The 72,089-nt window shown below is 34.2% G+C and overlaps 3 protein-coding genes across 5 annotated transcripts; 2 read left to right on the forward strand and 1 right to left on the reverse strand.

The window, feature by feature from the left end:
- Positions 1-4,085: 4,085 nt before the first annotated feature.
- LOC132562705 (serine/threonine-protein kinase fray2-like) lies at positions 4,086-13,153 on the forward strand. The gene is made up of 2 exons (XM_060227464.1): positions 4,086-4,140; positions 12,018-13,153. The coding sequence occupies exons 1-2, from the start codon at positions 4,086-4,088 to the stop codon at positions 13,151-13,153; spliced, it is 1,191 nt and encodes a 396-aa protein (XP_060083447.1).
- A 9,175-nt stretch (positions 13,154-22,328) lies between these two features.
- Positions 22,329-59,377, forward strand: LOC132562706 (GATA zinc finger domain-containing protein 14-like). The gene is made up of 5 exons (XM_060227465.1): positions 22,329-23,734; positions 51,480-51,725; positions 52,022-52,165; positions 52,624-52,686; positions 56,042-59,377. The coding sequence occupies exons 1-5, from the start codon at positions 22,329-22,331 to the stop codon at positions 56,082-56,084; spliced, it is 1,902 nt and encodes a 633-aa protein (XP_060083448.1). The 3' UTR covers positions 56,085-59,377.
- A 3,033-nt stretch (positions 59,378-62,410) lies between these two features.
- Positions 62,411-71,812, reverse strand: LOC132562685 (serine/arginine-rich splicing factor 3-like). 3 transcript variants are annotated; one of them, XR_009554772.1, is made up of 6 exons: positions 71,772-71,804; positions 70,173-70,395; positions 69,653-69,814; positions 67,554-68,189; positions 66,284-66,343; positions 64,319-64,348 (listed from the first exon to the last, which is right to left on the reverse strand). XR_009554772.1 is itself a non-coding variant. In XM_060227440.1 (5 exons), exons 2-5 carry the CDS (start codon positions 70,382-70,384, stop codon positions 64,324-64,326), a joined length of 459 nt encoding a protein of 152 aa, XP_060083423.1. In that variant the 5' UTR covers positions 70,385-70,395; positions 71,758-71,812; the 3' UTR covers positions 62,411-64,323. The 3 variants fall into 3 exon arrangements, 1 of the variants encoding a protein (XP_060083423.1); XM_060227440.1 differs by lacking the exon at positions 67,554-68,189 and having other exon boundaries at positions 62,411-64,348; positions 71,758-71,812; XR_009554773.1 differs by lacking the exon at positions 64,319-64,348 and having other exon boundaries at positions 67,795-68,189; positions 71,758-71,812.
- Positions 71,813-72,089: the final 277 nt, after the last annotated feature.

Below are 72,089 nucleotides of genomic sequence, written 5' to 3' on the forward strand. Positions count from 1 at the left end.
ACGAATACAAGAACATCTCACCATTAAATTAGAATGGACCATATGTTGATTATACATGCTCTCATTTTAACCGGTAATAATGCATCGTAGCCATCACTGATCACTGAAGTTGAAGAAAAAACAGAAAGCAAAAACAAGTCGTGGAATGCGCGCCAAGAGAAAACAATTTTAGATATCTACGGTGAAGAAAAAAATAGTTGCTTATATTTGATATCTAAAATCATTGTAACAATTTCATCCACTGATATTACCAGCGCTGTTATATAATAAATATGGATGTTAAGATATACCTATAAAATATGTTTACATCTAAAGACAATACCTAATCAAGGAAGCAAATGGGTTACAATAGGTGATGAAACAACACGTGTCATGTGACAAGTCCAGTGAAGAACTATTCCAGAAATGTATTCAATGAAAGGATAGAGCTATTATAATTTTAACATGAACTTTTATGACATAATGTAAATTTCAACAATATTTTTTTATCGTATTTTCCAATTTTATTGATCTTTGGTAGGTAGAAATTTGGTATTATTATGGATGCTATGGCGCTGTTCGATAGTGTAGTAATGTTAAGTGACATATTCGGGTGATTTCACTTGTCATGTTCATTATAATTATCCATAGTGAGTAAAACAGCAAAATGTACCCAGAAATCTGGATTGATTAAAAGGTCATGGTTCACGACATGGTAGTTGTGATAATTATATACATTTTCATCTTCCAATTTTATGGCACATGGTTATCTAGGTAAGCTCAGAGACGGTAAGATGAGTTTCAGGAGAAATATTTTTAAAAAATCACTGGAATGAATTTAGATACATACTGTTACTTGATTTACGTCAATAACAGAAAATATAAAGTTAATGGAAACTAGATATTCTCTTTTTATCAATATATGGCCATTGGTTTATATAAATTTTCACAGCAGATATAAACTTATCTTAAGCTAAGATCCTAATTGTCTGAAAGATAAACAATATCGCTCTGAGAATCTATATATCCACAAACATCTCTTTACTGGAAATAAATATTTATCATTGAAGGTTTTGTCGCTCCACTGACGTTAAAATTAATGTATCCCCTATAAAAATATATATTATAGTTGATAACTGGTAGCAACAGGTAATAAACAAATACCGCGATGCTTAAGTAATAGACACGCATAGCTCAAACCAGGAAGTTGATGAGATGATGTAAGTTAAGCTTAGAGATTGTACAAAAGACACACAAGTAAATAGCACCTTTTAATACAAATACAAGTTAGATACAGAAGTGCCAAACAATGACGTAAACTGATTCACAAGCTGATACGTCCTTTCTTTGTTGAAGTCAAGGAAGAAAAATCCAAAGTGACGAAAGAAAAGTAAAAATCAAGATGGGGAGGTGCTCCAGAAACAAGACAGATAACATAAGCCTCTCTTGGAAATTTGATATCTATATATTCCTATGTGATCTTAACAAAAAAAGTCTCAATTCTTCATTGTCCTTGTGTAGTCAAGTTGGTGGTAGAATGTTCTGACAAAGGTAACTTGGTACATCAAATTGGTTTAGATAAAACATCACCGTAACGCACCAAAAACCGAAACCTGTACTCATCACGCACGTAAATATTGTCATAGCTGTAAGTTAACTTAAGATAATTCAACGCCTTTGTTGTGGGATGAAGATTGCATGAAATTGGAATCCTGACCAAGGGTGGTGATTAGTATAAGTTTGCAGTTCGTTTCGCAATCGTTGAAAATTGATCAGGTTTTATATTATTGTATAACAACAAACTTTCAAGGTTAAAGTAAACACGCCGCAGCCTATTTGATTGTACTTTAATTAAACGGAATTTTCACACTGACTTGTAATTTCCTCCTTATGGGTTCGCCAAAGCAAGTTGGGTTATTATAGGTACCAGCAACGATAAGTATCCCAACCTGAGTAGATAACACACTGGTATCTACCACATCAGCTACTGCCCTTACACAGGCTAAACCTTGGTCAAATTTGTCAGAGGTACCTTATAGTATAGCATATAAGCTCTACAACATCCACAACACGTCTGGTTCAGTATTACGTAATATTTTCCACGATGGTTTTAGAAACCACCTACATACTTATCAAGTATCCACCTCAGGGTAAACCTTGCACACACCTGCTTTGTTAAAGCAGTAAGAACTACAAGGGACCGCCACACTTAAGAGGTATGTCCTTGACACATATTGCGTAATATTACACTTAATATTCTGTATAAATTTATTCTAATTCAAATAATAATCTTTTTTTTACCTCCATCCTATGGGATTCACGAGGCAAGTGTGATTCTCAGTTTACTATCAAAACAGATTATAATGTGTGTTTACCAGACTCTTTTGGTAAAACACAATCCTATAAATTTCGAAATTCGTAAAGGTATACCTACTCCACACCACAAGCCCATCCCCAGAATTCATTAACAACGAATCCGGACGCCTAATGGAATTCGAAAATGGTAGGTGTCCATCATTTAGTACCACTCGTTCCTTCATGTTCCACCCCATGCACGTCCTCAAATATCACATTTTCTCTATATTTATGAAAAAAGTAAAAAAAAACCAAACAAACATGGGCCAGAACAGAATTCAGTAAAACAAATAAGAATAAAAAAAAACCCGCAATAACACGGGTACTTTCTAGTGGCGCCAATTTGTCACAAGTCTGTAGAAAATGATATGGTGGAAAATATTACCATGTCTTATGATGTCCTGGAATCACTTTTTTATAGCTTTATTTTGTTGGTGATTTTTTGTTTCTTTATTTAGGATATTACGTCCTTATAATAGGTAAACCTAAGAGCTAGATTCCGAGAGGCGACTTAGGACAACACCATCAACAACAAAATATTGTTGAACGTATGAGAGATAAAGTACCTCGATTTGGCGAAAGTGCAACACTGAGTTCGAAAAAATTCCAAAAACTAGAACCAGGAAGAGAAAATAGTTTCTTGACATTAGAGAAATGTGGATAATGTTTACAGTCATACACCGAATAGCAGTTCCTTCCAGTTCATTCACGAGTAGTATGTGTGTGTATCACTCGGATTGTCAGTCGTTAGACATTAGAATTGATCACGGTAAAAGCTACATCATCATCAACCTTATTTAACTTTTGTATTCCAGAACAAAGATTTCGAAAATGTTTTAAACACCTCTGCATGAAAAGCGAAGATAGCTCGCGTACGTCTACTCACCTTTTTTATTTCTTGTCTGTATATCAGAATTCATACAACATGAAACTTTTATGTCCATTTTATTTATTTGATAAAAGGGAGAGACGCCTTCTCACATTTATGTGTGGCATACCTATAGTAAAACTGTTTGTACAAGTAAACAACACACCTTCAGCACTCGCAAGATTTAAAAAGGTTCACAGATCTTTGCCATTGCGATCTGACACTGAACAGTCGTCGGCAGTGAGGAATTCGTTAGTGAAATGTACCTATTAATGTTTTTATAAATACGCATCCGTTTCGTTTTTCGTTATATAAGCATATCTTGCATATCTTGGTCGTTCATGTTGAAGTTGACAGATATACTTGTAACGTTCTCGTTTCTCCATCAAATGTATTTTATGTCGTTGAGTCATTTCGGTACGTAACGAGATTATTACAAATGTCATCAGGTATTTATTGATAAGAAACAATTGTATGTCATATAAACATTAAATTAACGAAACACTCATTTAACCTTAAATCTGAATACGTTGTAAGTACGTAACACTACCGCTGACTAGACTGAATGTGATGTATAATCATTCATAATCGTTAATGAACGCGATGTCAATCAGATGTAAATTTCATAGCAAAAAACAAACTAATACCTTATATTAAGGCGTCTCTACCGCTTTAACTATAATTATGCATAATTTGTCTTGATCAGTTTTCATTTCATGAATAATCACAATGTATACGATTAAACCATCTTTAAAGGAAAGATGGCCTGCCTATATAAGGATAGTTATTTTCTATCCGGCCTAGTAAACGCCGTACGACGTCGGTGTTTTCGGCGTTATTTCCAGTGAGAACAAAATTGTAAGGAGTACCGCTGTCTTTCGACATGGCCTTTCAAACGCATTGTAGTGTATTGTTATTGGTCTTTATGGCAATTACAGGTAAGTTTCTTTATAAAAAGATGCTACCTACATTTGAAAGAAAGAAAATGGAAATAGGACAGTTCAAGGAGATTTACAACGCTTCAATTAATATAAAAGTTTGAATGTTTTTAATATACTTTCTTAAATGTCATTGTCATGGGTGGAATGAGTGAATGGGAAACTGTTAATATTTAAAAGAACTTTTGCTTATAAAAATGTCCGTTAAATGCATGGAATGCATAACTATTGTGTTGTTCAATTTAGGAAACAGGAACTCTTTCTCACGTTACATTTGAGAGATGTGAAGAACATTAATTCATAGTTTATATAATAAAACACCAGGGTCTCTGACTTTTGAAATTATATGTGTAAAGGGATACAATTTATTCTGTTCAATGAAGTTTATTTTTTTACCAAAATCAAAACCTTTTGAACAACATTTTATGTTCGGTAACACATTTTAATTTTTCTTATAAAACTAACCCGGTTTTGAAAATCGGCCTCACTGATAGCTAGTAATTGCTATTTTCTTGTTAATTTAACAAATTACATCATTTTTAGTTGCTTTTCATCTGTTGTTACATTAGCAATAAACACACATTAAAATTGACATGGTTCTTGATGTAGAATGAAGTAGTGTAACCTGTATGGCGTGTCGGAACAGATACCAGCAAACCGGTTTGTTAAAAATACCCGTCGTTAAATACTGAAAAGTTCATGATATCGTATACAGGTCCTACAGGTACTCTTACTTACTGTGATGTCGTCTTTTTTGTTTAAATATATTTATAATACATAAATTAGATCGAACATTGTTCTTGTGATATTTTGAAAAATATTTGATGTTGTGTGAAATATCGTTTAATATAGTCAACTTACAATAGATCTTATGATTATCTTGATTTTTAATCTTTTTATTATCATTTTTAATGTTTGTGTATTAAATAACGTGGCACATTTGAACAGCTGGCATCCATATCAAACATTGAAATTTACCTTTTCTATCACACACAACACAAGTATTATTTATGTGAGGAAAATGAACTCTTTTTTCATCAACTCGAACCATTCTTTTCAGGTAATAAGTGTGTGGTTGACGTTTAAAACTCTTTTTTCGTGGAGATTTTTATTCCTTTATATTTACTTTGTTCATTGCTCCAGGATGCCGCTTATTAGCACAGATCATGTTATTTATTGATCTGTAACATATGTGGGTTTTATTATGCGACTCTTCAAAATTTAATACCATCATTAGGTAATATAATTATAATAAAGCTCATTGATTGTTCGCCATGGCTTGCAGGCTTAAGATGAAATGTTATAGACAATCGATATGAGACGCGTTTATAAAGTATATCCGTTGTTCCTCTTTCCACTACGACTGAGACTGAGTATTCAGTTTAACAGAATACATCCCAAACAACTTCATATTTGTAAAAATGCCAGTCATTTTGAAGTCCAATATTTTTTACTCGTTATTAATGGAATGATAGTTTAATAGAATATACTAATTGTACAAGTACTTCATTCTGATATACTGCAAACTATTTTTCTTTCGTCACTTTGAATAATCTGCTCCCTGCATCCATCACGGTTTTATTAATGAACAAACAGGCGCAAGGTTCTGTAAAAAGAGTATGTGGTTCTATTGCTTTAAATAAAAGAAAGAAAAATGTTGCTATATTTAGATATTGTTATCAGACATCGCGGGTTATCCATCATTCAGTCAAACAATTTCTGTTCTCTTTAAAAAAAATTCGCGAAATCATAAAAAAAAGTAAAAGTAAATCTCTTCTATTAAGATGGCATCGTGGAAGATCTTAATTCCTGGTCGGAAACATATTTATTGAAGTCAGTATCTAGACGTCCCATCAAATTGTAGCCATATCAATGTGTAGACCCTGTGTCTTTTTACAGATGATATATTTCTTGTTTTCAATGAGAACGTCAACAGTTTGTTGACATGTAACACAATTCAGTTGCATTTGATACACTTGATTGGAACTGACGGTCTACGTTTGACCAGACTTTTAACCAATCCGTGAAAGATGAACCCAGACAGCCCGTGAACAAACCAATATTATTTAGTGCATGATCAAATGTTGTTATTTACAGTCAAACCATTTTCCTGAAATGAGTAGTTAAGTTTCATGGCTAGTATGTAGTACATGTTGTACATGTTTCCTTCAAAATAGAAAAATATTTATCATTTATCACTAAAAATACTGACCTATTTAATGGTAATATTCTGTCATGTCATCAAAATACTGTTATCAAAATTGCAATTCAATGTTAAAACCATTCTTAACAGAGTAACCATAGGAACAAAGATTGATTTTCATGACTACCTCTGAAAATTTAATAATACAAAGTGCAAAACAAAGGAAGAAGTTTCTGTATGATCATCATCCGAATATATTTATTTACAATGATGTGACATTCTCCAAGTTAGAATATTATAAATTAGAGTGCAAATAAATACCTTTAAGAGTATCGGATTTCAGAAAATATGATTAAGTATTGGTAAATATGTGAGCAGATGAGTCTAATCGTATGTCAGTTCATCATTTTATGGGAAAAACACTTTACATGATAGTAGGTATGTGTAGTATCACGGTGTATATGAGAGGTATAATAGCAAACATAGATGACAGTACATGTAAATGGTATACAAAAAGGACGCCTGACATATTCACTAGACAAGAGGTGACGTTAATCCTGTATAAGTGGTAAGATATGTCACTCTGAGGCGTCCTTCTTCTGATGTAAATGATGGATGCACTACTCAACGGCCTTGTTAGTAACACCGATAGTGGTGTAACGTTTTGGTTGTGTATATAATGAACGCCCAACTTCTGATAATAAAAGAGAACAGATGATATCTAAATTACAGGTTTGTAACCTTTAGAAGGAAACTACTAACATGTTCAGGACTTCCATACGTTTTTGCTTCGTTTTATCTCCTTAAACGCTTGAAAGTTCAAGAAAAGAATATGAAAAGGTCTCCTTGGTGTCATCGTGGCTGACATAGATACTGACCGGGCTATAATTTTTTAACATTAAACCTATCAATCTGTTACGTGTTTGCAAACAAGGCAGACATGTTCATTTCGTATTTATGCTTAGAGAAAATGACTCTGAAAAATAAATTTATTGAGATTTTATTACAGACGAAAAAAATCAATCGTAAGTAGAAGTTATTAAAATGTACATAATTTATGTATTAAATTTTCTAATGGAAAAGAATAGCAACAGGTTTCTTATTGAAGTTGTCATGAAACACTACTTTGCAGCATTCAGTTTCGTGGGATGTGAAATTGATTAGTAAGTTTGACTAGTTTTTAACCTCGCTGTGAGAAAGGATTCCATACAGCTAACGCACCAAGCCATTATTTATCACATAATTAAACATTTTAATTTCACAGTTTAAAAGCAAATCTCTTCCTTGAAGTGAATGGTAAAGTTTCAGGAGGACAAAGATTCACCGAGTCGTGAAAGTGCGTTTCGCGTAACAGGGGACATTTATCATCTGTTAGAGCAGTATTTAGAAAATTGCTTGTAAATCCGCACAAAAGGTACATTGACAACAAGAAAAAGGGGGAGGGGGAGGGGGTGTCTCATGAAGCTTGGTGTGTCAGTAGTCGACGTTAAACTATCACACCTGACAACATTAGACATGATAGTGATTAGAACATAACTTGGATGTAATGGAGTAAAGAGAGGTGTTCAGGTAGTACTTTTCTTCACTGGTAGTATTCTATAAATAATTAATTACAAATCACTGACTATCCGTACGTAATGTAAATACGACACAGCCGTAATGGTATCGACTGTCCAGTTCGTACCCGCCTTGTTTCTATTGGATCATAGTTCTGTCATCTCGTGTAAAAGGTTACTGTTAAGTTGCTATGTTCCCGTTTCGGCAGTTGAATGGACGTAACGCCCCTTAAATAGATAAATAAATGCTTCCGTGTAACTTCTATTATAATACGTTTCCTTGTCAAGGAATAGGCCGATGTCTTACAATAATATACCTGTGCTGAGTCATACGTTTTGCGAACTTTGTTATATTCCAAGTTAAGTGACTATTTAGATGTCTGTGATATACTGAAGTTAAACTCTGCCAGATGAATCTTACTTATGTTAGAAAATTTGTTACGAAGCAATTCATCTATGGGAACGAAAAAAAACCGGCTGACTTGTTTAGATGAGATGTTTAGAATGATTGTAAATGTCCTTTTCCTTGTCTTAGGTAATTTCTTCTGATGTTTTACAATGGAATCTTAAAAAGTGTCATCAAATACTTTATCTGATGATGGTTTTTTAAACTACTCAAAACACTAAAATCTATGCAACAGGATTCTTATATGTAAAAAAGATCATTATGTTTTCAATGCCTACACTAGGACTCAAACTAGGGAATTTAGCTAAGTGGTCTGAGGTTCGACCCATCGAGATGAAGAGATGTTCTCCAAGCCGAGCGGTAAATTGAGGCTAGTATTTACCAGGTTACATACTCCCCGCCACAAGTTTACTCGTCCTCGAATTTCCAGATTCTTTCCCAAACCCTACATGTGCGTCAATGTAACAGGGGTCATTATCTAATTCAATACCTCCGGTAGGTCTCGAACCCGGGACCTCTGACGCTCAACCAACCTAACTCAAAGGAAGATCTCTCTAGCCGAGCGGTGTATGATTTGTAGTATTTATCAAAGTTACATATATACACACCATATAAACCAGTGATTATTTTGTTTGTGAGTAGATAAGTATTTCATCAATGTTATGTTCACTGTTTATTTATATTCATTTCAATTACGAAATAATAGAAATTTTAAATTGAAATAAATATAAATATGTTTAAGTTTAAATAAAGTCAATAAATGTATTAAGGAGTTAATGTATTAGAATGACAGCATTTTTTGAAAACTGTTAATTATTTACATTGTGATGACAAAACTGCCATGGAAGTACAGGAAAACATTCCAAAAATGAAGTACGCGGCTCTTATACAAATTCAAATTAATGTAATATCTTACCGAGCGGATTAAGCATTGCCAGCATCATGCTTTGTAGTGAATACTGATACAAATGACATCTGTCCATCATTGTTTAGCCAATAACCATTGTCATTCAATCATCAGCCGACTTTGATTTGACAGTTAATCGAGAGGGGATGTATGATTCTCAACAACTCACCACAGATTTCGTAATAAGAAAAAAAACATACGAACTAATTTAACAGCTGGTTCTGCTATCAATCAACTCGTCTATGCTTACCTTACAGGTATGACTTGCAGATGATGACTTATCAAGACTGTGTGCAAACAAGATGACAATGGTATAACAGAATGTGTGATAGCTATGAAGTCACAGATTGTCTGATAACAATGGTATCACAGATTGTCTGATAACAATGATATCACAGATTGTCTGATAACAATGGTATCACAGATTGTCTGATAACAATGGTATCACAGACTGATAACAATGGTATCACAGATTGTCTGATAACAATGGTATCACAGATTGTCTGATAACAATGATATCACAGATTGTCTGATAACAATGGTATCACAGATTGTCTGATAACAATGCTATCACAGACTGATAAAAATGGTATCACAGACAGATAACAATGGTATCACAGATTGTCAGATAACAATGGTATCACAGACAGATAACAATGGTATCACAGACAGATAACAATGGTTTCACAGATTGTCAGATAACAATGGTATCACAGACAGATAACAATGGTATCACAGACAGATAACAATGGTATCACAGACAGATAACAATGATATCACAGATTGTCTGATAACAATGGTATCACAGACTGATAACAATGGTTTCACAGATTGTCAGATAACAATGATATCACAGATTGTCTGATAACAATGGTATCACAGACTGATAACAATGGTATCACAGATTGTCTGATAACAATGGTATCACAGATTGTCTGATAACAATGGTATCACAGATTGTCTGATAACAATGGTATCACAGACTGATAACAATGGTATCACAGATTGTCTGATAGCAATGGTATCACAGATTGTCTGATAACAATAGTATCACAGATTGTCTGATAACAATGGTATCACAGACTGATAACAATTCTATCACAGACAGATAACAATGGTATCACAGATTGTCTGATAACAATGGTATCACAGATTGTCTGATAACAATAGTATCACAGATTGTCTGATAACAATGGTATCACAGATTGTCTGATAACAATGGTATCACAGATTGTCTGATAACAATGGTATCACAGATTGTCTGATAACAATGGTATCACAGATTGTCTGATAACAATGGTATCACAGACTGATAACAATGGTATCACAGATTGTCTGATAACAATGGTATCACAGATTGTCTGATAACAATAGTATCACAGATTGTCTGATAACAATGGTATCACAGACTGATAACAATGGTATCACAGACTGATAACAATGGTATCACAGATTGTCTGATAACAATAGTATCACAGATTGTCTGATAACAATGGTATCACAGATTGTCTGATAACAATGGTATCACAGATTGTCTGATAACAATGGTATCACAGATTGTCTGATAACAATGGTATCACAGATTGTCTGATAACAATGGTATCACAGATTGTCTGATAACAATGGTATCACAGATTGTCTGATAACAATGGTATCACAGATTGTCTGATAACAATGGTATCACAGACTGATAACAATGGTATCACAGATTGTCAGATAACAATGGTATCACAGACTGATAACAATGCTATCACAGATTGTCTGATAACAATGGTATCACAGATTGTCTGATAACAATGGTATCACAGACTGATAACAATGGTATCACAGATTGTCAGATAACAATGGTATCACAGACTGATAACAATGCTATCACAGATTGTCTGATAACAATGCTATCACAGACTGATAACAATGGTATCACAGACTGTCAGATGACAATGGTATCACAGACTGATAACAATTATATCACAGACTGATGACAATGGTATCACAGATTGTCAGATAACAATGGTATCACAGATTGTCTGATAACAATGGTATCACAGATTGTCTGATAACAATGGTATCACAGATTGTCTGATAACAATGGTATCACAGATTGTCTGATAACAATGGTATCACAGATTGTCTGATAACAATGGTATCACAGATTGTCTGATAACAATGGTATCACAGACTGATAACAATGGTATCACAGATTGTCAGATAACAATGGTATCACAGACTGATAACAATGCTATCACAGATTGTCTGATAACAATGGTATCACAGACAGATAACAATGGTATCAAAGACTGATAACAATTCTATCACAGACAGATAACAATGGTATCACAGATTGTTTGATAACAATGGTATCATAATTACTCTAATTAGTACATTGTAAAGTTATTGCGAGCTGAGCTAACTTCACTAAGGTGCCAACTTTTCTCTTATAATGTTTGTTGATTTAAATATTGTGAATATATTTCAAGTATCTTTTTCCATCGGAAATCCTTTAATGATTTCATTTTAAATAATTTTTATCTACTTATCCTAATTCTCAAAAGTGATCGAAATTTGAGAGCCTCCTAAAAGTCTTAGTATATCTTTAGCTCGGCCTGACACGGATTGAAAAAAGTAAAATCCGATTTTCTTGGGTATTTATTTTCATTGCGTTGTTTTGTGGGTACTTTCAAATCACAAAGTATGTCCACGCACTGTTAAATAGGTAGATTTATAGAATTGTATTTATTTAAGACACCAAGTCTCATTGAAAAAGTATTTTTATAAACCACAAAAATTAAGTCCCACGAATAAATATGATTTTTACGATAAGTTCGTTATGTGTAGAATTCATGTTCATTACATTTTTATCTACAGCAGGCGTTCCCGTCTCGAGTCGGGATCATGGCGCTGCAGCGGTCTCCTCCAGCTGTCCTCCTTGTAACTATCCAGAGGACGTACATGCAGATTGTATCTACAAGGTCATGGCTCCTAACCCCAGGACAGGAGAAATGTGTCCGTACTGTATCAATCTGTGTCCACCAACAGTTCCAAGGAAGGTCCGCAAGATAATCCCTAAATCTAAACCGAAATCGGAAAAGGCAGGAACGCGATCATCTAAAACGAGTACAAAAATTGTCAAAAAGGCAAAAACCAAATCTAAAAAGAAATCTTCAGGGACGAAATCAAATACTGCCAAAAAGACGGGGACTAAAACTAAATCCAGACGTAGATCTACGAGGAGAACTAAGAGCAAGAAAGCTTCGCGAAGGTCGAAACCAAAAAAAGACAAGACTAAAAACCATGCAGCTGTGGTTGAAAAACAATCGCGTCATACACAGCCAATCGTGATGCAGGACCCACAAGTACAAATGATGTACGGTCAGTCTCCGCATGATGAAGTGTCCCCGATTGTGCCTTCTTCGAATACTGGACAATTAAGTGGCAGGATGTCAGATTACAAGGATTCGCGAGCTCGTTCCCGGATGCTGCCACCGGAAATACAACCAAGTGATCCGTACCCAAATGACCCATTGATTTGGTCCGATACGATGATCAGGTCCCATTCGTCAGATTCACGATTTAGGTCAAAAACAAGATACGGTGGTCAAAATTCTCGGACCTCGTATGGTGGAACACGCATGCCTGAACAAGATCATTACTTTGTCGACCGAAGTCTTGGATACCCCAAGTTTCAGGAGAGACAGCACAGTTCATACCTCAACAGATACTATTCTAAGTCGGATGACAGGAGCGACGACAGAAGTGATGATCGAAGTGATGACTGGAATGATGACAGAAGCGATGATCGAAGTGACGACAGAAGCGATGATCGAAGCGATGACAGAAGCGATAATCGAAGCGATGACAGGAGTGATGACAGGAGCAATGAAAGAAACCATGGCCGGAGGCCCTCGCATAGACGTCGGGGCAGGTTTGATGACAATTCCAGCAATGAAAGTGGGGAATACCGTCGAGGACGATCTCAAGACAGTAGCGATGAGTATGACTGACGATAAATGATAATAGGGAAATTAAAAGGTTTCACCTACTTGTTATCTGTGCCTATATTTGCTCGGTGTATGAGCGAAATTAGTTGAGTAAAGGTTACGTTTGTTTATAGTGATGTTATCTCGTTTCTAAAATTATGATAGTGGCTGTATAATGCTTATTAGAGAATAAGATCCGGAAGATAGAAATAACCATATAGTTCATTTTAATGACAAGAATATCCAATGTGATGAATTCACTTGTTCATATGACTTACCGTAAAACCTGGATATGACTGTTTTATCATGTTGAAATATCAGCATCTTTAAAAATAGATTGTAAATCAAACAAAGTGGTTTGTCTTGCTTGAAATTTAACTTCTATACAACAGTCATATATTCACATTCTGTGTTGTATTGGCCATTAGTATACCAAATTGTTGCTTATGAGATTATATACTACAATTTACAGTTATTCAGTCTCTGTAGGAATACAGCTAGATGTATTCCAGGCAAACAAATATGGCCGCCGGTCACTTCCGGTATCACTATATAATAACATATCCAAAGTTAACTTGAACTAGAAGTATTCATGAAGATATTAAGTCACATCAGGAAGAACTAGACTTATGACATACCTTATTTCTTTACAAAGATGTTATTTACCGTAGTTTACCGTCTGCCACGCTAATACACCGATCTAATACTACATGGAATCCGTTGTAAATATTATGTCTGTCTTGACAAACTTTTCTCTTCCCCTGAGGGTGAACGATTCTATTAATCTATATAAAACTAACATCTCCAAAAAACCGGTACCTGAGGTATTCGCCAATATCTTCTGGCATTTAAGGCAGTTTCGACAAAAAAAAATGTTTCTGGAATACTGCCTTACGGGGTTATTTCGACCTAAAAAAAAACTGCCGCACGCTCAGGTAAGTAAGGAGACCCCATCCTGTTAAATTTCAGTAAGGCATTGGACAAGGTTTGTAACGAAAACGTGATCCACAAACGCCATCTGTATGACGTCAGAGGTCACACACTGTAGTGAAAGTTTCCTTAAAGGACCAACACAACGGGACCAAAAGTGTTACGTGTAAAGCTGTAGATAGGCCTAAATTAGACTACACAGCTTCCGTCTGGGGCCCATATACCCAGCATCACTCTAACCAGGTCGAGGAAGTTCAGCGCAGAGCTCCGAGATGGAGCTTGTGTGGATAGGCTGACTTTGATTACACTGGAATACAGATGCTCAGTAACCCGTCTATGTCTGTTTTATAATATCGTTAATGGACAGATGACAACGAGTATCTATACTTTTCTCTGCCTGTCGTTCAGTTGGAACTCTCTTCCAGCTGCAACATTGACAAGTCTTACGCCAACAGCCATCACTGCTCTCCATCTCCCGAAACCATTTGTAACCTTCTATATGTAACTCTGGTAAATTCCAGTCGCAATATACCACTCGGCTAGAGAGATCTTCTCTTAAGCTCGATTGGTTGAGCGTCAGATTAGTAAGCCAGATTCCTTGATCTGAATCTTAATGGATGCCTTGGAATGATTAGTGACCTTTGTTACATACATGCGTATTTACTTATTTTTTCTACTTATTTAACCCAATTTTCAATCGTGTCTCTATCCACTGGACTCAGCTTTTCTCTTCTTTACTGTTAAAAGCCTGATCTTGAATTTACATACTTTAACCATTTTACTTGCACAAGCACGCGCATTGCATATAATACTCGCAAGGGTATGATGCAGTTTAACAAGAGAGAGAGAGAGAGAGAGAGAGAGAGAGAGAGAGAGAGAGAGAGAGAGAGAGAGAGAGAGAGAGAGAGAGAGAGAGAGATCGTCCGTGTCTTATTTTCACTATTTGAAGATCAGGAACTCAGACTAAAGGATGTACTTTCTTGGTGGAATTAAAGCAGTTCAATATTTGCCACGGAATCTAATGGAGTAAAAATCTAGCACTACATAGATGTGGTATTGTCAGAAACATGTTCGGAGTATTATCTTTATTATCAATATCTCCCCCGCGTGAAAAATTTGTAATCGTTTTAATTTACGAACTTGATAATTATTTCCATGCATTCCTTCCATAGAAATAACCTAATATCAAATATGGGTATGATTGGTCGAGAAGAACAGAGATGACATATCACACTGAAAACAAAGCTGACAAATGAACACCAAAAACAATGTCTCCCCTAAACGAATGCATATTCACCATTTTTATCAATATCAGACCATATCTAAATTTGGCATTGCGTCCATTCGCAATGTTGGAGAGGTTAAGTCCATTTACACGTTCTTCCATACAATCATGCTGCATTTTATTGGTTCTTTATCCCAGAAGATATGTTATAACAACTTTGTCATGAAGTTCTCTTGTTGGTGGCGATGTGCTTCATAAAAAATAACTTTTTAAATTGATTTATCTGTACATAGATACTTAAACCGTCATTGTTATATACAATGACATGCTGGGCGTAAGTTACTTTACCACGAGGACACATGGTACAATATAGGGCTACAGTTATATGTTTCCATGATTTTTTTTAAAATCCCCTTCAAAGAAAACCGAACAATCATGAATATTCTTTAAGTCGGTGCAACAAAATAAAAAAAAAGATCTATGACTACATTCTGTGTCATGTTTGAATAGCATCTAACTCTGACCATCAAAGCTAGAATCTAGAGGTGGGATACTTGGCTTGGTTGGCGCGGTGTTAACGCACTCGCCTTTCACCTTAGCGTCCTGTGTTCGATTTCCCGATCGGACATCAGTAGATGTAATAATTTTAGAAAGCGCAGAACAGCGCATATTTTCTGATCATCTTATTTCCAGTTTATGATTCTGAAACCTTTGCCACTTTCCGTCAATGAGAAAAGGTAGCGTCACTTATACGGAAGATGCCGAACGGTCCCGAACAGGCAAAAACATTCACATAAAGAAATCCATGTGTTGATATGCAGGTAATTAAACGTAATTATTTGATTTAATTATACCTGACTTATGAACATTTCTTTAAACTGTTTAATGAAGCCACGAAACAGGCAGGTAAATATGTGTGTATATATATAAGGTCACCTTATTTTCCCTCTGCTTTTGTGCTGTGCCAATTTCTTTTAAATAAGAATTATAAATATAATTATATAGCGCACTTACCTTCAACAAAATAAATCTAATGCCAAATACATTACGTGAATATACAGACACATACACATTTATTCAAATACAAATCAAGCAAATGATTGATCTTGACGAATATACAGACGACATAACATGTACATGATGTTTACAGAAGATTATTAATGCAAACGGAAACACGTGAATTTATACTCCTTTCTTAACTCTAGCGACGGTTTTCGATTTCCTGGTATCAGAAGTCATCTTCCTAACCACGTGGGTGTTTTGTTTACTCCGTATTTACAATACCATCCTTAGCGTGCTCTAATTTGAGCCACCTGGAATGCTTCATGTAAGTTGTTAAAACTTGTTGTGTAATTGCTGTGAAATAAATAAAATTCATATATTTGTTTCATAAGATTTAGTAAATATTGCTCTAAATTTTCTGTCTGAATATGGTAGACTCTAGTTTTGTTTTATTGATTCTGTAATTATACGGTACCACGTACTACCGTCAAAAGAATATTTATGAGGAAAGTAATGCCATAAGGACTGCAAAAAAAATGTTTTGAACTTGTGATGGGAGATAACTCCAGCAAAATTTTTGGATTTTTTATTTTTATTATTATTTGGTTTCCTCAGTGGAGTCTAATTTTATGAATGTTTAATCAGATATTAATTTCGAGTTATTAATTTGTATCTGCGATAAAATTAATTTCTTCAAACATCAGAACTTTAAGTATTGACCCCCTTTCTCGTAATATTCTTGCAGTAAGGATATGATTTTCTTAGCGAATTTTTGTTCATTTTTATAATATTCTTATCATAACAGAGATCATAATATATTTATCGTGAATATGTTTTCGATGTTAGATGATTTTAAGGTACCCACCCCTCTTATATGGCAGCTTTATTTACATCAACTTATAAAAGTAAACCCGGCACACCTACGGTAGTCCTAGATCACCTGGTATGTAATATAATAGAGATTTTCATGATTACATCGATCGCTACGACACTAAAATTTTATGTTTTTAAAAGCAAGCTATAAACATGTCAATGACCTAGTGCACAGCTCGCACGGATCACTGAATCGGAAAACCTCTCGGTCTTTTCCGTCATTCACCGGAAAGGTGTTTTACCAAAAACTGACGGAAAGGCCCGAAAGGTTTTCCGATTCAGGGATCTGGTTTAGTATTCTATAGAGATTATCATTTCTTACGTCATACATGTTATAATGCCGTACTTAGTTACGTAGATGGAGAACGACTCGTATTTATAATACCTGGTAACAATAGGGATTTAGGCTTCGTTGATTTCTTTTAACAATGTAATGTAGATGGAATGTGCTCCATTGTCTACCAATAGGGTAAACATTACAATAGCCTCGTCTACTTTCCTTTGTACAATTGTCCTTGTACTTTCATCCAATTCTTTCTTCGTTGTACACGTACAAGAGTACAAATATGTCGCCTTGGAATTTGTACTCATTCTGTTCAAAAGAAAAGCTTGGCCTCAGTCAAACATGTTAGTCAGTATACCGGTGTTCTTGTTGTCATAGGCACTGAATCGCGTTAAAGATACCGATAAACTATAAAAAGATATTACTATTCTTAAAAAAGGCGACCTATTAACGAAATAATAATTTTACACAGCCTATTAAACTGAAAAAAAATAAACATATTCACCCTTCTGAAGAAAAAGACCGAAGTACTAAGGCTAGATGTGGTATATACTAATAAAACAGCCGAACAATTGTGGCCAGATGTGGTATATACTAATAAAACAGCCGAAAAACTGTGGCCAGATGTGGTATATACTAATAAAACAGCCGAAAAACTGTGGTCAGATGTGGTATATACTAATAAAAAGGGTCGAAAAACTGTGGCCAGATGTGGTATATACTAATAAAACAGCCGAAAAACTGTGGCCAGATGTGGTATATACTAATAAAACAGCCGAAAAACTGTGGCCAGATGTGGTATATACTAATAAAAAAGGGTAGAAAAACTGTGGCCAGATGTGGTATCTTCTAATACAAAAGGTCGAAAAACTGTGGCCAGATGTGGTATATTCTAATAAAAGGGGTAGAAAAACTGTTACCAGGTGTGGTATATTCTAATAAAACAGCCGAAAAACTGTGGCCAGATGTGGTATATACTAATAAAAAAGGGTAGAAAAACTGTGGCCAGATGTGGTATATACTAATAAAAAAGGGTAGAAAAACTGTGGCCAGATGTGGTATCTTCTAATACAAAAGGTCGAAAAACTGTGGCCAGATGTGGTATATTCTAATAAAAGGGGTAGAAAAACTGTTACCAGGTGTGGTATATTCTAATAAAACAGCCGAAAAACTGTGGCCAGATGTGGTATATTCTAATAAAAAGGGTAGAAAAACTGTGGCCATTTGTGGTATCTTCTAATACAAAAGGTCGAAAAACTGTGGCCAGATGTGGTATATTCTAATAAAACAGCCGAAAAACTGTGGCCAGATGTGGTATATACTAATAAAAAGGGTCGAAAAACTGTGGCCAGATGTGGTATATAATAATAAAAAAGGGTAGAAAAACTGTGGCCAGATGTGGTATATACTAATAAAAAAGGGTAGAAAAACTGTGGCCAGATGTGGTATATTCTAATACAAAAGGTCGAAAAACTGTGGCCAGATGTGGTATATTCTAATAAAAGGGGTAGAAAAACTGTTACTAGGTGTGGTATATTCTAATAAAACAGCCGAAAAACTGTGGCCAGATGTGGTATATTCTAATAAAAAGGGTAGAAAAACTGTGGCCATTTGTGGTATCTTCTAATACAAAAGGTCGAAAAACTGTGGCCAGATGTGGTATATTCTAATACAAAAGGTCGAAAAACTGTGGCCAGATGTGGTATATTCTAATAAAACAGCCGAGAAACTGTGGCCAGATGTGGTATATTCTAATAAAAAAGGTCGAAAAACTGTGGCCAGATGTGGTATATTCTAATACAAAAGGTCGAAAAACTGTGGCCAGATGTGGTATATTCTAATACAAAAGGTCGAAAACCTGTGGCCAGATGTGGTATATTCTAATACAAAAGGTCGAAAAACTGTGGCCAGATGTGGTATATACTAATAAAAAGGGTCGAAAAACTGTGGCCAGATGTGGTATATTCTAATAAAACAGCCGAAAAACTGTGGCCAGATGTGGTATATTCTAATACAAAAGGTCGAAAAACTGTGGCCAGATGTGGTATATTCTAATACAAAAGGTCGAAAAACTGTGGCCAGATGTGGTATATTCTAATACAAAAGGTCGAAAAACTGTGGCCAGATGTGGTATATTCTAATACAAAAGGTCGAAAAACTGTGGCCAGATGTGGTATATTCTAATAAAACAGCCGAAAAACTGTGGCCAGATGTGGTATATTCTAATACAAAAGGCCGAAAAACTGTGGTCAGATGTGGTATATTTTAATACAAAAGTTCCAAAAACTGTAGCCAGATGTGGTATATTCTAATACAAAAGGTAGAAAAACTGTGGCCAGATGTGGTATATTCTAATAAAAGGGGTAGAAAAACTGTTACCAGGTGTGGTATATTCTAATAAAACAGCCGAAAAACTGTGGCCAGATGTGGTATATTCTAATAAAAGGGGTAGAAAAACTGTTACCAGGTGTGGTATATTCTAATAAAACAGCCGAAAAACTGTGGCCAGATGTGGTATATTCTAATAAAACAGCCGAAAAACTGTGGCCAGATGTGGTATATTCTAATAAAACAGCCGAAAAACTGTGGTCAGATGTGGTATATTCTTATACAAAAGGTCGAAAAACTGTGGCCAGATGTGGTATATTCTAATACAAAAGGTCGAAAAACTGTGGCCAGATGTGGTATATTCTAATAAAACAGCCGAAAAACTGTGGCCAGATGTGGTATATTCTAATACAAAAGGTCGAAAAACTGTCCAGACGTGGTATATTTTAATACAAAAGGTCGAAAAACTGTGGCCAGATGTGGTATATTCTAATACAAAAGGTCGAAAAACTGTGGCCAGATGTGGTATATTCTAATACAAAAGGTCGAAAAACTGTGGCCAGATGTGGTATATTCTAATAAAACAGCCGAGAAACTGTGGCCAGATGTGGTATATTCTAATAAAAAAGGTCGAAAAACTGTGGCCAGATGTGGTATATTCTAATACAAAAGGTCGAAAAACTGTGGCCAGATGTGGTATATTCTAATACAAAAGGTCGAAAAACTGTGGCCAGATGTGGTATATTCTAATACAAAAGGTCGAAAAACTGTGGCCAGATGTGGTATATTCTAATACAAAAGGTCGAAAAACTGTGGCCAGATGTGGTATATTCTAATACAAAAGGTCGAAAAACTGTGTCCAGATGTGGTATATTCTAATACAAAAGGTCGAAAAACTGTGGCCAGATGTGGTATATTCTAATACAAAAGGTCGAAAAACTGTGGCCAGATGTGGTATATTCTAATACAAAAGGTCGAAAAACTGTGGCCAGATGTGGTATATTCTAATACAAAAGGTCGAAAAACTGTGTCCAGATGTGGTATATTCTTATACGAAAGGTCGAAAAACTGTGGCCAGATGTGGTATATTCTAATACAAAAGGTCGAAAAACTGTGGCCAGATGTGGTATATTCTAATACAAAAGGTCGAAAAACTGTGGCCAGATGTGGTATATTCTAATAAAACAGCCGAAAAACTGTGGTCAGATGTGGTATATTCTCATACAAAAGGTCGAAAAACTGTGGCCAGATGTGGTATATTCTAATACAAAAGGTCGAAAAACTGTGGCCAGATGTGGTATATTCTAATACAAAAGGTCGAAAAACTGTGGCCAGATGTGGTCGAAAAACTGTGGCCAGATGTGGTATATTCTAATACAAAAGGTCGAAAAACTGTGGCCAGATGTGGTATATTCTAATACAAAAGGTCGAAAAACTGTGGCCAGATGTGGTATATTCTAATAAAACAGCCGAAAAAGTGTGGTCAGATGTGATATATTCTATTATAAAGATCGGAAGGCTAAAACGATCTGTCCATTATTCTATAAAACTATGAATTTATTTATGAATAACTATTGTATAACATCTATTATGTATTTTTTTTATTCTATAGAGTGTGATCAACTGTGATGAATACTTGACAAAAGAAAGAATATCATATCATAGATGTTATCAAAGGATGTCAATTCTTTTATAAGGATGATTAACTATGAAGGAATATTCTGCCATAAGTATTCCATACAGATGCATTAATACATTACATTTGTTGTTACTGTTACAAATTCTTCAGAGCCTTGAAAATTAAGGTTAACAAAACTTATCATCAAAACATGTTTAAGAAAACATAGAATTAAATATCACACAGGAGAACATTCTATATGTTCCTATACATAGTACAAATATCGACGGATCATTTCTAACATAAAATCATATAGATACAGTTGTTTTTAAAAAAACAACATTGGTCCTTCTAAACTGCTTCGGTGAAAACCTGTTTAACAGATATATAAGATTTTACGATGTTACACGGATATGACATGTTTTCAGTGCATCTATTTGAAGTTTTTAATGAAAAACTGTGTTTACAAATGCATTTGGTATTTTGAATTAAATAGCCCTAGCTGGTATTCACGCTACGTTGACTACACAGAGCGACACACCCACTAGTGTATAATAGCAAATGTTCCAGTAAGTGTGTGTGCATACACGAGTGGCTACGTAGTTAAAACCCTACACCCCATTTACACCTGAAGTCACGGGACAGTTTTACCAGTAAACAGCGGTTTCTCATACCTCGCTAGTTCATTATGTATTTTACTGCCGGAAGGAGAAAGGATTACAAATGCTGGTGCGTTTTTTTAACATGAACTTACACGACAGAACGCTTTGTTTACATTTATTTTAGGTATAACTACCATTTTACTACCTACACAACACGTGGATTTCTAACGACACAAGTATAGAAGAAGGATTATAACTGTTGTGTACTTTGTGTTTACATCTCTTGGACGCTATTTTTCACACTATTTGGATGAGAGAGGAAGGACAGAACTAAGAATATGGCATATCAACCAGTGCCTTTAAAAGAGCCAGGGTATTCGCCTGATCAACCTCAGCGTATGTATACTAAAAAACCGCTTTTACCTCTGCCTCCATCTCATACTCGGAAAGAACAATTCCCACAACAAAATGTGATTCCAGTGTACACTCCCTTTGTGACTTATCCTCAAGAATACTACCATAAGGGAATCGCCCCTCCACCATTAGAACAGTACCTACCACTTCAGACCGATCAATTAGTTGGCATCAATGGCAACGATTATTCAAAACAACCTGTGGAATGTTATCCAGAATTGATAAGAGATGACTGTCCAGACAAACCGAACGTTGACAATTCCACACAAGGAAGTCAACAATTTCCAAAGGACTTTAATTCAGAATATGACAAAGGAGGTATCCACAAGACTAGAAAGAACGAGTACGAACCATACCCTAAAGCCAACAGACGGGGCAAACCGGAGTCAGGAAATCGCACCAGAGACAACCAAGCGAATCAAAGTGATGGAGGATGCTCCTCTGATTATCGCAGTGATGATGTCATAATATACCAGAGGAATGGGACTTCATCACATCGACAAGATCAATACAGCGATCATCGAAGCGATGACTCTTCAAAACATCGCAGGGATGGTGTTTCATCACATAAACAAGACAGTTACTGCAATCAGCGACGAGAAGATACATCCAGACATCGAAGGAATGACCACTTACCACCCAAGACCGATGATAAATCCAAACATCACAGGGATGATTATCCATCACGCCGACAGAACAGTTACTCTCACCATCAAAGCGACGATAAATATAGACACGCAAGGGACAGTAACTCACCACATCGAAAAAAGAAATATTCCGAGCATCGAATTGACGATAGTTTGAAGCATCAAAGGGACACATATTCTCCACTTCGAAAGAACAACAACGAAAATCATCGGGACGACGATAAATTCACTCCTCGAAGGAATGCAAACTCATCACGCCGTTCGGATACCTACAACGATCATCGCAACGACACCAAATCTAATCAGCAAAGGAGCGACCATTCATCTACTCGCGAAAATGGCTACTACGATTATCGAAACAATAATTGCTGCAAACATCAACGTAACGACTCATCATCACATCGACACAACGACCACTCCGATCATCGAAACAACGTTAGTTCCAAACATCAAAGGAGGGAACAATCATCACATCGACGCGACAATTCCTCTGATCGTCGAAGCAACGATAGTTCAAAACGTCGAAGTGACGTTTTCTCCGACCAATCTCGCGAAGATAGCTACAGCGATAATATTGGCGATTATCGCGATAACTACGATTTCTCGTCAGGAGATTACTATACATACTCAAACGACAAAGAGCTCGTATCAGAAGATGAACCAGTTTACATAACGACAGACAGGTTTGTTTTTGTTTATTATTTTGTATAATCAGCATTTACACGCATGCCATTGTTATAATTTACTACTAAAACCATTCGTTTAAAGTACCACAGAAAACGTTTATAAGAAGCGACAGTCCTTCCCCACAGGTAAGCACACACACTGATGTATGTAAATATTTAGTACACTATATGAACTGCAGGTGGCACCAGGCTTATTTCCAGGTTTACTTCAAGTTAACACAAGTCTACTCTGTGATAACACAAGAAAGTTATTGAATTCTATAATCCGGCAGTAAGGCCGTATAACCCCAGCTATTAACTGGAACTCATTGGTTTAACATGTACTGGTTGTAGACCGATATCGACAACACGTGGTACCCGTATATAAAACACCACTAAATATATACATTCTTGAACCACCCGGACCGCGCTATGTATCTGGTAAATTATTAACTTAATATCACTACCCCCACACCTTGCTTACATTGTTAATCTGATAGAGATGCTAGTATATCGAATGATTACCGACTTCATGTATAACTACTGAAAGGTTATATCACCTGGTACCAACTTTTATCATAAAATTAATTGTACATTATATGATAAATACACAAAATCATATTAACTTCGAGTAACAACACATGGCATGATATGTTTATCTGATATAACTACTGGTGTACCATATGATAAACACACAAATTGATGATTAACATCGAGTGACAAAACTTGGCCCTATCTGTTTATGTGATAAAGCTACTGGTATACTATAGGATCGATCAACAAATTGATAGTTATCTTCCAGTAATAATACCTGACGCTTTTTACCTGATAAAACTACTAATAAACCTATAAGATAATTTCAACAAATTGATAGTTATTTTCAATTTTAACGCCCATTGTGTTCTGTTTATCTGATAAAGCTATTAGAATTACCGTCAATTATGCTATCCGAACAGGTCAATAATTGTCCTCAAGTAATACTGACATATACGGCTAATCCGGCACAGATACAGGTATGATTCATAGGTATTGAAAACGTTGGATCTAAATCATATCATTTACCACAATTTATCTATGTTTTTAAAAAATCCAGTATTATAGAAGGTAAGCGAACTCAGTCAAAACCATATGGTGCGATAGTTTCCGGCCGGTAAACAGCTTGCGCACGGCGTTAATTGTTTCGTCAATAATCTGTTTGCAGGGCAAATGAGATGAGATCAATGATGGAAAGACTTCTGAATAATAAGACCCAAATGAAAACAAAATCTATATGTCGATTACCATTTTTTTACCAATTAAAGTCAGTTATCTGAGTTTGTTTTTACATATATCCGTACATATATATGTTTTTTTTACTTCCCTTAATTTCATCGTCGTGACCTCGCGTGTCGATAGACCGTATCTGTTTATATCGGTGATGGATCAAGATCAAAACATTAACTTCAAAACGTCCATCCTAAAACTCCGAACGAAAAGAAACAAGCTAATGTTAATAAATATAGTGTTACTAAAATAGTTCATGGTGTAATCAAATATGATGGAGGCCATGGAAAAACTCGATAGGTCAAAGTTCGAGACTTAATCAATAACATAAAATCACGAGTCTTATTTCCAATGCAGTCGTCACATCTGACAGGTTTCATTAGGTCTAGTAAATATTTGTTAAGTCTGGTCAATTTGACAAGAAAAGAAACGTGTTAAGCAAAGACATTAGGTACGGCCGGGCACTTTTATTATTTACAAGTGGAAATTAATTTTATTTCTATATAAAGTCTAGCTTAGTAATGGTATACATAATATTTATATCGTAAATAGCTGTCAGAACAGCCTTCACACGTATAGGTTGACGTATCTTTAATCTGGCCTATTTACAAAAGGCATTCATGAAACAATATTTCAGACTGGTAAATTCTTATTTGAACAAATGATTTTCAAGGTAAGCCAACACGTACGTTCATCTCGAATAGCCTCATGTATGTAACACTATTAACATATCTGTTCCATGTATTGTAAATCTACTTTATGGTCTAGTTTGTAACACTCCTGTCAGTGAACTGATTCCGTACTACTTCTAATCTGATCACAACAGCTGAATTAAATCCTAATTCAAGCTACACTTTATAGAATGAGTTCATTATGTAAATTTGGTCTTGTTGTAGACAATGATACAATGATATAGTCTTTATCTCATTAACAAACGGAACACAAGACAATGCTAGATACAAGAATATCGATTTAAAGTCTTAGTAGGTAACTTCTGCTTGATACAATTATTCTTACGACTTAGCATTAGTACAACAGTTAACACAACAAAATATCACAATGAAATCAGCATCACAGAGAGCTGAATATATGGAGTAATAAACAAAACTTCTAATTATTGATTATAATGTTCATGTAGCAAATAGATTATATATTAAAAGACATGTATCTAATGTATTTATATGTCGTTATGGCAAAAAATGAAAATTCAACAATGCATTAATATTAAAAAAAAAAACATTTTAGAAATGGCAATTTAGAAATAATTACAAATACAAAAACACCTCAAAAACAGCGGTATAGTAATAATAAGGAATTAAGCGATAACACATGCTAAAGGTTCCCGCATACATTTTCATCTACACCTACATATGGAGGCTTCCTAGGTGTGTAACAGAATCCGGAAGATGGGACAGGATTCAGACTGTTCCACACCAGGGTCGCCTCGAATCCAACGGATTTCTTACAACAACTAGTGGTCTTGCTTGCGGATTATTAGCAATGAGGTTGCTCATAAAATCATTATTTGAAATTACTAAGGGCTGATACCGTGTAGAACCTTAAGGCCTTCTATAGTCATACATTGTAGGCGTCTAACATGAAGGATAGATCCATTATTTCTTCCTAAAATAGTATATAGAGTAGTAGTAAAATCGTTCTCTATAAATCTGACTGCCCTTTCCTGTATCTTTTCTATTTTTTCCGAGCTAGAGGGCAGCAGTTGAAATTTGAAAAAAAAATTATATATATATATATATATCTCTGCGGGTTCTGCAAGACTGTGAGCTTCCATCGATTGAAAACTAGCATCTGACACACACTAAAGATCCGCCTACCAGCTAAGAAAACAGTTTCCAACTGTCGGGATAAACAAATCCCCGCTAGACTTCGAAGAATCTCACTCTATACCCTCAAGAGTGTACCATATCCTCAGCATGTTGAGTGGATTCAGGTAGGGATTTGATAGCGAACATTGGCTGCAATAGCCTATTGTATATCCCGATATTTTGTCTAAATAGTTATTTCTCCTGGGACAACCGAGTAATGTTTAGTTTGAGATTTTAAATGCACTTCCACTAGATCATCTCTAGCTTACAACTATGTAAAATATGAAAACTCATTTCTACAACAAATGTATGAGTGCTTGCAGTATATTAATTTGGGCACAGCAAAAAGATTTGAAAATGAGTAGCATGGAAAGCGAAGATTAAATTTTTAAATGGTTATATGTTCAAATTTCCACGTTTCTTCTTGAATAACTAAATCAATTACCAAAATATACTGATTAGAGTAAATTTCAGCGTTGATATTTCAAATACTTTCACAAGGAGCCCAAGAACGTATTAGTAAAGATATAACAACTTGTGTATATTTTCGTAAAACTTTCAATCACCATAAAATCTTATAATATTTGTTATATCTTCACTGACCCTGTTGTTTGGGAATGAATCGGTGATACTCTGCTGTGTTTTGATATTTGCGGCGTTGTGGTTCAATCACGTCAATTAAATGTGCTACATTTCGATATATATTTGATTTGATTTGATACAGAATTTTCAAAAACAACATAAAGCATGATGATAGTGTTAATCTTATACACACAGGAGCAAAGAAATTTAACATTTATTGTTAATTTCACGGAGTCCAACTTGATGAAAATTGGATATGTTATCAGAGATGAAGACTTACTAAGATGTGTTCTTCCTCAGTTATCTACTTGCGAAGTGCTGAATTACAATTACATCCAATTTACTAATGTTTTAATTGAGCGAACTTCTGGTTATGACGCAATCATCCTTCAGTAGTTCATGTGCAGTCAAACGTCGTTATTTCGAACCCCTACAACTCAAAGACCTTGTTTGATTCGAAGCGTTTCGTTGGTCCCGGCTGAACTTGAAAAGTTTTCCAACGGTCTCGCCGATTCGAATTAACGAGATTCGACAGTATATTGTTTTAAGAATTCAATGACTAGTTAAAGTAACTCAGAAGTGCAACTCTTTGATTTTACCTTAGCTACATTAATAATTATTCATGGTCATGTTATGAGCCATATAAAACCATGATATACACAATCCATTTGCTTTCGTAGACAAATATAATATTTACACATCAAACACATAGCGATCAAATAAGACAATTTTGTTTTCAAATGGGTGCAAATTTATTAAGAATTTAAATGTTAAGAGGGTTGACGCCCACGCTGACGTAATGATTACCGATATTTAAACACACATTCCCGTACATCTTTATAACAGCGAATTTAATGCTCCTCTACTGAATACGACTTATTCAATTTTGTGCTGAGTAATTCTAAATGACATGATTCGCTTTGGAGTAGATTATAAACATGATTATGTCATAATTTAGCGTATGTTAAAAGGTGGGGTTTGGGACTGATGATAATCGGTGAATGATTTAAATGACAACCTACACGCGGAGAACACGTATCAATATAAATAACTTGCAGTGAAGATATTAAAAAACAACTGTTATTTGTTGTATGAATGACTAGAACCTGAAATACAATGAGCTGAAGGGAATGAGTTTTTCAGTGTACACTGAGAGTCGCAACTGCATCTATAGAATAAAATGATAATGCACAAGGGCATACCAAATACTATACAAGAACCCTTTGCCTCTATTTATAATGACTAATGAATAGGATGTGTCATTGACTACCTAATATTTGTCGTTCTTGTCTTTGTTGATTGTGTCCCGGTATTTGCCATTTTTTCTTTTAATGTCAGTGTCTCCTTGGCTCTGGAGATGTTTTTTCTTGTCAACCTTCGGTTTCTTTGCGCCATGGCTAGTTGTGCAGTTGTCCCTGTCGGAATATCTATCATCTCTATTTCCCATGTTTCTGTAGTTTTTATTGTCCTTACCTGAATATCTATCTCATTAATACCAATGTTTCTGTAGTTTGTTTTGTCCATACCTGAATATCTATCTCCTTAATATTAATGTTTCTGTAGTTTTTGTCCTTACCTATATATCTTTTTCCTTCATCTCCCAGCTTTCTATACTTTTTGTTGTCCTGAGCTAAATATCTATCTCCTTTATCTCCATTGTTTCTGTAGTGTTTTGTTTTCCTTGCCTTTGCAGTTTTAGTTGTCAATAAAGTTAATTACAACTTGTAAAACATTTGTATTTGCTAATTACATAAATACCCATATGTATTTCTGTCTTCACGATCTTCCATCTCAAACCCATCTTTGTCAAGATAAACAAAATTACCCTCAATATTTCACACTTGATTTTTAAATATCTATTCCTGATAGTCTCCTACGTATTCGCATTGCAACTTTCCGAAATGGCATGTTGTTGATTGGTAGATGATTGAAAATTGCCTGGTTACATAGCATATCATGCTGTAGCATAAAAACATATGTCATATCATAGCATACAGTTTATAGGTAGGACAGTCCATACAAATTTCCGATATCATCATCAACTTGTTATCATCTATACATTAGAGACCTAATAACAGGGTATATAAAATGCTAAGAAAACGTCTGTCTTGTTAATTTCACAAGCCCTGAATTTTTAAATAAATAAACACAGTTGTTATCTGATTGATAATGACATAAGACAATGCAGTGATAATGGAACGTTAGCGACTATAACACCATTCTCTTATAACCGGTTATATCGATGTGTTTAAAGCGGGTCATTGATCACGTTTCTGTCTTTAGACCACAACTTATTCATGTTAAGATTATTATCAGTATTGCTGTGCTCTAATTTCGTATCTATTTCCTTTCCTAAGACACAGTCTAATTTTTATCATTGTGTTTATCTATTGTAGCTTTTTTGTCTGATTTCTACATGTATTATTCTTTTTTATCTTGTTACCGATAATAAGTTCTATTGTTACTCAGGGACTATTCCAGTGTCATACAGGCGCTGTGTGTTTGTGTTTTCGGTCTTTGTTCTTTTCATTTAGACCCAGCTGTGTTAAAAAAACCAGACATGCGTGTTCATAATAATCGTTCAACAATTATACTTCTTTTATAGTATTCGTCGGACTTCTAGTGTTACTGATGAAGTGATAGGAAAACACAGCCAGTACAACTCACGTTCTCTGTAAACATCGTCTCAACTTTATAAAGATATAAGAAATATAGACAAATTCAGGAAATCCCAACCAATATTATGCACATTTTCTTTTCTATCGAAATAACGAGTACTGATTTGACAAAGTAGTTTTTTCTCAAACGACGCTTGCATTATTGACACAGCTAACATTGGATCTTTATGTATTTTCAAATCCTTTATTTGACATAAATGATATTGACAACGCCAAATCGTTACTGCAGTTTTAGTATTTTAATTCAACCTTTGTATATCAAAAAAAAAAAAAAATGAAAAATAAAGATCTACGCAAAGACCTTGAAAACAATTTTTATTCCGTATATGTTAGCGTCTTCTATTTCATCAGGCAGCTCGATAATTTAAATATAAAGAATATATAACACCGGAAAAATAGACTCCAGGACATGCTGACGTTTCGTTTAAGATCCATATCTATTTTTGTAAAATGTTGATTGTTTTCGTGTATATTTCATTCACGCGTGGTTTTGAATTAACATTTGTAATGTCAATCTCTACATTAAAGGATTAGGCACAAGTTATCCATTGTCATTTAAATCACATTAATTTGATGACATTTATCACACTGCATAAAAAACATTTTTAAAATCCATTTTCCCTATCAAATAATAAAAACAAAACCTCGAAATTATTAATTAAGTCACCAGTAAGGATTTTAGTATGTACAGAGGCATCAAAACAATTTATATTTGTATAAGAAGTTCCCTATTTTGCTTTCATGGTTCGTTTTTCAGTTTTGGTATGAAACCCAATGTATTAGTGAGTAATGCATTCTAGCATCGTTTCATAAATACTTCAAAACATTTTGTAGACAGTTCTCATTATTTTACATATATACTATTACGTGCTAATTGTGTACACCAGAATAATGTAGAAAAAAGTTTTTTAAGCTACGACACGGTCATCTATGAATATTTGCGGTTCAGTCAACAAATATATGCTACATTACAAGCAAAAGGCAAAAATGAGCTATTTTGTTCCACCAATTGATACAAATCATTGGAATGTGTTTCATTTACTCGATATTACCCTATTTAATTAGTTGCTAGAAGTTCGACCTGAAATATAAAACTGAGTTGGAGAAAAAAAATAACCATGCCTTTAATGCTGACTGTCGAATCCTGAGAAAGTAGAAATTACACATAAACGTGATATAAACTTTTGAAATTTTCAGACAAAGATAACCATATAGGAAACGATACAGTCGAAGGGTTCAATTGTTAGGTAAAGATGAGTTGAATCCTAATTACCATTGCTGTACGACGTGTACTGACGTGCAGTGAATAATTCGTGATTCATGACTTCTTATTTATGATTTTATAAATGGTATACATATGATATTGAATAGTATTTCTTAAGATTAAAGACCATCTATACAGTTTTTTTTATCAACCTTGGAAAAATATGTATTCCAGACTATCATCAGCGGTATATATAGAAGTGATAAACTTTCAATATTCATATACTTTACATGGTGCATGATAGATAAGAGGAAACTATAGTCAGTCATCTGTATTCTCATAACTAAAAACATTTATGACTTGTTACTTGTAATTATGTGTTACGAAATTCGAAAAAACACTTTTGATGTAAAATACGGCATATCAGATAGAACTAAATACTCTCTACAGACAATAAAGTTTCAATTCATTGACGCCTCTGCTTGACACAGCAAAAAACAAAATAATACATAATGCGCCAAGGTAAACTTATTTTATTTAACAGCTGCATCCGGTAACCACTACTGAGGGTACGCACTTACCTGTGTAGCTGTGCACGCACATAACGAATCAAACTACAGCTAGCAAATGCATTATGAGACTTTTGAAAGGCACCCTGAATACCAAGTATATTACTCAGTATCTTGTATAGTGAAACTTAAGAAAGGAATTAATTTAAACTTTAAGGCTATTTCCTTACCCTAAATTATATAATATTGTTAAAGTCCAAACAGAAAATATTACAAGCAGGGGTACCACATGGTTCAGTTCTCGGACCATATTTATTTTTACTATATATAAATGATATTGGTGAATAATTACAATCAAATGTTAAGTTATTTGCCGATGACGCATCTTAATATGATCTAATTGAGGGAAACAGACACCACATTGCTGACCTGCTAAACGATAACCTTAGAAAAATCTCTCTGGGCTGAAAGGTGGGGTATAATTTTCAATCCAGAAAAACTGAATTTGCATCCTAACTTGTATTTTAACAATTTAGATATTCAAAATGTCAGATGTCATAAATACTTTGGTTTATATTTAAACAGTCATGATAATTTGTCTAACCATTTAAACTATATATGAGAAAACATAGCGTATAAATATTCTTAAGATGTTAAAACTTAAAAGTGATAGAAAGACTCTTGAGTTAATTTACACTACAATTATTCGTCCTATTTCAGAATATGCTGACATGGTATGGGAAAATTGTATAGAGAGGGAGTGCAGCAGTCAATCCAAATAGATGCAATACATCTAATTACTGGCTTAAGGCGGGGCACTAGTCATGCTGTTATATAATGAGTCTGACCTTATTGCACTAGTCAAACGATGACATATGTATCAATAATACCGATCATTATTCACTTCGAAATAACTTTTTGATATACCTCGAGCAAGAACCCAACAATATTGTTTCTTTCCACATATAATGTCTGAATGGAATAGCCATCTTGTCTATTTCATTCTCTGACATCAATAAATGCTTTAAAGAAATCATTTTTACCTTCAGTGACTGATACTGAGAATTAATGTACTGAATTTTGAGTCAACTTAGAAATTTTGATAGTAATTTGAATTCAGGTTTATATAACTCTCCCTTGATTGATAGCCCTGCCTGTAACTGTGGTCACCCTTTTGAGGATTATACACACTATCTCCTCCATTGTCCTCTCTTCACTAACCAAAGACAACAGCTCCTAAACTCTGAACTAAGTGGTTTATACCACATAATACCCAAACATTTCTTAATAGTACTCACACACACATGATATAAATACAAACAAATCTACTCTCAGTCTGATTCAGAATTTCATTACAGATACCGGTCGCATTGTCTAAATTTGTCTTACTGTAAACCTTATCCCATATTTGGATCCACTCTCCATCCTTGTTTATCAGTCACATAATTTTGTATGTATGGACAGTTGGTGGCTGTCTTCATCCTTAAATACAGCTGGACCTAACCTTGAGACCGCTGCATTATTGGCATTGTTACCTTTCCAATATGTAATTTGATAACTGATGGCAGTGTTTCCTTTTACGCTTTGCATGTTTTGATGATTCATGTTATTTTCATACCTATAATTTCATACATGTGTCAGTGTTCTAGTTTATATATTTATGGTAAGGGCTTTAAAAGGTTTTTGCCTGTTGCCCAGTTCCATTTGTATATCAAGATAATAAAATATTCTGAAATGAAAAGAAAAATATAGTTTGATCCTATTAATAATGTTGCCATAAAGCTTTACAGATGAATGAAATAAAACCAGCCTTGCAAATTAAGACACAAACAAGTTCATAAAGTCTTGGGGCTATAACAAATGGCATAGAGAACGTGGCTACCTGTTCATTTTTCCTTTAACTACATCACAAATCTGAATAAATTCTATCGTCGAATCAGTATGCCATAAAACATACAAAGGATACCCTTAGGTAAAGAAAACAAGAATAAACAAGTTAACATTTATTTACAAGAGATAAAAAAAAAGGTGTAGAGATGACAGAAATGACATTTAAAATGTCTTCAATCAACATATTCTGCATGATTTGTTTCATCTTTATACTGTAAGTCAAAGTCGTGGAGTTTTTTCGCTGTCATTGTAGAAATATTTCCCATCTATTAGGTCTTTGTCATGGTGTAGGAAATTATTACATATCTCGATACAGAAACAACAAGAAATTACCAACATGTCAATTACAATTCAAATCCAAATTCAATAAAAGTCCCGGCGTAGTAAGTGTCTTCTGCTACATCGACGACACCTGCCGTGTAAATCCAAGTAAGTAATGTCGCGTACTCAACAACGGACCAACCTCAATATTAGATTTCTCAATGAGATCACAAGGACTACCGTAAAACTTCCCATTATTTTGCATCAACCTTCATCTATGTTGGTTTCGTTGTAGGAATAAAACTGAGATAAGAAGAGTAGAAGAATGTCCCATAGAATAGAATAGTTCGACTTCCTGTTAAACATGGGAAGCCTCGGTGCAGGAATAATTCGACTTCCTGTAAACCAGAAGATGTCTTGATGATGGAAGTATCGACTTCCTGTAGACCGGGAGTTGTATTGGTGTAGATGTATCGACTTCCTGTAAAACAGGAGATGTCTTGATGATGGAAATATCGACTTCCTGTAAAAAGGAGATATCTTCATGATAGATGTTTAGACTTCCTGTAAATCAGGATTTGCCTTGTTCATGGAAGTATCGACTTCCTGTAAACCGGGAGTTGTATTGATGTAGATGTATCGACTTCCTGTAAAACAGGATATGTCTTGATGATGGAAGTATCGACTTCCTGTAAACAAGGAGATGTCTTCATGATAGATATTTAGACTTCCTGTAAATCAGGAATTGCCTTGTCCATGGAAGTATCGACTTCCTGTAAACAAGGAGATATCTTGATGATGGAAGTATCGGCTTCCTGTAAAACAGGAGATGTCTTGATGATGGAAATATCGACTTCCTGTAAAAAGGAGATATCTTCATGATAGATGTTTAGACTTCCTGTAAATCAGGATTTGCCTTGTTCATGGAAGTATCGACTTCCTGTAAACCGGGAGTTGTATTGTTGTAGATGTATCGACTTCCTGTAAAACAGGATATGTCTTGATGATGGAAGTATCGACTTCCTGTAAACCGGTAGTTGTATTGATGTAGATGTATCGACTTCCTGTAAAACAGGAGATGTTTTGATGATGGAAGTATCGACTTCCTGTAAACCAGGAGTTGTTTTGATGTTGGAAGTATCGACTGCCTGTAAACCAGGAGTTGTATTGTAGAACAGAAGGTGTTTGGAAGTCTAATATTGTAACCAAATGTACAATATTTAGTTTAAACCAGACATTTGTATGAAGCTACAATTATGAAAGATATAACGATAGTAAAGAACCCAACTACAGAGAAAACTATTTTAGCCAGACGCCTCTGACTTACTATAGTCTGATATGATGACAGGATGACATTCTGACATAGGTGGGCCATATCTATGACGTGTATTATAAATTACAAATTCATTTTTATTTTAGATCACGTCTGCAATTCTATATTGGGATCAAGATACTTTTTAATGTAACCACGCCTTGCCAAAGCAATCTAAAATTGTATAGGTTTTGTTGAATGGTATTTACATATTTTCCACTTCACGATCATTTCTTTGAATCTAAGATTCTGACTACTTATTTCGTCGCGTTCCAAATAATACAGCACTGTAAAACATGGTATTATGACGACTAACAAACACAGCGGTGAAAGAAAAGAGACTGGGCTTCAGTACAAACATCTTGTTATTCTTCAATTTATTTCCCCTTTTTTCCCCATTCGTACTTGCCCACCCTCCAGACGTTTGAAGCCACATGACTAGGATATATCTTCATCTGCTATGGTAAAACATTCGCAGCGATATTTTCTGATCGTGATTATTATCTCATCTTCACATTATTGTCTGATATATGTTTTATGTTTGATGAGTCCTTGTTAAATACTGAGAATTGACTTTCCGTCCTCATCAGATAGCATGAAAGTGTTTTCCACCTGACATCGAGAACGAGCTTGGATGAAGCTCGCTGAAGGTGTATAAAATATTCAAAGTAAATACCGAGGTTAATGACAATGTCCAGTATCGTCTGTTAGAACCATGGGTGTTTATACGCCACGTTACCCCCGATTCGCTAGATTTACTATCACTAATCTCAGTTCACTGCGGGAAGTCTTCATACATACGATATTGTCCCAATTATACCTATTGGTGGAGTATGTTTCCTCCAGCTGAGAAGTGTAAAGAAAACCACTGAAGCGAGTCACTTCTGTGACATGTATAGGTCAATAACAATGAAATCTACATTATAGGTTGTTCGTTTTTCTACACATTAAATGTTTCATGTCTGTTCAATTTCATATAAAAGGCTAAGGAAAACCTCATTTCTTCATCGATGAGTGGTAAACTTGTACTTTCATTGTCGCTCCTTTTGTAAAAGAAAATGTTGAGAAATTAAGATATGGATGATGAAATAAAAAGGAAAAATCAGTGTTTTGGGGTGTTGTGACAATGCTTTTTATCTAACTCGAATCTGCTTACATAAGAGTACACAGTTTATTGTTATCATAGACTGAAAATTCAAATTTCACTTTGATGAAGAATGAAAACTAAATAAAAATAGAGAGGGTTTTTTTTTACATTTTTATCATCGTATCAATTAATACGACTTAATGATTGGATTTGGCTTGCTATCAATGCTATAATAATTCGGTCTCTATTGTGAATTTATGTAGAGGAAGTACTCTGAATCTGTTTCTGTAACAGAAATCCTCTCGGCAACCGGTGTTACATATATATCGAATGTTTGAACATTCATGAAGATATTGATGTCAGGAACATTTAAATGTTCTCATGACCTTTTCATGGTGAGAATACTATCCCTGAATTCATGTAACCAAGCAACTTGTTTCATGGGAAAGTTTATGAAATAAGACCTTTCTAATGGTGAAACAGTTACCAAACTCCGGTACCTTCTTGTATGTGTGATTTCGTTAATGTAATACATCTATTAAGAATCATACTCAGGCGAAAAAACAGCAAAATCGAATCGAATCCGAATCTGTAATGCTGTATGGTGTATTTGTACATGTATGAGTACATTTGTATATGAAAATATTCTTAACTTAGTTAGCATACCATTATCATTGTTCGAATTACTTTGCATTTTATGGTAATGGTTTTTCTGATGAAAGACGTTATCAATAATGTTGTAAACGTGGTATAAACATCTTTATTGTTAATAATAGATATGTTTTCACCCTTCCTTCTTTAATTATGCTTTAAAGGGGGGTATGTATTTTATCCAATACATATTATGAATCATTCTCACATTTTCTCGCTCTTGTGAAAAATCTGTGGTTAAGCAGTTTCAATTTACAACTATAGGTCTGTATACATGATCATCCTGGAAGGGATATGGTTTCTACATTAATTAGTTAATACATGAATTATTTGTGCCTGTTGTGCAATTTTTTGAGATTGAAAAGGATAAACTCTTATTGTGGATATAAGGGTAAAATATTTGAAGGATTTTTTCTTTATTTCCGTACAAATGAATAAATGAATGACGTCGAAATTCCAATTCATTTATCAGTTTATGGTCTATATTTATGTACGGGATCCTATACTCCTGTGTACTAACTTTAAAAATGAAGAGATTAACGCGGACGTTAGAAAGGAATGTCACGGTACAATAATCTTTGCTTCCAGCTATTGATGGCCTTGACCTGGTAACACGTCCGCCATGTACCTGTGGTTAGTCCGCGTGCCTTATCTGCCCCATACGATAAAGAATATGACGACGGGAATGACGTGTTCGGTGTTCTAGTATTCTAGTAAACAAATGATTGACTGATTGATTGATTGATTGATTGATTGATTGATTGATTGATTGATTGATTGATTGATAAAGGTTATATAAAAAGTACAATACTTTTGAAGTAATTCCCAATGTCAAATGCAACATTTTGCAACTATAGCTCATGAACTCCTAAAATTCTGAGGCACAATCTCTATGAAGCTATCTTTTTACGTGTCTTTCCCCTTCACAGTCTATGAGTATTGACAATCATATCGCTGACCATTATGTCCTCGAATGAGAAACCTAATTGGTTTAACAACAGGTGATAGCTACCTGAATAATGAAAATCTAGCTTACTGTTCATGCTTAATCCGGCGCGAAACAAAGGAATAACTTACGTGAAGATAACCATTCTGTCTTACACCAGGTTTACTAGTAGGAATGTATGTCATATAATGCTAGTATGCTAACACCCATTTCTTTACAATTAACCCTGTATGTATTCAATATTGCATTCCTGTGTATAGATTGTACGTAAGACGCATTAGCAACATTTTATACAAATGTAGAATTATATAGAAATAAAAGTAAACTTGACTGCGTTATCTAGTTGTTTCATCGTTCCAGGGTTCGTCATCCGTGCTAAAGATCTAGATATCTAAACTTAATGCGTGTGTTTCTTTGTCATAGCTTCTGTATAGTTATCTAGGTATAACTAATTCAGAATCTTCCCTTAAAACATTTTATATAGGAGAAATAAAACTACTTCAATCAAACTATAACTCTCTTAATATTTCAGGATAGGTATACCACGAGCATTATTATCCAATTATGTAAATAAGTCGTTTTATCATAGTCGATGCGTCTTTTGGCAACAAAGAAGGGTGTGGCCATTTTCCGTACCCTATTACTCTTGCCCTCGATATCAAGTAAACAAGCAACCAAGACACCATGTTTTATTGCTTGTGTAGTTTTGTCAACTAATGACTAAATGCACTTCAACTTTCATTCCTCGGTAGAATTTGCTATACGAAATTCACAAAAGTGAAAAATATCAAAGTGGTTTCTTTCTATGAAGTTATTCGTGCCTGTTCGTCCTTATAATTGAATAGTGTCATTGTCATAGTTGTCTGTTAAAAATATCATAATGGGCGTTATATTGCTTAATCTATTGCACTGTGTATCAACTTTAGGTTATTAAGTTATGATGCCATAAATATGCATGTATACCCTTTTGCCTCTCCTGAAATTATCTACGTATAAGTATATATATATGCTGTATATAGCTTTGTTGCATTTTAGTAAGCTGGTAAGTATATGCTCCATCTTTATGGATACAACATAAATGGATAAGACGTTTGAATTCGTCGTGTTTTGAGTACCTATGAGATATCGAGGCTTTATTCGTCAATAAGCTTCGTTAAAATGAAAGTGGATCGCCGCCTGTCATCACGTGACATTTCTACATAAGAAAAGTTGCCCACACTTTAATTCGACTACAATATTCAATTGTTTATATATTATACAATAATGGTACATGTGACTTATCGTTATAAATGTATGATAAATTTCCATTGTTGAATATCATTGATATGATAGGTAGAACACATCATACCAGAAATTACGTCATTCTACATGAAACTACGACGATGCAAATCTTCATATTGAAGGGGGACACCATGGATTAAAGTACAACAGAAGTTCGACAGTTCTACAATGTGACCCTTTTCTTTGTGATGTGGGTTTACTATCAATCTCTAACACGATATCGCACTTTACAAACGATTTCGTTGAATAAACAACAAATCTACAACGTGATGGTGCGCTGAGCATTATTGGACATACATTCGTGAGAATGTAATGCTTAATTTCCAACGTTCCAAGAGACAACATAAAACATTACAATAAACGACGATATCACCATGGCAATACACAAACACCGCAATATGCATGCTTCATTATTGGCAGTTGTTCTTGCACTAAGGTATATCAATATAGCGTCGTTTTCACTATGACGCGAATTCACAATTTATCGTTCATGTACCGTTATGTATGGGTGGAGTACAACATGAATGGAACACTAAAGTGAATGATTCTACAAATTTTAACCACATGTCTAAATGACAAAGTAGAAGCAATAAGCATTGAAAGAATCAAAAGCGTTATATGAAAAGAGTTTTACAAGAGTAAGCAGTTCCTGCTTCATCGAAGACACCCATCGGTAATGTCATATCTTCGAAGTGAGGAACAGGACTTGATAAATATATAACAGGGAAATCAAATTCTATGGTTAAGAAGAGTGAGAAGCACATGCATTGGTTTCATGGAAAGATAGAGGATATTTTCCTATCAAATCACGATGCCGACCATTGAGGATGGCCATACTGTTCATCATCGTACGTTCCTAAAAACCATCTGATGTCCGTTGGTTTTGACGGCTGCATCCTTCGTGATGATTAGTGCGGTAGTCACAACCTCCTACCAAACAACCCCGTCTAAAAGTTGTCCTGGCTCTATTCACAAGCGTACGTTTTACGTCATCAGTCGACAAATTTCCCGTAACTTATATTTTCAGGTGAAAATAGCATGATGATACCTAAATATCTGGGACAAAGGATTCCGCTTGTCAGAAGACACTTACGGTAACATTTTATTTGCTTGTTTTTCTTCAGTGAGCCTTTACATTTTTTCCATTTATCCTGACTACTTTTCATGCAATGAAATGTAGCAAATTATCTATTCTATTTGCATCATTGGATTTAAATAACACGCGTTGAAACATTCGAAAGAAAAGAAATACTCCTATTTGTTATCAACGTATCGTCTTACCTACGTACCTGGTACAAAGGTTCAGTTGATAATGTATTCTGGTGATAACTCATTTCTTTTAATTGACACTTCATAAAACTGTGTGAGAAGCTGAATATTACTTGGGAGTCATAAAAACAGCCACAACTGTATGGACATGTGTCAAAACTCAAATAAATCTGTCACGCAACGCTTGTATCCGGCGAGATAATCACTTTTTCCCGTCTTTCCTCCATTTGGGTGTTTCGGTCGCATGTTGTTCTCCTTCTCCATTCGGTATCCCCTTGGAGTTTATTTTCTTTAGATTGATGTTATTCACTCCCATTTAGTTTTCCCTTGGTGAGTCATTTTCATTTGGTACCTTCTCCGGTCTTTGCTTTTCTATTGAATCTATTCTGACAAAATATTATATATTTATTTTCAAAGTTTCATTCTTTTCAAAAATATTTATTCATTGGAGACAACATCTGCTTAATGGACGACACTCGACATGTTAACTAAAACAATGCCCTATCAAAGTGATGACCGGGACCGTTACAAGGGGATCACAAAGCCAACCAACCGGACACACCGACCTTTATACCACGCTAGCCAATAGCAACACTCACCAATGATTTGGAACCATTATGAGAAAAACAACCAATCGAAAGCTCCTTGACAAACACAAATGCAAAACCAGAAACACCAAAATTAGATGTCCGGGCATTAGTACACATTTTGGTAGCATATTTCTTTACAGTTCGTTTTCCTTACACAAACGCAACAAATAGGCAAGAAATGATTTTAGCCAATCTTGCTGACCTACAATAGAGTGTTCTCCACTTAGATTCTTTTGATGACCATCTCATATTTAAACAAAAGAAGAAATCAAAGATACTAACAGAAAGGAAACACTCCAGATTGCGCGTGTTACATTTGACGTCGTGCTATGAATGGAACCAGTCTGTTCAAGGTAAATGCAGAAGATTAAACTTGAGCAGCAGAAACGAATATATCAGCAGTGATAAAGGTTTATATTGACAAGAACAACGCAGATACCACAGTCAACAATGGTATAGTTTTTACCATGAAGACTCACAGTTGTGAAACCAAGACAATATCCAAGTGTAAGCAGAACTTAATTCGAACTCAGCTCGAACTGGTGCAAAACATGAAAACATAGATACATCGCTTCTATTTAAATTTGTATGGTTGATTTTGGTGCCAAACTAAAAGAAAATGTAGCAAAGTAAAGTGAGAACGGAAGTCGTGACGGCAAAACAACAAACCTCGCTGAAGAACATCAAAATTGACGGACACGAAAGCACAGTCCATTCCCATCAACTTTTCGTTGGAAATTCTTTTCATTGGACAAACATTTTATCGTCAACAAGGAATCCCATTTCTCAGTGACGTCATCGCCATTATTCTTCTTATCCTGTACATTGTTCTGATTTTTGCTAGTACATGCTCCAGAATAATATACAACAATGTATTCTCTTTGGTGGTACTTCAAAAAGAAAGTTCTCAAAAATAGAGGTATTCTTTCAGTTTTAAATTGCGTTTACATCGAAACCATGCATACACGTACCCAAAATCTTACTTCAAACTCGGGCTTGGTAACACAAGAGCAAAATATGACCAGGAAAGACATAGAATAGAACTTCTTACATCAAAACCAGTTCAAAAAGCATGTGTGACGTTTCAATGACTACATTGTTACCTTCATCAGATGAATTACCAGTGTGAGGTGTATTAGCACGTACACTGAGTCCCTTGAAAAAGTACAATAGAATAAGACCATATGTTCTGGAATGTTAAGCATCTTCTTTGACATTTGTCATGTAAATTTCGGTCAATCCAGGTAACTTGGATAATGTCAGCGCGGAACTAGAATGAAATTACAAGGTACGTAATAGAAGACTATAGAACAATCTAGGGTCTCCAAGGAAGAAACATTGTTCCCGTTTCTGTAGTATACAACAAAACCTTCAACAACTACAAATTGTCAGCAGCGAAGGAAGGCTACTCGAGAGATTCAAAGGACAAATCATTACCAAATATTGGTAACATTATTTATACCAGCAATATAAATGCCGTTTTATTTTTAAAGTACAAAAAGTGGATGTTTCATGATTCAAAACTAGGGAAACTCTTATCAAAATACATAAATTTCACTTGTACAGAGACATAACATTTTTCTCCTACACAGGATATTTAAAAGCAGTTCACTCATCACAACTTCTCGCGTGAGAAACATATTCTTGCCCGCGTGACAAATATATTCAAATTCGCTTTCATAAACCAACCAATCGACCATGGCCCTACATGCATGGTTCAGTTTGTATACATGTTTTCTTGTTTCCATTACATATATTTTATTGATGAAACAAAGACAATAAAATTTTATAAGTTTGACTGAACAGAAATTTGTACTACGGTGTCTTTTATGAATGAACGTTACAACATGTTCTTGAACTGAAACGTAAGGTAGAACGACATCGAAATTATGTTTGTCATCCAGCAATTCATGTAGCACGCAAACAACTTTTCTCTTAAATACGTAACATAGCAAACCATACGATGAATTTAAAAAGTAAATGTGTTTTATTGGTTCAATGAACATAATCTATAATAATGGAAGGGAATTTAATAAAATAACACTGTTTCATATCTTTCGTATAACTACTAATTTGATGTCGCTGTTTCAAGATTAAACGGAATAATTAAATGTTATATTACATCATCTATCAGAATGATAGCTCGCCGTGTCAATGACATCAATTTCATTTTAATTAAGACCTCAATCGGTATAAAATGTGATCATCTCTTATGTTCACCTGTGTTTTACTTACTTACTTACTTGACATCAACACACAACAAAATATAAACGGATGGAAAGCGTGCTTTCATACCATTAAGTAAGGCGATTGAAATATATATTGAAATGTTGGGCTTTTTTCATCCATGAATACCCACAGTGTGATATGAACAGATATATCAATATCTATAGACATGTGTGATTTTGGGTGTATTTCTGCAATCAGATTACGAAAATAATATACATGGTTTTTTTGTTCTGAAAATGAATCATGCAATCTTATGCACAATTTTAAACATGAATAGAAAGAGATATCATAGAATTACATTTGTGTGCAACAAAAACGGAAAAGTCTACGTCATATCGACGTAAATCAAATTCATCTAAGGGTTTTAAATATAATACCAAAGGATTTCAAACCTACAGCTTTCACTCAATACTATAGTTATTGTATACGCGTATCACAAAGCTTTAAATACAACTACAGGAGTGCTTTAATTCCGTGTGTTTATAAACTAAAATGTTATGAATAGTGAGGACAATAACCAGGCTAATGTCGAGGATTAGTGTAATCAAGTTGATGTTAATATAATTTTAAAAGTGTACGTCAGCACAGTTGTAACGTTGCAGTTCTCTTCCAATGCAGTAACTCCCACTTGACAATTCCTTTACATTTCTTTTTGTTTAAAGGGAAAAACAGAATATCACATCCAGTACCAAATTATGGTGAGATAGCTCGGGATACCTGACTGATTTACATTTTGTTTCTAATACCATACAACATCAAATGAGGAATACATTTCTAATACAAGCCTATTATCGAAATTGAACCTACATGTTTGGTGTTTTGTAAACATTTTATTACAAGTGAAAGAATCTTAGGAATGAAAATTGAAGACAGGTCGCATCCTCGCGCCCCTCATCCACCCATATAGACGGGCCACCATTCTTGACCGTCACGCTACATGACACCCTATCCACTAGAGGGTTAGGTGATAGTTCATTCTTTTCAAACTAATCTATCACATTACACAGAGGTCGACAAAAGTTCAGTAACTTCAAGCTTTCCATAACAAAAACTGAATAGATATACCTTTTTGTAAACATGCTGACTATCTAAAGTTCATCCCATAAAGATGTTTCGATTTGATAAACTTTTTTTCAGTACATTACTTTCAATCATATTAAATTACAAATACATGGTTATCCACTGATATTGTATTTACTCTATAAAAATTACTTAAGTTAATTTTAATAAGCCCCCATTAACAGTTCGTCAACAGCTGTATCACTCCGAAAACAAAAGGAAATTTATATGTTATAGCATCTTAAGAATAGACCATCGTTATTGTAAATATATGTTCGGTAAGCGTATATCAAAATATCATCCGGATTTCCATACATGGAACCACAATCATCGCACTATATTAAAATGAAGTAATAAAACTAAGTACACGCTTTAAAAATCAGTCATTGTCGTCACTGAAGAAGTAATAAACTGATCTTTTAATTTATTATTTTCATAATCCCAGAGAAAATTTATACCAGTTTCTATCAATATTTTGCGTACGTTATTAAACAACCTAAATTTCATATTACTACTGATTTGTAAATTGTACATAAATTTGTACATATGACTGGACAATTTATTACATGTTATTAACTTATGCCAATACACAATTATTCTACTTTTTACTTCAATAGACAAAGGAAATCTGTCAATCTCTCCATAGATCATAAAATTTGGCTTGCTTCTTCTAACACCTAAAATTCTTTTACCAAAATTGCAAATGGAGTTTCTCCATAGAGGTGAAGTTTTCAAAGCCCCATACCTCTAATGCATAAAGAAGTATAGGTACTACTATTGGAGCAACTAATTTTAACTGAAGGTCAACAGGTGATGGAATATTACTCTCGTACGTTAAAAGTAACAGCTTTAAGAAACCCTAACAACATGCCAGACTCTGTCCAAAGCAGTTTTATTTGATAGCGAGGCTTGACTGTGTACACATTGTGTGGACTGGAGACGGTATTCTACAGGTAACCAACACACAAGCCTAGGACTGAGACGAAGAGCTTTCTGGAGGTCGAGAGAAATAGTAGCACGTCCCATTTGGCTTATTATAGATGTTATCAATGAATAGGTGAACTGGTTTCTATTGCTGTTTTAAGTGATCTTATGATATTTTTCAAGGCTTGTAGAGATATTTTAGAAGAATATTTGATTATCTAATCTCTATTCCACGTGCACGATATTGTAGAATATATGTCGTCATATCAATATCTAAGTATTAATAATGTAATATATTGAAGTTCTCAGGACTCAGTCTTTATAAATGTCACCGAAATTATTTATCGCATTTTTTTTTAATGCAGACATAATAGACATCGATGTATAAAAGAGAAAAATAAACATCAGTTATCATTACAGCACAAGTTAAATGTGTCAAACTCTTGGGAAATAGGAAAACGGGAATAGAGATCATTTCATTTACATTGTAATCAACTAATTACGCTCCCGCACGACTGATAATGTTTGAGTTCTTTATTCACTATATGTATTTTCTCAACAGCTTCACTTTCGTCTTTATAATCAAAGAGATCACCAAATCCGGTAACGTCCCTGAAAAATCGAGGACATATGATTGAACGAACGAACGAACGAATGAATGAATGAATGAACGAATAAATGAATGAATTTCAGGGGGAAATGTGAAATCGCAAAGCACCATAAACCTTCAATCTTGCACCTGTTACGAAGCTAAAATCATAATTTGAACAATGTTGATCAATAATGTCACAGTACAATGATATACATCGATGTGTACAGTAACGACTTTGAACTGATGTTGTAAATTTTACGACGTCTGGCTGTGATCTTGAACAAGTCTTTATTGAACAGTTCAAAGACTATAAAGATGGCCAATAAGTTTTTTTCAAGCATACCTTTATAATATGTTGATTTAATGTTATATCACATGGTGTAAAACACAAATGTGTCTAGACAAACAGGTCTGAATGAATCTGTAGCGATAAATATTTAATTTGCCCTTCATCGCCACTTACATAATTGACATAATGTATTGTTAACAGGACTTGCAGGTCATTCTTGTCTGTCCATTTCGATTTCAAGAGCAAAGAATCACATCTAAACATGTTTCTCTTACATTTAACTTCAACAGAGTAAACGACAGACTCAGTAGTCTGTAGCTCCTGTATATATAGGTTGTTCGTAATAATTTATATTAATACCATCATCAGACATGGATATTTGTCACATCAGTCTCTTTTATAATTAAAACATTTTAATTTCTTCTGTTTATTGATAGGGCGATACATTTACTTCAAAATTTTAGTCTTTTATCTGTATTAAGACCCATAACACACGAGCGTCCGGATTTTCTAAGGTCGCGTGATCACCTATGAATTCGGAATGCCTTAATCTACCCTTTTCATAGTTTTTATTTTGTTAGTTTAAACATATTTTATTGCCAAAATAAATTTGAACAAGGGAATTGGGCACAAGTTATTACGTAAATATAACGAAGCTAACTGTGTATACTGACTAACTCCACACGAATTCATCCCATATCACCCTGGAGGGCTATATTTCTTGCATGTCTAGCTGCTCCAAGGAAATAGACATGACCATGACCACTTCTTTATGTTTATTAGGTCCACAAATTCCTATTTGATTTACAATAAATTCGTAGCAAAATTCTTGAACAGCAAACTGTAATTAAAAAGACTCCTGGAACAATACACCCGAAAACTTTTATTTAGATACTTTACAAATCGTTGTGATGTATGATTTTCGTTTTAACATTAATTATCAAGTTGATGCAACGTGTATTGTATAGAACTTTAATCAGGTGTAATATCCAGTAATGCTATGCCATCTGTATTCGGGAGAATAAGCACCAAGCTTAGCAGATACTGTGAATCTGTTTCCTATCTTTGCTGAAAGGAGTCGTTTTATTTTTGGCAAATAAATCTGGTCCGTTTCTCATGTTTCCGATAAATAAAAGCCACTTGCTGTAATCAAAATCGCATTTTTTCACTGGATATTGCCTTTTTATCGGAACAAAATGCTTATCTGTTAAAATACGTATTAAAAGTATACTTTTACATGAAATGCGATCTCCATAGGACCTAAAATCATTACATGGTTCGTCGAACACTAAAAAACGAAAAGAAATGAGGAGAAAATCGGATACACACAGATATGAAAACCGCCATATGATACAAGAAAGAGAAGACATGCAATAGCCAACCTGATCAGTGTAGTATAACGCTGAAAGCTTTATATAATGTTTGACAAGTGAGGAACAGCTAGGATGTTAATGGGTGGCCGGGTATCACAATGTTGATGATGACAGACATAGGGGTAACTTTTGTAATTAGTAGCCACGAATGAGTTCGCAAAGACAGCTATCAAATTTGTACCGAAACATGTTACATTTATAATCATGTTTAAAATCATTTTTGATAATCTCCATATTTTTTCCAGACACGAAACAATACTATGATAATGAAAATTAGGTGAAATTCTTCCCAGAATTGAACCCTTTCCTGTTTTACCTATGGCATTTCTTTAAAAATAAATCCAACCATTTAAGTTTCCATAATAAAAAAATGCTTATTCAATTCTTAAAGGTCATCGGTATATTACAAACACCTGTATATAAAGATGTATACATGGGTTTCATGTCCCAATCAGCACTTTAATTAATGTTTATCTATGCGAATTTGCGCATGGCTGTATGCGTAGTGTGTATATCATAGGAATTCCTAGCCAGTCTAAATTATAGAGATAACACGGAACACAAGTTTATCTCATTTAAGCAATTGTGTGGGTTTTCACTTGACCCATATACATAGAGCTTTATTATTTTTGATCGTCAATATATATTTATCTTTCTAGGTTTTTGTATTTTTTTTTTAATCATCCTTCTTCAGAATAATGCTAAACCACTATTTGTGGAGGTACAGACAGAAATTTGTGTTTGCGTCCTAGGGGAGGTAACTCAATGAATTTTTTAGTATTCACGTTGTTATGTAATCTATAGTTCTTGCAGTATTAAAATAAACTTGAAGTTATTTTACATGGTTTCCATATAACTTCAATGTTTAAACTTAAAATTCTGGTGATTCGTTTTCGGCCTTGTCATTTTATAATGTCCGTCTTCCTCAGAATCCGGATTACGGCGACTTTCAATTTTAGTCAGTACCTATCATTTCCGGACTAGATTTGTTGGTATGTATTTGGATTGCAATTTCTCGCATTTTTGAGTACATATTGCCACTCATTTTCTTTATAAGTTATCCTTACTTGGTTCTGGTATGTTTAGATAACAGATAGGATCCACAAATCGGCCAAAAATACTTCATTTTTGCTAGTATGCCGATTTCACCTCGGCTCCTCCACGCCACATGTTGAAACATACATGCTGGCGACCAGGCTTACCCAAGCGTGGGGCAAGTACAACATTGTGGAGTAGTGTGTTTGATCCACTGCAACTCTGGCTACTTAAAACTTTTAGATATTTTACTTCTCAGCAGAAGCTTTTATTTATTATGTCGATGTTTCAATGTGGACTCTCTGAAAATTTGAACTTGAAATGGGATATTACGCGGTTATCGCCGGCTTGGTTATACACAAAGACTTCCTTTCCATGTTTGTGAATTTGTTCCGTGATTTACCTGCGTACTCTATTTTTTTTAAAGTCGATAAAATGTTGCATGGAAATAGGAAATAACACACAATTACTGAATTACACGTGCACACATAGATTTTCAAAATGCACTAAACAGTTTCATACTTCTGATATCATTTAAAACCACTAGTTATACCAAGAGCCAATTACAATGTGTTTGTTGACTTGATCATAAATCTGATTTATTTGTGGAGTAAATGTTTCCATGTTCATCTGCTAAGCATGGATTATTTTAGAAAAATTCTCCATTCAAATTATATGCAAAATTGAGTACTTTGTCCACTTGATGAAATTTAGGTACAATGTTTTTCAGCTATCACACTATTAGTGTTGGTGCATGATTTAATAAGAAATCACCAGTTTTGCAAGCACCAAAATTGATCTGACAATTTGGCACAAAGTTGTGTATGCTGACAGAGTTTCAATCAATCATCAATAAACATCTCTCTTAAAGTTATGTTTGTGTGATAGATGGAGACTTTTTTATTTATTTAACAGGCTTTACTTCCACTTATACAGACATTCAGTAAATGATGATGGAGACTTTATTGTTACTACTTTATAGAACTTGACTTGCCTGAAAAATAATTTGTTTGGAAATAATAGCCATTGAGGTGTTTCTATCACTTAGTAACAGATGTGCCTTGCCCTATTCATTTCATATAAGTCATTTCTTTTGTCTCCTCAGATACACAAAGGACTCTAATATACAATTTCTGGTATTTTCCATTTGATCCAATGAAATTGCTTGTTACAAATGAAATCAAATGATTTTTTCAATATAATGTTATAAATCTTTTGTCACATTCATTTCACAAAACATGTTTACAATCTTTATTAGCCTTGCTGTTGTCAATGCAAATTTCTTCTGCTGTCCAAAACAAATGTCTTGTAAAATTATTTATACTGTGCATTTATTAATGGCATCGCCACTCATGGCCATGTCAGGTAATAACTGGAGTATGATAATAACAAGATACTGAAGTGATTAATGGGCATAAAAGAATACCCAATCCCCAAGTGCTGCCATTGATTTCCAGTAATCTGTATAGACTGTCATAGCTTTCTTCATTAAACTTTGACCATAGAAACAACAAATGTTTGACACCCTATAAAAGTTCACTGTCAAAGATCAAATTGTTAACATATTTTCATACACAGTCACAAACAGAGGTATACAAAAAAACTTTCACAATAGGTGTAAATTGATATGATTATATAGCTTACAAGTGTCAGATCTTATTTATATTACTTGACTTGCATGTACATGTATTTATCATAAATGATACAAGCTGACTATGGAGAACACTGTTGGAGTACCCTTTAAAAAAAAATGAGGACATATACATGCTTCACTTTAAACCTAAGGATTAAACAAGTAGATGATATAATATACACAGTAAAATTTGCTGACATCATGCTTGGTTAGGAACTTTTAAAGTATGTGCCTGCACATTTTAATTAGGTACAATAATGCACTGTGGATCAGAAGACTTAATAGTTCATCCACTTGTTACCTTGACTGTGATAATAACCTATTTATATATACACGGTTCACAGAATGAATCCATAACACTTACAGTGTGTCTATATATTCGGGTTTACCAAACTCTATACAGAATTCAGCCATATAGCTACAACCATTAAGGACCCAAGTTATTTTCAGGAAATCTGAAAATGACACTATTTATGAAACACCCCACACAAACCCTGGTTAAGGTTACCCAAAAACCAATATTTAGAAATAATAAAGAGAGAGAGCACATTGTCAAAGTGTTATACAATGTACTATTCACATATATAGTTCACATTATGGACAATCTCAAGAACTAATTCTCTTTGTATTAATTGTATAAGTGTGATAAACAGACATTATTTTGTCACTGTGATAGATTTCTGGTAGCTTGGTAGCATTCGAAAATTCTTACATTGTTTTGTGACTTATAAATGCAAAGCAATACTGTCTTGATAAATGTAGTATTAATTGATGAAATAACTTGTACCATTTGTCAAAATCAAGATGTTAATTTAAATGATATACCTGTGACAATGTAGACATTTCACACATATATAAACAACATAATAATACACACTAGGATCATTATCTATATTTTTGAATCATGGACTCCACAAAAATAAATTGTACAAAAATTACTTTAACTTTTCATTCAAAGTAAGTGAAGCAATAGCAGTTTATATGAGTCAATAGACCAACTTTAACCAATTAAAATCAAACCAGGTCTTTGTTCAAAGTAAAAAATTATTCTTGTGATCTACCTGTGTTTGTTGTCGTTAACTGCATTAATTGATTAAACAGTTTAGCTGTAAGCCAGTAATTCTGTAATAAAGATAATTCAAAACTGATATAGAAGTTTGTTTCCATATGTTACATACTTCATATATAAGCCGTCAGAATACATACATTGTAGCTATACTTATGCATCAGTAAAACATTCAGAACATAATTGATGCTGATATGTTTACTTTGCCTTCTAGCATTGGCTGGCCCCTTGAGAGTGACAGTATGAGCAGTCGTGGCAGTTCATCTGCTGGGGACTTGGACTGTAAGGTATATGTGGGACAAATTGGACGAGGAGCTGTGAAAGAAGAGTTAGAGGACAAATTTGGTCGCTTTGGACGCATAAAGAGTGTCTGGATAGCTCGCAATCCGCCAGGATTCGCATTTGTAGTATTCTACAACATTAAAGATGCTGAACATGCAGCTGATGAAATGGATGGCGAGTAAGTTTGTTTATTTAGTATTTTGCTCTAGGATTCATCTTTGGTATTATCTATGGTTTGGTACCTGGTATTTGATGATTTCAGAAGGGAGCATCATTGTACCAAATAAATGAAATCCTTATTACAAGAATATTTCTGAGTGATATTGATTTTCAAAAGCAACATTTCCCAATAACTAAAAGTTCTAATTTATAAATGATGTCAAACAACGTCTGTGCTGATTTCCAATGTTTTGTATTTTGTTCTATGAACACTATTGTTGTGTACATATTTAGACATAATTTGTCATTTGATAGAATCATCAACCACAGAAGAGCACGTGTAGAGATGTCAAGTGGGAAGTCGAGGTGGGGTAGCGCTGGTCCACCCACCCGTAGGAGGGATAGCAGAGATGGTCGTGATAGTCGAAGGCAGCATATGTACAATGGAGGTTTTTCGAGGTATGTTGTCCCACTATAGCAGAATATTAGTTACAAATTCTCTTTACTGTTGCACATAATGATAAACCAGTAAAGAAAAGAGGATTTCAGGGTTAGTTTACATAGGAGAGTTTTTAAAATGTTTATAAACTAGTTTGACAATCTTGCTATTTTATATATATTGACCTGAATATGGTGATCTGAGTGATATATATTGCTTTAAAAATGTGTGTGATATGTCAAATGTATGACATTTAATCTGCCATCAGTCTCACAATTATTAATTGAAAATCAAGAGCATGAGTACTGAATAACCATCAAATGAATGACATTATGTCAGAAAACAGTCTGGTAGCCACTTGTTTCCTGTTTATGTCAAAGCTTGCAGTTTCTCTCAATAACATGAAATTCATTACATAGGGCAAACAGGGCAGTTTCAATTTTTTTTCCAAAGTATTTACATTTGTATATATTTTCAGATCAAGGTCTCGTTCACCACCAAGATATGATAGGTACAGGAAGTACTCTCGCAGCAGAAGCAGGTAAGGAAGCCTGAAAAGGATCAAACAACAGATTGAAGTACTTCCACACGTCCTGACATAACCATAAAAAACTAATCTCTATTCACCACACAACCCAATACTACAATGCCAACTTCACATATAACTTGCTAACAACCTAACAATACAGAAACACTACAATAAGTGAACTAAACACAACAACATTCCAATTTTACAGTGACAGTTCTACTAAACAACCTGACAATCAGGGACAAGTGAACTAAACACATAGGATGACATCACAATGCTACAAAGACAAATGAACTAAACAGCATAACACTACAGAGACAAATAAACTAAACACATAACTCAATGATACACAATACTTGAGAAACAACTCCACTAACAGTGAGCCATTGTAGAGACAAGTGAACTAAACACATCACTCAATGATACACAATACTTGGGGAACAACTCCACTAACAGTGAGCCATTGTAGAGACAAGTGAACTAAACACATAACTCAATGATACACAATACTTGGGGAACAACTCCACTAAACAGTGAGCCATTGCAGAGACAAGTGAACTAAACACATCACTCAATGATACACAATACTTGAGAAACAACTCCACTAACAGTGAGCCATTGTAGAGACAAGTGAACTAAACACATCACTCAATGATACACAATACTTGAGAAACAACTCCACTAACAGTGAGCCATTGTAGAGACAAGTGAACTAAACACATCACTCAATGATACACAATACTTGGGGAACAACTCCACTAACAGTGAGCCATTGCAGAGACAAGTGAACTAAACACATCACTCAATGATACACAATACTTGAGAAACAACTCCACTAAACAGAGTGCCATTGTAGAGACAAGTGAACTAAACACATAACTCAATGATACACAATACTTGGGGAACAACTCCACTAACAGTGAGCCATTGTAGAGACAAGTGAACTAAACACATCACTCAATGATACACAATACTTGGGGAACAACTCCACTAAACAGTGAGCCATTGTAGAGACAAGTGAACTAAACACATCACTCAATGATACACAATACTTGGGGAACAACTCCACTAAACAGTGAGCCATTGCAGAGACAAGTGAACTAAACACATCACTCAATGATACACAATACTTGAGAAACAACTCCACTAAACAGAGTGCCATTGTAGAGACAAGTGAAATAAACACATCACTCAATGATACACAATACTTGGGGAACAACTCCACTAACAGTGAGCCATTGCAGAGACAAGTGAACTAAACACATAACTCAATGATACACAATACTTGGGGAACAACTCCACTAAACAGTGAGCCATTGCAGAGACAAGTGAACTAAACACATAACTCAATGATACACAATACTTGGGGAACAACTCCAATAAAAACTGAGCCATTGTAGAGACAAGTGAACTAAACACATCACTCAATGATACACAATACTTGGAAAACAACTCCACTAAACAGTGAGCCATTGCAGAGACAAGTGAACTAAACACATCACTCAATGATACACAATACTTGAGAAACAACTCCACTAAACAGAGTGCCATTGTAGAGACAAGTGAACTAAACACATAACTCAATTATACACAATACTTGGGGAACAACTCCACTAAACAGTGAGCCATTGCAGAGACAAGTGAACTAAACACATAACTCAATGATACACAATACTTGGGGAACAACTCCAATAAAAACTGAGCCATTGTAGAGACAAGTGAACTAAACACATAACTCAATGATACACAATACTTGGGGAACAACTCCACTAACAGAGAGCCATTGCAGAGACAAGTGAACTAAACACATCACTCAGTGATACACAATACTTGGGGAACAACTCCACTAAACAGTGAGCCATTGCAGAGACAAGTGAACTAAACACATCACTCAATGATACACAGTACTTGGAAAACAACTCCACTAAACAGTGAGCCATTGCAGAGACAAGTGAACTAAACACATCACTCAATGATACACAGTACTTGGGGAACAACTCCACTAAACAGTGAGCCATTGCAGAGACAAGTGAACTAAACACATCACTCAATGATACACGATACTTGAGGAACAACTCCACTAAACAGTGAGCCATTGCAGAGACAAGTGAAGTAATAATGTAATTGAAATTCATACTGCCAAAATTTTGTATATGTGGCTGGTCAATTGGCTTTTAAGTTATAGAGGTATCCCTCAATATTTTTATATATTCGACAATATGTCATTAGTGTACCAGATTTCAGTATATGAGACTTTTGGTGTCAATATACTGATATGTAAATTTTGAATAATAATATTTCATAGGATTATTTATTTATGATGACAAAAGGAACCCTGTTATTTTGTCTGTTGGATCTGAACTTGTTTGTATCTATTCAAACACAAATTTTGTTTTTAATGACAAAAATTATATATGAATGTAGTTTTTTAGCCTTTTTTATCAGAAAGTACTGTTCAGTTGATATGGTCATGTCGCTACCAATGACAGTTGGTCAGTTTGTAAATGTATAGTTGGTAATTTGTTAAGCAGGTATTTTGGCAAATTTGATACTTTTTAGCAGATACTTTGGCTCCACTAGAGCCGGTTGTCGTTTTTTTTTTAGATTAGCCAATGTTAATCCCAAATACCTTCCTTCTTGGTCCTCAGATGGTAACAACCTTTGACTAATTTAACATGCGAGTACATTGGTAATTTATCTGTGTATTATCACAATTTGTTAAAAAATTTTCCCTTTCTGGCCATTTCCTAACTTCAAAGGTTTCAAATTTGCATATAAAAAGGTTCAGTGACTTAAGTGACAGCATTCTTCGCTGTGGGAAAGTATTAAAATAGCTGATACTGACATAAGTCAATCTATTTTTTCATTGACAATGTACTGGTTCTTTGAACTGGTTTTACATGTACCAGGTAATTGTTTAAAGTCCATTAATTCTCGCTCAGTTGCACAAGCTTATCTGATTTTTAGAAAAAAAACTGTTGGTTTTAAGAATATTGTTTAAGATACATGTATCAGTAACACACATTATCATGTTTGTAACTGTCATCTCACCAATGTACAATAACCAATATCTACAATTTTGACTTTGTGAATTAATTGTTTTGTATTATTCTGGAAATATCACAAATATGTAGTATTTAAACTTTTTCATTAATAAGACATTAAACAACAGGCATTTCAATTGCTAATCTGGGTCATGTAAATTGATAGTATTAAATACATGTATTATATTACGTACACTTTTGTAAATGTGCTTGTATCTCAGTATAATTCCTAGCTCTTGTGTGTGAATTTTATTTGTAGTTGCTATTGAAATTCAGATGTATTTCTCTTTATTCTGATTTTTTCATTTATTTTTTTTTTCCAGGTCGAAATCCCCATTTGAAAACATCTATCGGGAAAGACGGTGATGCATTTAGTGTTAGAGTGTTTGAGGACTACATATTTACACAGAATAACAAGCAATGCCCAAGATTCTATCAACATTTAGGTGTTACAGGCAGATATGTGAGAAAGTAACACATTTTGGAATGTGATACCCTCCTGAAAAAACTATCGAAAGAAATCTTCACCCCCTTATGATCATGTGACAGTTCATATTGCTTGAAGTTTGTGACAAGAAAATATTTCATCTTCACCATGTTAACTTGGGTGAGGTGGGGTTGGTACTGTACATAATTCTGTAATTTTGGATACCAGAATTTTTAAGAAGGGACATCACACACAACCTAGATCGTGTTTAAGGAAATCTTGACACCTGATTATTATTGTGTTTCCATGTTGAAGTGACATAACAGAAGACTTTTTGTTGTGGTTTAAAGATTTGTAATGCTGTACATTATACTTCAATACAAACAACAAACTTCAAAAGTACCAACAGTTCAGAAGTGCATCTACGCTCAACTGTACACTGTCTGTGGAAATCTTATCACTTCAACTATCAACAGCTGTCTGTCTGTGACCTTCAACTTCATCAATTGTGACCTTGACGGCATCATCAGTGAAATTCACTTCAATCTTGTTAGACATCATTTTGAATTTGATTCATTGTTTTACAATTTTAACAAAGCCACGTGTGTCTTAGCAAATTATGTTTTCTTTCCTCTCAATTAAAATTTAGAAAAACCTTCAATCTGTATACATAGTCATATTAGTTCACTACATATATATTTAGAATCAAGATTTGACAATTGTTAAAAGGATTTTGATATTGAAAAGATTTAATTGTGGCATGACTCCATCTTTTGGTTGTCCCAAATATAAATTCTTGATAGTTGTACAGGAATGTTTAAAAGAAATATGAGTACATTAATACAGAGAGTTTATTTAGGTATTTTACATATTACAGAATGTACCAATTAAACCACAGGGTCTTGAAACTAAAAATCCTAAGCTCACTGTTTGTAAATATGTATTTTATGATACTATGAAACTTGGGATTAGAAATTCATACCAGATTCCTGTGCTGTTCTCTTGCCATTTTAGAAAGGTATTGTAAAAATGTCACTGCTTTTTCTCATATAAGATTAATCTATATGCTTGAAGGAAACCAATCTGTAGTAATTTTGGCTTAAGTTGGGGTCACTACACAAAAGAAAAAGTGAGAGTTATGATTTGAATGTTGGATGGTTTGTTTGCTGAAGTAACGAAAATTGAACATCTCTAGATGTGCTAAATTTACAATGGATTAACAGCACCTTACTGACAATTATAGGCTAAGCATTGGTCTATAAATTTTGACACAACTGACCCTTGTCATAAAAGGCTGTCAGAGGTAACAGTTGGATCAGTTTACAGTTGCTTCAGTTAGCGTTCATAAATTTCAGTATTGTATATCTGATAAGAGAACTAAAACCACACCACATACATAAATCTAGATGACAGTAGCCAGGATCGCGTAGTATGGATTACATTATGTAAGGGAGATAACTGATTTTTGTTCTGTAAGTGACCAGAAGATTCCCTAGTTTGATAAGGACTACTACTTTTATATTGGAACTGTTTTAGAGTATATCAAATAGAACATGCATTTGTACTTTGTCTTAGAGGAAATTCTACATTGATTGAAGTGATGGATTGAAATACAATTACTGGTAAGAAGTACCGATATACTGATGTTTCTTTTATGAAACCTTCCCTACCAAAAAATAAGTCAACCTATAGATAAAGCTGCTGTGATCACACGAGCATGATAAAAATAATTTGTACTAAAAATAGATAATGGATTTAAGAAACAAGTTGAATTGAATTGTCAGAATGCAAATACAGTTGGGAGAGTACAAATTTTTAATTTTGTGATGTGAAAAGTCTGGCTTTTATTTAAAATTTACTGGTTATTATTGATATTTTGAGGTCCTTGACCTACATCCTTGTCTCAAACACTATTCATTATTTTATTGACTGTTGATGCACTGCCTACTGAGCAATTTTGTATTTGTTTAAGGAGAAAATTTAATAATTACAAAATAAGGATATTTGATTACATAACTGAAGTTTGAAAGGGATTTTTTTTAAATCATTTATTACTTTCAATGAAAATTCTAAGTCAATTTACATTTTAATAATTTATTGAGAAGCAGCAGATGATGATTTACCAACCTACTACAGTACTACAGGATATTTTGGATTATCCTGTTATCCAATCTTTGCCTTAAACATGATATTCATGAGTTTACATAACCTTGGTCTTCTGAAATTATCCCATTCAAAAAAGATAAAAGGAAACACAGTATTTTATTGCTACTACACTTTAATAGAGGTCTTACTGAGTAAAAGCAATTTCTTGATTCATAACAATTTTTTTTGTGTCAATTTTAGTTTGTCGCATCTTGTGATAACAAGAGGTTAAGTTGACATATTAGTATACATCTTGTGATTACAAGAAGTTAACATGGCATATTAGTATACATCTTGTGATTACAAGAGGTTAAGATATTAGTATACATGCATTGCTTTCAAATAAAATAGTATACTGTATGGTCGGTTATTTTCACAGGCAAAATTTTTGTGATTTCCACATAAATCAAGAAAATGAATTTTCACGAATTAAAATTTTTGCAACGTGGCATAAATTTGAAATCAAATTTTCATGAATAGACAAGCTGTGTGCGTGAAATTTTCTGTACAGCTCTGCAGTGTTACATTGTTGTGCTCACAAGTGTTTGTTTATAACACGTATATATAAGAATGCTACCTAAACTGTTATCAAAATGTGTATATACCATTTGTCAAATCATACCATCATTATGGAAGAAGCTAAAGCAGGTTAGTACTGGTTACTTCATTCAAACAAATGTTTTATATTGCGGACAGTATTTTCATGTGTCTTAATATTTCACTGTTAAATTTTAAAAAATGACTCAAAATCACAAAAATATCATCTCTGCTAAAATAAGCAGCTATACGGTATCAATCAAAAGTAATCAGAAATTTCATGCTTTGGATTAGATTTTATACGGGATATATGTGTCTGTTTTTAGTTTGTGAGTATATGTAATCATTATTGAAGACAGATTTACAAATATCTTAGGGTTTTTTTGTTAGTAACTGTAGGGATATTCAGGATACTTGGTCATCCAGATGTAGTTCTCAATCCATTTTAAATCCGGACTTGCATCAGTTGATGAACTTGTATGGCTTTTAAATCTTGTATGATATCATCTCATTCCATTACTTCATTGAAAATAAAGTTTGAAATGTTAAATTTAGCCTTTTGGTTTTATTCAATTTTAAGGTCTGTGTTGTTATTTAATACTTATACTCAAACCTGACTGGTGTTGTTTCATACCTACTCAAACCTGACTTGTGTTGTTTTATACCTATTTAAACATGACTGGTGTTGTTTCATACCTACTCAAACCTGGCTTGTGTTGTTTTATACCTCTTTAAACCTGACTTGTGTTGTTTTATACCTATTTAAACCAGACTTGTGTTGTTTTATACCTATTTAAACCTGACTTGTGTTGTTTTATACCTATTTAAACCTGACTTGTGTTGTTATATACCTATTTAAACCTGACTTGTGTTGTTTCATACCTACTTAGACCTGATTTGTGTTGTTTCATACCTATTTAAACCTGACTTGTGTTGTTTTACACCTACTTAAACCTGACTGGTGTTGTTTCACGTCTAATTAAACTTGACTGATGTTGTTTCATACCTACTCAAACCTAACTGGTGTTGTTTCACATCTACTTAAACCTGATTTGTGTTGTTTCATACCTACTTAGGACAGCTGAAATAAACAAAGGGTGATTTTCACGTCTGAAACAAAAGTTATGCCACTCTACTATGTTATGAAAATCTGCATCTACCTTGGTGCACTTTCTTTTTCTTTTTTCAAGTGTTGATAAAGAAATTCTGGTAAATGGTTAAATCTTAATCTAATTTGGATCAGATCTCTCATTTCACTTTGAACTATATACCTCATTTCATATAAATAAGGATCCATATTCTAGGCAGAAGTAGAATGAGGTTAAAAAGTCACAGGGTAGGATTTGTGAATTTTGTTATCATTTCAGAGAGCTGACATCAAAGTGAAGGTCAAACAACATTGGTATTTTGCCAATTTAAAGAAAGAAAATAATAATCAACACTTTTAAATATTCGTTTCTGTCCACAGCACTCAGGACAGAGGCTACCATGATTTAGCCACAACATCTCAAAACAATACAAATCCCCAGCAAAATCCACCGAACCTCCAAACTCCTCAATGAATGAAGTCACAAGAGAACCGAGAGATTTGCTTAACTTTGTACAAGTGACCTTCACCTTCACTCTACAACTTTTTTCTGCTATATTATGGTCTTTCATTCAGGAAAAACATTTTTTGTAAAATAAGTACCATGACAAACTGTCACAGTGACTTTGAAATAATTCCCAAACTCCAGCTTGTCCAAGGTTTTTAGGTCACTTGAGCCGAAGGCTTATGGTGAACTATTGCCATCATGATTTGTCTGTCGTTGTGTGTCGTTAACTTTTCACATATTCGACTTCTTCTCAAGAACCATGGGAAGCCGCTTCAAGTTTGCAAAGAAAAAGGGTGTGGCCACAATACTGCACGTAGGAGGGGGGAAAAAGGGGGTAAAATTAGATAAATCTTTAAAAATCTTCTTCTCATGAACCAACAGTCAGATTAAATTCATATTTGATATTTAGGGTCCTTATGGCAAGGTCTACAAAGTTTGTGAATGAAAAAAAAATCGGGTCAAAAACGGCCCCACTAGGGGGCGCTCAATGGGTTGAAAATTCAACTTTGACCGATTTTAACCAAATTTGGGAGACAGCATCCCTTATGATATTAAGTTGAAAAAAGTGATAATGTCCCCTTTGGGGCCCATAAGGGGTGTAAAAGGGGCCATATGTAAAAACCTTCTTTAAATGACTTCTTCTCAAGAACCAGTGGATGGATTTTCTTCTCAAGAACCACCAAGTTGATGATGTCTAAACTTGATACAGATGTTCAACACAATGTCCTGCATAAGTGTTGTTACTTTTTGGTTTGATTCAAAATCCAAGATGGCTGCCATGGCCTCTGATTGGCTGAGACATTTTCAACTTCTTGTCAAGACTCAAGAACCACTGGGTTGATCATGTCTAAACTTGATATGAATGTTCTACACAAGATCCTGGCAAGTGTTTTAACTTTTTGGGGCGATTCAAAATCCAAGATGGCCAACCTGGCCTCTGTTTGGCTAAGACATTTTGGATTTCCTCTCAAGAACCACTGGGTGGATCATGTTCAAACTTGGTACAGATGTTTTACACACGGTCTTGCACAAATGTTGTTACATTTTTGCAACATTTTAAAATCTCCAGATTATTGACATATATTCCTCAGGTGACCATTAAGGCCCCTTGGGCCTCTTGTTTTTTTTTGCATGTGTGATGTGTGATTTAAATTCTTGAAAAAAATAAAGCAGCTAGAGTAAAGACTAGGATTTGCACAGAGTGGTCATATGGTCTCATTCTCATACATGATCAGTCAAAATTGCATAAATCATATAAACGATTTTCAACTCGAAATTCTTGTTTAACAAAACCAACTCATCTGATTAGGAAGACACTTCAAGAGGTTTAATTATGACACCACTTTACACTGTATGTCACATATATGTACCAGACATAAATGTCCAGCACTTGGTAGGTACCAGGATGAAATGTCTGTAGGTATATTAGTGGTTCCACAATAAATGCTCGCCTTCACAGCAAGCATAATACCCAGGGTTTGCTTGATTTCAAGTAAAGAATCTGCAGACAAGTTGAAAACAAACTTGATCCACATTGAAGTGCCAGATCCTGAAGTGATATGGGGAAGAATCCAATTTAGCAAAGAACGAAATGTGTTCCAGCCTTCACTATGAATCGATGTCTCTGTAAACAAAGGTCAAATGGCAATTCCATTTAAACTTTGTTAGCTTTATATAAAGACCTTGTTAGAGCTAACCTGGTCTGAAGGGCAAAGTGAGTTTATCCTATGGTGCAATGTTCATTGTTCATCTGGCAGTAATTTTTCCATTGAAACTACTTTTAGAATTATGATATTTGGTTATAAAATGTTAATGTACTTGTGGAAAGAATTGACTACTTGGTGAGCAATGCAGGCCTGTTGGGTCTCTTGTAATTACCTTAACTTGGCTTGATCTTCAGTGGGTTAGATTTCTTTTTTAAAAAGTCTAATTCCAAACTTAAATTAAATTCCATTTACTAAAACAAGTTGAACAAAAATTCACACGGATTAATATTAATACACGACTTTTATTCAAACAATTACTGAATAAAGATTTCAAGTTCAAATTAAAGATCTCTTGGTAAAATATGAACTGATTATGAGGATTTATATACAATGTAAGCATCTGTCATTCAATATATATATATACTGTAGAATCAGGAAAAGGACACATTACTTCAACACATCTTAACAATAGAACATTCTTTTTATCAGTGTCCTTATATGTGGTGTAATTTTAGAGCCATTACATTGCCACTACACAACTTTTTTTACAATGGTCATTTGATATACACACATGGAAGTTGGGGTTTGGCACCTGTTTAAACCAACAGTTATTTAGTTTGATATCAACTAAATAAGATCCTATTATGTTAAGAGGATTAAACAATATATACCCTAGTTTTAAACATACAGTAGAGAGTCTATTAGGGGTTACCATCTCTAATGAAATCACCCAAAAATACTGACAATCAACAAATTACTTTGGTTTAAATTTTGGAATGAAATTTTCTAACTGCTAAATAAGTAGGCGAGATGTCCTATGATCATTATGTACTGACCAACCCATCGAAATCCAAGGCACAAATTCAACCTTACCAATACCATTATCCTATTGCACAACAACTTGCAGGATACGCTCATGACACTGTATAATATTCATTGGAATCAGCCATTTCAAAGAGATACCTTAAGTTCAAGATTCAGATGACGTTTTGTTTTCCTTGTGTATCCAAATTTTAATCAAAATTTGAAGTCCAGCTTTTTCAATATAAATTTAAAACAAAATATCTTATTTTTTGGAACAGAAACAACTGAAAATACAAGGTTCTCCCTTTAACCAAGAAGCATGAGCAATTCTTGATTTTATTTGTATCTAAAATAACAGCAATTTAAACTAACCAAACTAATTTCCTTTTTATTATGTGTCCATGTATATAAATCCCTAGGTTAAAATCTTTCCTTCAATACTTTTAATCAATGAAATAAATAGACAGATTTGAGAAATACATAATCTAGTTTACTTCTCAATTAAAATACTTGACAAAAACATGTTAGAATGACAAAAGTACATAATGATAGGGTTAAAAACAAATATCATAAATATATAGTACCTCCAACACTAGACTTTACAAAACAACTGCATTCACTCCAGCTTACATTACAATATACTAAAACAAAAAAATCAGTTTCAATACAGGTCCCTAGTACAGCAGGCTTTTGATGCATGATCCACATAAAGACACAAACCCTTGCTTTGTACATCTTATCGTGGGTTTATATGATATTTTAACATTTGGAGATGAAACATGATGATAGTTAACATACACTAATATGCCAATTCTAGCTTATACAAAAAGGTTTACACTGATGGTTGTACTTCACTTCTATGTATCAGAACCCAAAGTTAGCAACAAAGATAACAATGATACTATAAATCTCTTGATCATCTGCAAAGCAAAGAGAAAAAAACCCAACTGCAGATGTTAACAAAGCACACAATCCTGAAATATTTTGATTGATTTTTCAATTAAGTACAACAGTAGCCCATTAATTTTGATGATAAATGATATTACTGGATTACGGTAAAATACACAACTATCAGCAATTATTACAATGTAATATTTAAAACATCCAATGGACTAAAAACTCCAGGTGGTACACATGCCAGGTATTGTTGGAGCAGCCCCAGTAATGTGATGTGTTATTCAGCCTGGCCTACATCACAGGTGGGAAATGTATGCTTTAGCAGTGTATTACTTCACAAGTCTTCAAAACAATGTTCAAATGCTGACATTTACTTGTCAAATGTTTATATTCCTTGTCCTTGATAACAAACTGCTCCATGACTTAGAAAATGCGACATTACAATTCAATCACTCTGTTAACTCTGAGTGTCCCTATCCTCCTCTTGGCACCAATTAGCGTCTGTATGGAGAATTGGACCTGCAAAGAAAATACAAATGTCATTTTTTTTTTACAAGTTTAATTCACAAATAAAGAATGATGGGACGGTTTATCTTTTCCCCTAGTAAATGGGTGCATGGGGTTCCTAACCAAAACATTCTATGAAAATTTCTTTAATACAGTACTATTTATATCTGTGCTTGGGATCAGCTGCATTTTATGATCAAGAAACCAAAAAAATAAAATAAAATAATTTTAAAATGCCAGTTGCCTGAAACATTTTCATCATTAAGACTTTGCTTGTTTGGTTTCAGCCCCTGCTAGATGTTGATAAATTTGTGTGTCACAGTCTGGGGACAGACCCATTACCTTGCCTAGATTCTCAGACTATAGTCGGATGCAAGGCATGACCATGTTAGGAGATAAAAGATCATCAATTCATTTGTAATTTGTGTATTAGGGACAGCAGGTAAAACACTAATTACATGCAGAGATAATATTTTATCTTTTCTTACCAGAAAATTAGTTCATAGAAATCAAACTAGTTCATAAATTAAGCCTGAATATCATTTGTTACAAGTGATTAATTAGAGCAAAATAGAAAATTACATACAATATCTATGTATTATCAACTTTCAAAATTGACTGGAATTAGATGTGTGAACAATTGATTCTTTAAATGTACCAGGTGATCAATTTCTGCACCATGTAGCAGTACAGTTGTGTATCTGTGTAAAACAAGATTTTTTTTGTTTCTGTTTCAGTTTAGCCAAACTATGTTGAAATTAATTAATATTATTATTAATTGGTTGGAAGTTTTTGATCTTAAACATTTAAAAGACAAACTGAAAAGTAAAAAAAAAAAACAATTACATATTTAACCAGTCTCCATAAAAAAATAACTGTGAAAATTTAATCTTGGCAAATCCATATCCCGTAAAGCTTTCTAGCACAACACATTTCACATTATACAACATCATAAGCAGAATAGTCCAACCTGTTGGCATTAGTCACATTGTACCATTAACAATGAAACTGGAACATTTTCAAGCCATAAGTGGCATCATAAAGTGGTATCATTAAGTGGCATCATAAAGTGGCATCAATCTTTTTTTTTTTAATACAAAAACAAATGGCAGGTAATTTGTTCAGCCATCTGCATCAACACATGGATAAGAAACTGTTATTTGTCAATATTTCATAATAAATTTGTAGTTGGTTCCATTCAGTATTGTAAGAACATCACAAGAAATGACTGATTGAAGAATCCCAGCTGACCACAAGACAAGGTACGATGTTCTAGGGAAACCAGCAAACATTTGATAGCTAACTGTTCCAGCAAACAAAGGTGATTGTAACTAAGCCTACCTGCTGCTACTGCTTCTAGAATATTTTCTGCAAACCAAAGTGCTTTGATAAAAGTTTTGTCATAGGCAAACTAAAATACATCAAAAAATGTTTTCTACCTAGATATAACTTAAACCAAATCCAAGTAGAAAATCTTAATCAACTTTTTGCCGATATCAAAAGAAACCACTATTCCCTTCTAATAGTCAAAGTTGATAAAAAACTAATCTAAAAATTAAACAAAATCCTGAAATCTGTAAAATTCTTTTTACAAACTAGTGATCTCCCTTGTGTTGTTTTAAAGCTTCTACTTTTGAATTTATCTGCCACATTAATTGTATGTACCAACACAGTTGAATCTGACAAAGAAAATATTTCAGACACTTTAGGAAATACTTTCAGGTTTAACTATCAACAATGAACATGATTTTTTTTTTAGAGTTTTGACCAACTCTTTAAAAGTAATACATTTTTGTATATTCAAAATTACAACTTCATAAACATTTACAACCTGGCATCTTTATCCCAAGATGAAACAGATATTTTTACTCATAAGACATAAACAGTTAATGTTATCTCTAGAAGTTTTAGCAGTCATATAAGAATTCTCTAATTTGTTAACTTTACCTGCTGCGGCTTCTGCTTCTGGAATACCTCCTACGTGGGGGTGGAGATCGAGATCTTGACCTGTAATGAAAATTATAGTCAATTTCCAAAATCTTCATTTAAATATTCACAAGTAAAAAAAAAAGCAGGTAAATCCAGGAAAACATCACACAGTGCATCTGAGAAGGTAACACTCCCTTTCTCCAACCGCAGTTAACATTGTGTTATTGATGTGACTGAAGTAATGAATTGTGTAAAAAGAGGATTTTGTTAGTCAAAACAAGGAAATCCACTGTTAGATAATTCAGATTTCATAATTCTTATATTTTAAGACAATATCAAGTCCAGCATTAAACGTCTACTGTCACGTTTCTTATCTGCCTTATTTCTTTCTATTATGAAACATATGACATATTTAACTGCTTATAAATTAAACAAAACTATTCCAAAATGCTCTAAGATCTGAATTTGAATCAACATAGCAAGAATTGAAATAACATATGAGCAAGAAAAAAAACCTGAACAGTGGGAGGGTATGTGTTAGCAGTTAATTAACCATCTGTAAATAAAACCATATCCAAGGAAAGATAGGATAAATACAAAGGACTACAATTTCTGGAAAAAACTAACTACATGATCTATTGTCTCACTATTTTCATAGAATTCTTGAAAAATCAGAATGTTTGCTTCAGTTATACAAAATAGGCCATTCATTTTGGTTGTTCTTTTTTGGTAATCAGTAGCACTACCTTCTAAGTGATCACTGGCAATTATAACTTTTTTCCACAAAAATAAGCACTCCATATTTAATTTTTCTACTCAGTACTAAAAACCACTGAAAAGGAAATGTGGATGCCATTGTAAATAACCTCAAACCCCAAAATGAGTGTAGTCTATGTGAGATAGCAATAATGTAGGATATCAACAAAACAATTTTTGCAGGAAAACATTATCCCAAAACTAAATTAAGCAATAAATACAGTACCAATACTGAAATAGTACATTAAAAATCCAGAATGTCAGTTTCAGCAAAACAAAACTAATAAAGCTGATTACAGTTTTAAGAGCAAATTCCAATTCTACTTTCCCACACCAATATATTCATATCACTTTATAACTAATAAGCAATAAATTAAACACATAAATGGTAATAATTCAATAAAATAATAGATATATAAAAAGGAATGAAAATGACAAATACAAATGCAGCAAGATAAAGGTTAGTAGAAAAAAAAGCGTGGAATGATGAGTTAGAACAAAACATGAATGACATATAATACTGGATTTGTACCCAATACCATTGCGCTGTCATCAATCGATGATGTCTACTGACGGTTGTAGCCCTGGTGAACGGACGCACGGTGACTGCAGATTTTGGACAGATTTGGGAAAAGTGGTTTGCCCTGTAGGCCTTAAAGTTGAGGGTGAACAAAAGTGTTGTTTGTTGTGGTAATGATGGAGCGAACGAGGACCGAAGCCGAACAGCGAAGAGAGGGCTGTAGATAAGTTGATTGATGGTGGAAGGAACCTACACGTATGATTGACAATTGTCATATTGGTGCCGCTGCACAATAGTCAATCAGTTGTGTTAATCGTGTGGTGACAGAGTCGAACTATGCAGAGGCGGATTGATGATGGGCAGAATGCTGAAGACAACTCCCCGGGATTTTGGAAGACTTTGTTGTCTTACTGTACTGTAGCACCTGATGATATTTACGACGTGGCTTGTCAGAGAGATTGCTGATTTGCTGTGCCGTAGTACGTTGAAGAATTGAAACAAAACGTTGTTTCTTGGCGAGATGCCTAAGGTGTGTGCCTGAGCTAGGCTGGGCGGCGAAGGTGGGAGGAGAGTTGATTTGTAAGTGTAAAACACTGCACTGATGCTGTTGGCAGGTGAAGCTGTCCAATGGCATCAATGGGGAAAGGCCTGTAAATTGTTCCGTTAAATTAATATCTTATATATCTCAAATAGATAAATCACAAAATGTAAGAACTTCTTTCAAGTAAGGGGAAAATATTCAGAATATCGGGATTAATAGCATGATTTACCAAAACAAAAATAAAAAATATGAGGTGGACAGTTAAACATGACACACTTGGTATCTTCCCATGAGGTCACTTTGATAAACTATAAATCTAAAGCCCCCTTTATGGGCTTGAATAGCTCACCTAGTTTGTATTGATATCTTCATTAAATATAGAAAAAAAAAAAAAAAAAACAGGAGAAATTACAAGTTCACAATCCTGAGAACCAGAGAAAAATGAGTTAATCAAATATGAATGTGCCTGTAGCATTCTCATTATTTCTTATAAAACATACAAGTTCAAAATATACCTGCAAAAGTAATCAGCCCCTAATCTGTATACAAAAGTTCACAAAAGTAAACTTTCCTAAAACAAATTTACCTGGAAGTTGTGTAGAAGTATCTAAAAAATTTTTTTGCAAATTGCATAGGTATTTGAAGGAGGAATACCTGTTAATAATACGATACCTTTTATCATGTCCTATTGAAGCATGATTTCATCATAACCCAGCACTTCTGAACAAAGAATCATAACAATGTTTATTAAAAGGAGACAGACGAACATTCTACCATGCCATAGGTTCACTTTGACAATCTGGACTTGTTAAATGACTCACCAAAAAAAGGGCCAATTTAAGTGCCAATTTTTTGTTTTATAGAATCTTTCTCTCACCACCCATGCCATTTTTTTCTACTTCTGTTCATCAGTTATCAAACCCTATCATTTATATGTTGTTTATTCTTTTTTCTCCATGTTTACAATTAAAACTGAAAACTAATAGTCTTTCATAAATAAATAATTTCCAATAAGTATGGTAAGAAGCAAAAATTTAGATTTAATGTACAATTATTTCTGTTGCAGGTCCCACCTATGCTATCTGTGTGTTTCTGACATGATAACAGACTAACAACTGATGATCAAATATATATATATATATGATACATGCCTATAACACAACAGGAGAAAACAACTGAAAAGGCATACCTTAAAATTCTAACAAAAAAATTGATTGTTCTTTCTCACATCGAGTTTCAATCTGATTGATAAAATTGATGTAACAAATTCAAGAAAATGAAAAAAAAAAGATATTAAAAATCAGGTCTTCTAGATGCAGGAAAGACAGGTGTTAATCACAAGTCAGAATTTTAAATACTTTTGATCAATAAATTACTTTTGAAAAATATCTACACAACAAGTCTTAAATGAACAGAAAATGAAGAGGATTGTACAGACGCACCAACTTCCTACCAAGAACACATTTAGGACAAAACACAAAACAAATATGGTATGTGAGATGAAGGATAGATGACTTGTTCACAGGAAATGAGGTAAGAGTTCAGTTATTTCTGAAATGTGAATTTGTACCTAGATCGTCCCCGACTTGTTCCTGGTCGCCAGTAGCTATCTCTGCTATCTCGTCCTCCTCTGCTGCCACCACCTCCATATTGACGTACAGGGGGGCCACCCTTACCCCAACGGGACTTTCCATGTGACATCTCAACTCTCACCTTTGATCGACAAAGTCGCCTAAATTGTAAAAATATCTGCATTAACGATTGATACAAATTCCTTTGCATTATTAAATACAGTTGTGAGGATGATTGATTTCTAATGAGAGAATGTAATACTTTTAAGTAAGCAGATATTTTTGTGAAAAGGTCTCAAAGACAAAATACAGGAGTCACATAAATGTTTTCTGAAAGGTTTGCATGAAGTATTTTATCAAGGTTTTACATGATACACACTTGTGTACATGTACTACAGAATTTGATTTAATCAGTGAAGCCATTTAGAGTCAGGCAATGCTCCTGTTATTGGTGGAAATGATAGTAATATCAGTACAATTAGTGACCCTTTTTTTATGAAATCAAATAAACTTTCTTACTTTCCATGTAATTCTTTGCATGCATCTTCTGCATCTCTGGCATCTTCAAACTCTACAAAAGCAAACCCTGGAGGATTCCTGGCAATCCAGACATTTTTTAGTCTTCCATACTGACCAAATGCATCTTCTAATTCCTGTTTGTTGGCGTTATTCCCCAATTCACCTACATATACCTTGCAGGACAGTGTCCATTCTTTTGACCGACCACTCATTGTAAATTTTCCTGCAAAATTAAATTTACAATTTACTTCATCAAGCTTTCTCTTAGACCAATTCAGCTAATTTACATAATGGTAGAGAATATGCCTAGTGGGACCTGTGCAACACTATTAGTTCTTCTGGAGTGGGGCAAGCAGATATACAATTACAATGTGAATACTATATTGTATATTATTTTCCAATGGTCTTTTCACAGGCATGAGACCTTTTTATAACTTTAATACGATATCTCAACCATTACTTAATTTATTCATACTCTTGTCTAGCGCAGCAAATGGCTTGTTAGGTAGGGTTTATCCCAATCACCTGTCTTCTGGACTAACTTTTAAAGTTTTTGATATCATGAAACAGGTTTACAGACTTTGTACAACATGATTGGTTAGCCTCAAGATTTACATTCAGCTTTGTACAATATATAAATATTGATTCTGTACTACACCTGTCACACATATTTTGCTGCATTTGCAAACCACTGAAAACATCTGTACAGAATAACTTTCTGATTTACTTAAAAAAATTCATTCAAAAAATAAGAAAACTGTTTAAATCCATTGAAGTTAAGAACTGTATTTCTGAGCATAGCAGTTATTTTGATGTGCCTCTTCAGGCAAGACTCAGCACTTCAATGTCTGGTAGATGAAGACTGAATAGCCCTTACAAACCATTGGACAATAAGCAGCTCGCGGGAAAACCACAAATTTGTGTATAATACACAAACTAGCTTTTTCTGCACAAATTGGCGTGTGGCTTTCTTACGAAAAATTATCAGTTTTCCCAGACCTGAGAAGTGTTGCAGGATAAAAATAATTCACTTTTGTCTTTCTTCATTCTCGCAAAATACAACTTATATGGCCCAATTCCCAAAATATACCGAAATCCTTAAAATTTAACCAAACAGCTGATCAATTCATTTTCTTAACTTAGATAAAAAGGTGCTTTCCAAATACAGCATATACAACTCCTGGGACTGATGCCTTGAATAATTGCCGGTATTTCAGTTCCCTAATGAAGTGGGGATGGCGAGACAACGTGACGAATAAGTAAATTTATCTATATATAGAATATACAATGCGACATTTATTACATACACAAATACACGCCTACGATAAAAACATTCATAAATCATCATAATAATTTTGTCCCACCGAATGTTCAACCGTTCGTTGAGATCAGTATTGATTGATCAAAATCTTGAGTCGGGCAGCCATGTTCGATTTGCTATTTTTGATCGTTTGTAAAACTCGCGCGGTGCATTTGCCAATGCAATGTTACCAACAACTTACAAGCAATTTGATAATGCTTTCAATGCTAAACTGTAAAGAATTTATATTAATGCTTTATCAAAAATTAAACGCATGTTATTTACTTTCGAAGGCTTACGTGTCTCGACGCAGGCAAAATGGCTTCTTCTCTGTTAAACACACAGGCGTTTGATTGGTTGATAGTATCAGAGTTGCAGTCACGCTTTGAAATAGTCTTGCTTGAGTTCAAAGGAGTGTCTTCACAGAGGAGCTGGTACCTGTGGTTCAGGGTTGTTCGAGTCAGAGGCGCATAATATTGAATGGATTGGAAATTGACTAATAAAGGACGAAGGCTATAAGCACACATGTTCATATCAATTAATTATACTGTAATATATAATTATTAGCTTACTTATGATTAGAGGCTTCCAGTAGTATTTCAAAATTGTTTTGGTAT

Source organism: Ylistrum balloti, unplaced genomic scaffold (assembly GCF_031769215.1).
Source record: "Ylistrum balloti isolate Yb309-2 unplaced genomic scaffold, AGI_CSIRO_Ybal_v1 Utg371490, whole genome shotgun sequence".
Taxonomy (NCBI): Eukaryota; Metazoa; Mollusca; class Bivalvia; order Pectinida; family Pectinidae; genus Ylistrum; species Ylistrum balloti.

Excerpts from the sequence above, each read along its gene's own strand:
- LOC132562705 (XM_060227464.1), top strand. The coding sequence starts at position 4,086 with ATGGCCTTTCAAACGCATTGTAGTGTATTGTTATTGGTCTTTATGGCA. Across the intron at positions 4,141-12,017 it reads GGTCTTTATGGCAATTACAG|CAGGCGTTCCCGTCTCGAGT; the intron begins GTAAGTTTCTTT and ends TTTTATCTACAG.
- LOC132562706 (XM_060227465.1), top strand. The coding sequence starts at position 22,329 with ATGGCATATCAACCAGTGCCTTTAAAAGAGCCAGGGTATTCGCCTGAT. Across the intron at positions 51,726-52,021 it reads GCTGATGAAATGGATGGCGA|AATCATCAACCACAGAAGAG; the intron begins GTAAGTTTGTTT and ends GTCATTTGATAG. Across the intron at positions 52,687-56,041 it reads TACTCTCGCAGCAGAAGCAG|GTCGAAATCCCCATTTGAAA; the intron begins GTAAGGAAGCCT and ends TTTTTTTTCCAG.
- LOC132562685 (XM_060227440.1), bottom strand. The coding sequence starts at position 70,384 with ATGAGTGGTCGGTCAAAAGAATGGACACTGTCCTGCAAGGTATATGTA. Across the intron at positions 69,815-70,172 it reads TGCAAAGAATTACATGGAAA|GCGACTTTGTCGATCAAAGG; the intron begins GTAAGAAAGTTT and ends TTTACAATTTAG. Across the intron at positions 64,349-66,283 it reads AGAAGCAGAAGCCGCAGCAG|GTCCAATTCTCCATACAGAC; the intron begins GTAAAGTTAACA and ends TTTTCTTTGCAG.